The following is a 68,842-nucleotide window of genomic DNA, read 5'->3' as shown; positions in this document are numbered from 1 at the left end:
AGGCCAGGGCCGTGCCAGGCCAGGGCCGTGCCAGGGCAGGGCCGTGCCAGGGCAGCGCGCCCGGCTCCCCGCTCCGCGTCTGCTCCGCGGCCTTTCCCAGCGGTTCCCTTTGTTGTCCTCTTTTTTTTTTTTTTCTTTCCCCTCCTCCTTGTACTTGGCAGCTTTTCCTCGCAGTCAAAATTTGATTTTTTATTTTTTTTTTTGTCCCTAATGCAATAGTCTGGCCAAACAATAACAGCGGCGGGGAGAAAAGGCCTGGGAGTGAAAGGAAGGCTGAGCTTTTCTAAACCCGGGAGTGTAAATATTCTTAGCTGGTTTAGGCTCTGTGATTGTTGTGCCTTTCAGTACAAGAGTGTGGAGAGAAAAAAAAACTAAAATAAGGAGAAATGGTGATGAGGCTTTGCTGAACCGAGGTCCAACAAAGCCAACTTCCAGGAGAGGTTTAGAGAAGGGTTTAAGAGCTCTGAACTCCGCGCGGGGTGGGGGAATAAAGCTAAAATCGTGCTCTTCAACAGAGGAGTGGGTGCCCCTCGCCCTGCCCAACTGGCACGGCCCGGGGAGGGGGGTCTCTGTCCGCCGAGAAAAGCTGCGTTCGGTTGGAAACTTCTTTAAAAAAATCCTGTTCCGGTGGAAGGTCACAGTGGTCCTTTGAGTATGAAACCGAGAGACCCCCTTCCCCCTTCCCCATCACGTGATTCATTAAATAATTAATGCAGAGGTTGCAGAATAGATATGTATTCGTCAGGAAAATCGCAGACATGGTCTCCTTGTGTCTGACGTGAAATTCAACTGTCCTTTAAAAAACAAGCCTATAGCTGAGGGGGAAAAAAAAAAGGAGAGAAAGAGCGAGAGGGAGAGAGAGAAAGAGGGGGAGAGGAGGAGAGAGGGAGAGGAGCCCGCAATAAAACAATTCTCAGGAACCACGAAGCCACGCCGAGGGCTGGATTATTGTAAGTAGCAGGGGCTTCCCAATTCCTAGCGTGTCTATATGTCCATGTAAATTTATTGTTTGTTATTAATGTTATTGTCGTAAAATGTGACAAATAGCCGTCTTCATTTCCTCCCATTTCTCTTCACATGGTGGTATGTGTGTTTATACCCATCGAGGCATTTCATTGATATTTTTAGGAATATTCCTCTCCCTCTCCCTCTCTCTCTCTCTCCTCGCAACCTTTTTTTTTTTTTTTCCCCTCTCTCTTCCCCCTTTCTTGATTTATTACAATAAACATGTCAGCAGCAGTGCGGCTGCCATTGTGTGTGTGTTTGTGAGAGAGTTGTGTTGTTTATAGCGCTGTCCAAGATAAATCATTTCTCGAGTGAAAATGATGTGCGAGCGATGATATTTTAGAGCGAGGATCTCTCTCTACCCCGCTCCCTGGAGTTGATTATTTCAGACGATTTACAGTAATAGATCAGCAGCTAATATGAAAGCTCTGTAGCTGGGGGTCTTAAATTACAGCATCTGTGATTACCAATTAAGGAGAGATTTGTATAAATTTGGTAAACCGGGAACGCCTCATTGGCATATAAACCTAGTAAAAGAGCACGACCTTAAGACAAAAATTACAGCTCGGAGTCCTGCGCTGGAGCATCCCTTTAGCAACGAGAACTCATTTTCTCCCCGCTTCCCTCTCCCCAGCCCCCGGGACTCCTCTCGCTGCAGGGCAGGCACAGGTTGCTTTAGCAAAGCGAATTTCTGGAGGTGCTTCGTTTTAAACCAGATTTCGGACTTTAAATAGGGAAAAAAAAATAATTTAATAGTAGACTGGAGGTTGCAGCGGGAGGGATGGGAGGTAACTCTGCCTCAGAGAGCCGGGGATCTGCTCCCGGGCAGGACGCGCCGTTTGCCCCTCAGAGCCAGGACAATGGGGACCTGCGGGAACTGGGGCGCTGCCGAGTGACCCCAACACGGGCGGGTTGTCCCAAGAACCGCCGGCAACAACGGAAAGGGGAACGAACTCCTTGCGGGGGGTTCGTTGAGCTTTTCCAGCAGGAGGATGACTTTGAGTGGCTTTTTGGCGCCCGGTTCCCGAGGAGAGCGGGATGGGGGTGGATGGAGAGGTAGAGGATGATGTTCGTGAGGAGAGCTGGAGAAGGTGCTCTAAGGGACACCTTTCTATGTAGGACCCCGGGCCTTTATTCACCTCGTGAAAAACAGAGCTCCGAGAAGAAATAGCTCTGAAAAAAAAAGGCTTAAATAGTAACAAAACCTGGCCGGCAGCTGTTACCTTCTGTAAAACATCGCTGGGCTGGAGCGGGGAACTCTCTGCCAAGCCACCGAGGTGGGGCAGGGAGGCTGAAGCTTTGGGGGCGAGCTGTGTGTCCCGGACGGGGGGCACCGCTACCTGCTCTGCTGTCGGCGCGGGGGGCGCATCCTCCGCGCGGAACGGGGGCTCGGGAGGCAGCCGCTGCCCTCCCCTCCCCACTCCGAACTGGACCAAATTGGTCCCGAGCGGGAGTGTTGAAAGGGAAGGAGGAAGTGGGAGATGGCGTTTTTAAATATTTTACAAGCCCCAAACATGCGAGGAGTCAATAAAACTGACAACAGGAGCAAAGATTAAATGTTCGCGCCGGATTCTCGGGTGAGAATTCACCGCTTTTCCCCCCTCGCCTTCCCTTTCCTCCCCTCTGCTCGCCAGCCAAGTCTCACCCCGCCCGAGCGCGGATATTTAACTCTGTCTGCTAGTGTAAACCTTTATGTAGCAAAATTAGAAGAACTCAGCGACTTTCATTAAATATTAAGGGATATCCAGGGACGGTGACTGAGTCAGAAACACGGCATCATTCTCTGTCAAGCCCCGTATTAATTTAAGTTGTCGACTTCGAATGGACGCAGACCCCCTCCCCTCTCCCTCCCCCCTCTTTATTTTTTTCTGTTGTATCGGATTCTATTTTGTTTCGGATTTTTAATTATTTATTGTTTTTCCCTCTCGGGTTGGGACGTTGAGCGTGAGAACCCGGCCCTTGGCGGGGGGGCGGCTGCGGGCTCGGTGCGGGGAAACCTCCCCGCAGCCCCCGCCCCGGGCGGCGGCCCCCTTTAAATCAATACCGGGGCTTTATTTATCCCCGCTCCAGACGCCTTTGTGCGAGTGTCGTCCTTTAATAATCAGATGTCAGGAGGGGATGGGGTGGCCGAGGGCTGCCGGGTCGCTCTGGCCGAGCCTTCGTGCTGGGGACGCTGCCCCGAGCCCCCAAACGTGACCCTGGAGACGAGTCTCAGACCCCCGTTATGAGACTCAGAGGCAGAACAGAAGCTCAGCTCCCGGAAAACAGCTCAGCACATCCATGAGGAGAGCCAGAGCCAGGAGGGCACCCCAGAACAGGGATAGGAGCCCAAAACCCGAGAGAAGAGTCTCCAGCCTTGGAGGGGCCCCCAGATCCATGACAGGACCCCAGATCCATGACAGGCCCCCAGATCCATGCCAGGCCCCCAGATCCATGCCAGGACCCAGATTTGGGAGGGGACTCCACACTCGGGATAAGATCAGACCCGGGAGGGGGATCCCAACCCCAGGCTGGGCTCTGGGCCGGGCGGTGGAAGGCAGAGCTCTCCCTGTCCTGCTTCGTGCCCGGCCGGGGGTTGAGGGAGGGGACGGGGGCAGAGAGAGGGTCTTGGATGGTGCAAAACATCCCTCCAGGCAGGACCTGCTCTGGGAGAGCCCCGAGCGCCTCCTCCCTCCCTCAGATCCTCAGGACTCTTCTCCCACCTTCCGTCAGCTCCAACCTTCCCAAAACCCCGAGTTTCTGCCCTCTGGGACCAGCGGGGACCCGCGGGAAAGGACTTGCTTTGGCTCAGAGCTGGGGAGAGAAGCCCGGAGCAGCAGCTCCTGCCCCGCGCATCTCCCGCGCATCTCCCGCGCAGCCCCGCAGCGCCTCTCCCAGCTCGGCAGCTCCGCCGCCTTCCCAGACCCGCCACAAACCACGAGCTGAGAGTTCCTTACCATTCCAAGCTGTCTGTCTTTATTAACTCGTGGAAAACGGGTTTTTCTAGAACCGGCCACTGCGCCTTACGGCCACGAAGGGCAGGAATAACGCTGGAGGGGCGGGAGGGGAAAATTGGCCATTTCGAGGGGCTCGAGAGAGGGGGATCTCATTGATTTCTGGGCAAGAAGCCTTTCTCCTTGCCTGTCGCCTCCTCAGAAGGTCCCGGTCCATCAGCGCTGCGAATCCGTGTTTCTCACATCGCGTCCCCCAAGAAACCTCCCTCCCTTCCCCTCTCGGCCAGACGCGCCCTATTCCCTTACCCAAAGAGGAAGCGATTAACGCTGTAAATATGAGTCAACGGCACCTTAATTCATAATTTATTGCGGGCGGTAGGAGAGAGTTACTTAAGATCAAAGCGTCGCGGAGGGCGAGAGCTGCAGGGCGTGGAGAGCAGGGAGAGGAGCAGGGAAGGGGGATAACGGGAAAACTTGTGGCTCGGGAGCGGAGAGGAGCGGAGCGGGGCGGGCCGGACGCGGCAGAAGCTGTTTCTCACCCTTTTTTTTTAACGTGTGGGGTTTTTTTCCCCCTGGAAAGGGGTTTGAGGCGGTGTTCGCCCTGCCCGACCCCCGGCATCGCCCTCGGGCTCCAGGGAAGCGGTTCGGGGCAGAACAGCCCCGTCCCACCCGCTGCAGGCCGAGGAGCCGCCGGGGAGGGCCCGGAGCCAACGCCAGCGATGCTGCCGCTTCATTTTCATATTTAAAAAGGGAGGTGAAACACAACTCCCGGGCGGTGAAGACAAAAGGGAAGGGCTCGGTGGCTTTTCGGTTAAATAGGCAGAAGTTTGGAAACAGGGACGGTTTGCTTTGAAGTGTTCTCTTTCCTTTTTTTTTTTTTTTTGGCGGGGAGGAGGAGAGGAGGGAGACACGAAAGAAATAAAAGACAACTACCACGTTTCAACACTTCCCCGCGCGTAACCACCCCAAGTTGAAAAGGAGGGCTATAAATCAGAGGCGATGGTGGAGATTTGACTCCCCTCCTTTTTTTTTTTTTTCTCTTCTTCTTCTTTGTTTTTTAGCGTAGATATGAGGGGAGGGGTTAAGGAGAAATCCCCACTCGTTGCTCTTTCGTCTCCTTTTGATGTCCGACTCAATGTGAAAATATATCAGCGCTGCTTTATTGGCAGCCCTATCGAGAGGTCAGGGGAGAAGCCTGAAAAACGTCGGGTCAGATTCTCCCCGAGCGTGTCCCGCTGAAATCCATAGGGAAGGGCAATCCTCGACCTCCGGGATGGGGGAGAGGGACCCACCGTGTCCCCCCCGGCCCAGAGCCCTTCTCCCGGGAGCGGAGCCTGCGAGCCCCTCACCTGCCCCCGGGCGCGGGGCTGCGGCCTCCGGCCAGCTCGGGGTGGGGGTTTTATGGATGGAGAGGGGTTTTCCCCCCCTTCCCTGCAGGTTTTGGGGAGCCGAGGCCGCGCCCCAGCCCCCAGCTCGGGGTTCGCTCTGCCCGCGCTGAGCTCAGCTCAGCTCCGGCTAAAAATAACCTCCGGGATCTGCTCTGGCGCTACCGGTACCTCTCCCTCTCTGTGCTTCCAACGCCAGAATCCAAAGTATTCCCCGGAAAAGGGGCGAGATTTAACGGCAGGGCCCTTTCCCGGGGCTACTGGGAAGGGGTGGGGGGGTGAAAGAAAGTAAGAAACCCGGTGGGCTTTGCATAACTTTTATTGCCCCCCTTTCTCTCTCTTTCTTCCCTTCTTTCTTTCTTCCCTTCGGTTTTTCGCCTTTCCCCGGCCGAGACATATGGAATCAATTTTGAATCCTGACATTGAAGGCTGGCCAATTCCTACTGGCTCTAAAAACCAGAATCCATTTGGTTCCCTTCTCTCCAGCACCCCTTGTCACTCAGTATTATAACCCTCTTGCAACATTTTTAAGTCTTTATAAAGAGAAACAGCTTTCCAGATAGATACCGAGGATTCGGCGGTGGGGGAGGTTTTTCGGGGGCTTTTTTCTTTTTTTTTCTTTTTTTTTTTAAAGGAGAAGGAGCGCACACCCCCCTCCCGACACCCCCATCTCAGCCCCCTCGGCTCGGTGTCTCTCCGCCAAGGGCTCCTCGTCCTTGCCGTGCTTTAAAAGCTCTTTTTGGAAGACTTTCTGTTTTTCTCCACGTCGAGTCAGTTCCGTTCGAATCGAACGAGTCAAAAAAAAAGAAAAAAAAAGGAAAAAAGACAAAAAAAGAAAAAGAACAGAAGCATCTTTGGGGGAAAAAAAAAATAAAATTCCGAACCGTCCGAGAAAGCTGCCGGCGAGATCCAGCGGGGTGCAATAAAGTAGTTTCTTCTCCTTAATTTGCCTGCTCCAGTTGCCAAGTCGCACCACCCCGATCCGGCTTCGCTCCTTCTCCTTGAAGTCCCGGGTCGGACAGACTTCGCAGGTAAGAAGTTCAAAAAATAAATAAATAAAAGGACGCCGCGGCTCTGCCTTTCCTACCTTCGCAGCTCCGGGGCTCTGCGGTGTAATTAATTGCTCCGAAAAGCTTTGACAGCCTTCAGCGGCCACCGCGGGCCGGGGCTGACTTTCTCCCGCTCCCAAATTAAGAGTGATGCCTCGGGGAAGCTGGAGAGGAGCAAAAAATGATCTCGCTGGGGTCCATAACCGGGACCGGCCGCAGAAAAGCTCCTTCCCCAGCGCGTTTCCCCCGCAAACTTTGCCCGGGCCACATTTGTTAAAGGTTTAGCACCTCTGTCCCGTTTGAAAAAGCAACTACAAAAGCCCGTTGGAAAAGCGGGGTGTTAAAGTGAAGAATGTGTGCGAGGGTGATTTATGGCCCCACGAAGTTTTTTGTTTACTCGGAGCAGACCCTAATTACAGGGGCTTCCAAAAAAAAGAAAGAGAGAGAGGGAGAGGGAGAGGTTTCCCAAGCCCTGGGTTTGTCCAGAGCGGGTTTTTCCCTCCCCAGGTCCGGGTGCAGTGGCCAGATGTGATTCACAAACATCTGATTCCTCGAGCTGCTTTTCCTTTTAGCGTTTGACCGAAATGGGGAAAGATGGAGACGCTGCGAAATTCGCCCTAAAAGCGGCGCCTGCCGGGGGGAATCCCGGCCTGGAAAGCTCGGGCTTTGAAAAGGGCTCAGTGTTTGTTTTGGATGGAGGGGGATGTCCTGGAAAATGGGTCATTTCGCTCAAACGCCGCCGCGGGGACGGAAAGGGAGGGCGCGATTTCGCGTGGGAATGTGGGATGCGTTTTATTCTATGGATTTGTGTTGATAATTTCTGGCTCCGGAAAAAAAAAACAACGAACCCCCTCCGCCCTCCGCCGTGAAGGCCCGACGCGCGTTTTAAAAGCGAGACAGGAGAATCTTTTGTAGGGAGGGCGGTGGAAAGGTCGGAAAAATCGAATTAACCCGGGAAAGTTTCTCTACGCACATATATAAATATATATATTTGCGCTCTCTGTTCTCCTCTGGCTCCTTTCCCTTTCGAGCGAGATAATAACTCAGTCCCCGGGACGAGCTGCCAGATCTAAAAATGTCCTCAGACATTGTGAAAGTGGAAAAGTTTGGACTCGGTGTCTGATATTTCCCGAGGCCAAGCGGTGCCTTGGCAGAGAGAGCAGGAGCTCGGATACACGAGCGTCTGTTCGGGTTTTCTCTCCTCTTTATATGTTTTTTTTTTCCCTTCTTTGTGTTCGGTTTTTTCGTCCGAAAATTGCTTTGGGTTACATTTCCTCGGCTTTAGAATTATCTTCGCTCGCCTCCAGCTAAAGTTGAGATTTTTTTTTTCTTTTTTACCAAGCGCTTGATCTGTCGGCGAATGAAACCCGAGAAGAAACCGCAGGCCCTAAGTGGCCGTAATTTAATTGATTTTATCATAAATCACCAACTTCATGAAGAACCAAAGTTTTCATTGAAGTAAATTGATATTAATGGACACTTTCTGATCTTTAACCGTGCAGATCTATGTGGCGGTGGCGGCGCTGCCGCTTCTGGTCTTTTGGGACAGGAGAATTTAAGGGGGAGTTGGTGGTTTTGGGGTTTTTTTTCACCCTTCCACTTCGCGTTTCTCCCACCCTCCCTAAAAAAAACCCCCGACTTTTATTTCCAGCCTGGGGAATGTGATTCCCGGTGTGGAGGTGGGGATTGGAAAGCTCAGCTCCTGGGTGAGACTTGTTTTAGGGGGCCGGGGGGTGAATGAGCCCCGAATAGATGAGTTTCTCGGGGTTATTCCCCCAGGTAGGTTGTCCCTCTCTCCAGGGGTTCCACGGGCGTGTTTTTGGGATATTTGTGTCAAACCCACGCGTGTCCCGACACGGCCACGGCCTCGTGTTAAAAATAGAAATAGGATTTAAATCCTCCCGCCTCCATCCCCAACCTTTCCCGCCTAATTAAAAATTAACGACGGGCTCGGGGCGGGTGGGAGCGCTTTGAAATGGTGATGAGGGGGCCCGAGCGAACACCCTCGGGCTCGGGGAGGGTTTTTGGCCGAGGGCAGCGGCTCGCGTGGGTGTTTTGGGGGGGTGTTTGCAGAGATGCCCCGCGCAGGGAGGACGCAGCTCTCGGGGGTGTCCGCACAGGTCTCTACAGGCGAGAAATATTCGGTGTAAACAGCCCAAAGCAGAGAAATATCGTTCCTTGGCGCTCCTTTCTCCCCCTCCCGAGGCTCCCACCCCCGGTACTGTTGGTCTTTCTGCCTTATCGGGAGGAAGCAGGTAAAATGGAACTCATTTCTTCTCCCGGGTCCCTTCTCCCCTATGCCCAGCTCGTTCTGCAGCGCCAGCCCGGTCCCGGATTCAGGCGAGTATCACCAAAAATAAATAAATAAATAACCGAATTCCTTCCTTTCCTCACAGAAACGGCCCCGGCGGTCGCGTGGGTGCCTGGTCCTCCCGGGGGGGGCGAAGGAATTGCGGTGGGAGAAAAGCTTTGAATCCTCATTTTCTCCCTCTCTCTCTCTCTTTTTTTTTTTTTTTCTAAATATTTTTTTCATTTGGAGGAGGAGGAGGAGGAGGAGGATGGGGGTTCAAACGGGAAGAAACGGGAGCCTGGATGTGAGCGCAGGAACCGAGCCCGTCCCCAGGGTCTTCAGGGGAGGCAGAGCAGCCCCTCTCCGCTCTCCCTGTCCCCAAACCCCGTCATTTCCCCCTCGTTTTCCGTCTTCTCGGCCTCCTTGCCCGTCTCCGAGGCTCTGGGAGCGGCGCTCGCTGCAGTCGCTTTTCCTCCTCAGTATCTCCTTCGGGTTAAAAGATAAAAAAAGGAAAAGAAAACTGGAAGGAAAAATACTAATAAGAAGAAAGGATAAAGCAGCCCAGAAGGTCCCAAAGGCCGGGGCTGCGGCGGGAGGGAGAAAAGGGAACCGCCCGCCCGGCTCCCCGGGAAGTTTGGGGAATTTGCTGATGGGGGAATTAGTGGGACTGGAGGGGGGAGCCGCTCATTTCCCAATTCTCTATAAAATGGGCGAAAGGTTGACGTGTCTCAGTCACGTGAGCGCATCATTCAGGCGATTATTTTGGCGTTTGGAAGGAAGGGGGGGGGTGGGGGGGTGGGGAGGAGGAGAAGGAAAGTGGGGACGGTGATTCCCGGCCCCTCTCCGCGAGCTGCTCCCAAAATAGCTCCTCACCCCGCGAGCTGCCGCCCCCTCGCAGCCCCCTCCCCTCCGATCATCCCCCCCCTCCCCAAATTCGCAGCTCACCCCTCTCTGGGGCCGGGAGAGGTTTTTGGCTGCCCCACGGCAGAGGGGTTCTGGAGGAGGGGGTCGGTGGGATCCAGCCCGGCGGGCGTCGAGGGGTGTTTCCGCCCCTGTTTTTATTTTGGGGTGTTTTGGTTTCTTTTTTTTAAGACAATTCCAAAGCGCTTCCGCTGATTGATCATTAACCCGGTGAGTTATTGCTCTTCCAAGCAAAGGTCAGGGGGAGAAAAAGGTCTAATCTGTCAAGGCAAAGCCACCGCTCACTCAGTTTAATTTTGATTTCTTATCCCGGCCGGCTTCTGTTTGGGGTTTCAGGAGGTCCCGGCCCCTCCATAAGTCTCTCCTCCTCCTCGCAGCTCTCCCCTCCCTCGCGCTCTGTGCCTGTGGAACGGGAAAACCCAAACTCCTTCCCTTTAGCCGCAAAAAGGGCCGCGGGAGGGGGGGCGGCCCCGCGGGAGGGGGCGGTGGGCGCTGCTCCCTGGCCCGGGGGGGCTTCAACCCGCGGGAGGAGCGGAACCGCCCCCGAGAGAAAAATTAATAGAGGGAAAAAAAAACCCCAACCCAAATCAAAACAAAGAACGCGGGGAGGGGGTGGGGGAAACCTGGCTCCATCCCCCTTCTGCCCGTACAGCGGGGGGAGAAATTAAAAACAAAGAAAAACAACCCCCCCCACTCATTGCTGGAGCCGTTATTTATCCCGGCTCCTTTTAGCTGTTTGCTGGTTTCTCTTTTCCCCTCCTCCGCTCCAAATAAACACGTTTTCCCCCCTCTTTTCTCCACCTCCTCGTGGCTTTGCCCACTTTCCTCCTCTTCCTCCCCGGGCCCGGCGTGGGAGGAACTCGCCGAGGCTCGGTTTGGGTTTGCTGAGCTCGCAGGGCAGAAAAGGCGCTTTTCTTTTCTTTCCTTCGTGGTTTTTTTTTTCGCCCCCCCTTCTCTTCACAAAGCTCAGCAGAGGGGACTGAGAAGCCCCAGTGAAGCGGGGCGGGGGGGGAATAAGTGGAATATTGCCAAAGCCGGGTATTAAAGCGCGTGTAATAATAATACTAATAAAAAAATACAGCTACAGGCCGCCGACTAGAGAAGGTCACGAAGCATCCGCGGGTGATTTATGGACTCGGGGATGTTGTCGCGAGCAGGAGCAGGGGTGCGAGGGGAACATTTTTATTTGAGATTAATAACATCAACATACAGAACGGAAACGGGATTATTAAAGCGACCGAATGTTTCCCCGAACGAAAATATTTTTAAATGAGATTGCTTTTTCTTCCTCCTTTCCCCTTCTCCCTTCCCCGGCTCCTCCGCGCCAAAGTTGCGGCGATAAATCTCGGCGTGGCTTTAAAAATGTTTACGGCTCGAACCCGTTAATTGTGGGGCCGAATCGCTGCTGTGTGGATGGTGTCCTCCAACACCATAAAGCATCCCCGTCCTCCCTCCACCCCCTTTCGTGGAGATCCCCCCAGCACGCTGTGGAAACTCAAAAAAAAAAGAGAAACATATTCCGAATCCTTGAGGATTTTCCGCCTTTCAGGAAAAACGGCCTCGTATTTTCCCCTCCTGTTTTATTGTTGGTAGCCTCAAACTAATTAACCGCGCGTATTTAATCTCTTAAACGCCTTTAACTCCCAAACGACCGGCAGAATTTAAGCAAAAGCCTTCGGGACGCTCGTGGGTTTTTAAATTGTGGGCAGAGTTCCCCCCCGGCCGTGGAGAAAGTGGACAAGTGTTTCCAGCCCTAACGCGACCCCCAGGACGGGGGAAGCGCTTCCCTGTCCCGGGAAAGGGGGGGTTCCACGGAGGGAAGGTGGAAGGAAACACCGGAGGGGGGAGGGAGGGCATCAAATCTCCCGGAATAACCCGCTGCCCCCCGGCCGCGATGGGTCCGGGGGGTTCTCGGGGGATGGAGAGTCCCCCAATCCCTGGGAATGTTATCGGGGATCCCTGGAAATGCTATCGGGGGATGGAGAGTCCCCCAATCCCTGGGAATGTTCTCGGGGGATGGAGAGTCCCCCAATCCCTGGGAATGTTCTCGGGGGATGGAGAGTCCCCCAGTCCCGGGAAATGTTCTCGGGAGATGGAGAACCCCCCAATCCCTGGGAATGTTCTCGGGGGATGGAGAGTCCCCCAATCCCTGGGAATGTTCTCCGGGGATGGAGAGTCCCCCAGTCCCTGGGAATGTTATCGGGGATCCCTGGAAATGCTATCGGGTGATGGAGAGCCCCCCAATCCCTGGAAATGTTCTAGGGGGATGGAGAGTCCCCCAATCCCTGGAAATGTTCTCGGGGGATGGAGAGTCCCCCAATCCCTGGAAATGTTCTCAGGGGATGGAGCCCCCCAGTCCCTGGAAATGCTCTGGGGGGATGGAGAGCCCCCCAGTCCCTGGAAATACTCTCGGGGGATGGAGAGTCCCCCCAATCCCTGGGAATGCTATCGGGGATCCCTGGAAATGCTCTCGGGGGATGGAGAGCCCCCCAGTCCCTGGGAATGCGCTGCTTGCTGGGGTGGGCGACAATCTCCGAGGAAATGCCGGGGCTTTTGTTCGGGAGAGCCCGTCTTGTCCCCGCTTCCAGCCCAGGGTCTCCCTCGAGGATGACTCCCCTTGTTCGCGCTTTTCTGACCGAAGTTTCATACTTCTTTTTGTTGTTTCTTTTTGTTTGTTTGTTTGTTTTTCCCTTTCCCCCCCCCTCAGTCCTTCTCCTTCCTCCAAATCCGCCGCTGCCCCGAGGTCGCTGGACCGGCCATCCCAGGACTGGTGAGTTTTGCTGAATCTCCCACCTGGTCCCTGTCTCTGCCCGTCTCTCCCTCCGCACCAGCCTTGGAAGCCTTTTCTTCTCTAAACTCCCACAACGTGACTCTTTTTTTTCCTTTTTCTTTCTTTTTTTATTTTTTTTTTCTTTCCCCTCCCCTCCACCAAACCCCAGGATAAGCAAAAGCTGCCCCGGATTTCAGCTGAGTATTTTCCTTTTGCTACCGGCTTGTCTTTAAACTTCGTGATTTATGGCCGTAAACTTTGAGGGAGTGTTTTAGATGGAAGATATTTCCTGTACTCCCTTTGAAGGGAAATCCAGTCAGATTGCAACATTTGCTGCTGATTTCGTGACGAGTGCGAGGGAGTTACAGTTTAAAGAAAAATAAGCTGCAACCAAAGCAAAAAAAAAAAAAAAAAGGCAATACGCTGGGAGCCTAAAATAACTACTTACAGGAGCTCAACATATAAACGTGCAACGACCTCCTGAACGGGGATTTTTTTCAGCTGGTTAAGGTTAAAACAAAATTTTGCACTTCAGAGGAGTTCCTTGCAGAATCCGAGGTACTTCTGGTTGCCCAGGTGCTCTAAATAAGTCAGTGGAGATCCATATTCAGAAATCTAGAGAGCACTTCAGCCACGGAGAAGTCTTTAAATAGTCCACTACTGTTTTTCCTCTTTCCTTCCCTGGGATTTCAACGCCGGGGTTCCAAAATAGGAGCTGTCTTGTAGCAGAAGATTTATGTTGGAGCAGTTCATAAAAAGCCAGATGAGGGAGGGGGGGGGGGGTAAAGAAAAATAATAAAATCGCAATAATGGTGTTCCCTGGTCGAAACCCTCCCATCTGGGATCCGAAGGCTGCAGCCAGAACAATAGCTGGAAACACCGTAATCCTTGGGATAAGACTTTATCCATCACCTAGAGAACCTTGGCTGTCCAACCCAGAGCGAGTCCTCTTAAAAGTCAGATGTTTGCTTGGACATCCTTCTTTTTTCTTTGCAGAGTCCTCGGCCTAAAGGTGCACACACACACACACACACACACACACAAAAAAAGGGGAAAAAAGGCGCTGGAACCCCCTGGGCGGGTCGTACCTTCCCAGCAACAGTCCAAAGAGCCTTTGTGGCCCCTCTTTTTCTTGCTTTGCTAAACGCAAATTCCCCCCCACGTCAGCACTTTGAGGAATGGAAGGAGGGGAGAAAAATCGCGGCGCGAAACAAAAGTAGCACTTAAAAAAAAAAAAAAGAAGAAGAAGAAGAAGTGCAGACACCTAAATTCCTCGCCCTGCCTTCCTCCCACTCGCCGGCCCCTCCTCGTCACGACACGGACTTTCCCCCTAAAAAACAGCGTCTCAGGGCCGCGTGGGAACGGGGGAGAGGCGCAAATCTGCCTCGCGCGGCCCTCCCGGCCTTATTAATAACGGCAATAATAATCGGCTTTATTGGCCGGCACCGCCTCGGCCTCCCCCGAGGCCCATTCGCCTCCCCCCCCCCCAAACCCCGCAGCCGCTCCCCCCCTCCCGGAGGAGCCCCCGCGGCCGCCGGGACGCGCAAACTTTGCGCCGAAGTTCCGCGGGAGTTGCGCCGACCCCTCCCCGCCCTCCCCCTCCTCCCCTGCCCCTCCGCGAACCCCCGGACCGGCGGCTCCTGTGCCTGCCCTCCCCCCCGGCACCCAAAAAAGGGGGTTTAGGATTGGGGGGGATGCAGGAGAAGGGCCGGGGGGGGGGAGTGGCAGCTCCTGAAGGAGCCGCGGAGGGGCCGGGGGGGCCCCGGGACTGTGGGAACGGCGCATTTGCATAAATTGACACCTAATTGTTAAACACGTGAATCAAAGCCCAGCTCCGCTGTCTTTCCGCCTAGGCCTCTGTCCACCCCGGCCGCAATTAGCATCATTTTTCACGAGTGACGCCGGTCGGGAGGCTCCTCTGGCTCGGCCCGGCAATCCCACCCAAATCTTTTATTTTTAAATACCCCCTCCGCTTTATTCCACCCCCCACCCCCCTCCTCGCCCACCCCCGACTCCCCCGTAGCCCGGATTCTTTTCGTTATTATTTTAATCCCAGCCAAGCATCGCGCAGTTAAACGGGGGGTGGTGTGGGGGGGGTGTTGTGTTCAGCTTTTCTTTCTTTCTTTTTTTTTTTTTTTTTTTTTCCCTCTCCCTTCTCCTTTCCCTTCTTCCCCTTTGCTGTGGTAAAGCAGAGGCCATTGTTATCAGTGAGCAGCGCGTACCAGTCCATAGGGCAACCAGAAATCTCAGGGTTTGTCCATTCAAAGCCCCGCAGCTTTTCTGCACATCTTGGAAGCTGGAAAGCATCTTGATTTCTTTTTTTTTTTTTTTCCCTTCCCCTCCTCTCCCCCAAACGGAGACCGAGAGACAATTTGAGCTGCCGTAACCGAAAGCTCCACTGGCTGAGCCCCCTCCCCCTCTGTTTTGGCTTTTTTTTTTTTTTAATACATATATCCATGCCTATGCCGGATTTTTTTTTCCCCCTCTCTCTCTCTCTCGTATATTCCTTTAACGCTTTTTTTTAAAGGAAAAAAGGGGGGGGTGTCATTCCTTGCTTATTGATTGCGTGGATGCTGGATGTGAAAATATATTATGTCTGCCTGGGCTTTGCTCGTCAGAGACTAAGGTAAGCCGGACTCAAATAGGCTATCACTTTGTGAATGGCGGAGTATATGTCCCAATGATTTATGACCATATGACTCCAATCTCGGTTCAAGAAGAGTTCACAAGCTTTAAGGCTTCCTTCCACGCAGAGCCTCCTTTGCAGCCCTCATCCAGGGCCCTTTCCCCCCCCTCGGCCGCCCCCCCGCTTTACAACTGGGGAGTTCTGCTGGGGGGGAAGCTCCGCCGGTGGGGGGAGGGAAGAGGGAAATTTTAGGAATGTCTCTCTTATTTTTCAGGCGTCTCCAGCGCCAGGCGGGTCGCTGCGAGCCGAGCTCCTTCCGAGCGGCCGACCCATTGTTACGGGGGCGCGTTAGGAATATTTATTATTAATAATAATTTAAATTAAAAGCCGGGGCGATGCCTGGCTCCTCCGGCTCCGCGAAATGTACCTTAGGAGGGGGCGGGGGAGGGGAGAGACGCTGCTCTTCTTCCCCAGCACACTCAGGTTGTGAATTTAGGATTTCCAACATGGAGGGGACGGCTTTCCGGCAGAATACCTCTGCATTAGCTTCCTTTTATCTTTTTCCCCCGACCGCCTGATTTTTTTTCTCCCCCCCGAGCATCCTCCTCCCCGCGGCCCTTTCCCTCTCGCACCTTCCCCCGATACCTATTTGCTTTTTATTTTTTTATTATTATTTTTCTTTTTAAATGTCTCTAAATCCTCGCCCTCCAAAGTTGCGGGCGAAGAGTTTGTGGTTAAATGTTGCCGCTCGCAAAGTGAAACTTGGAGCGCGGTGGAAACGGCGGATCCTGCCCGGCTTTAATTGGAACGGGAGATCATCGAATATTTATTATTCTGCCTGGGATTTTTTTTTTTTTTTAAAGCAATTCCTTGGAGTAAATAATTAGGATTGCGGCCGTCCTGGGCGAAGATAAATGAGCGGCATTTGTGAGGCGCTGAGAGATGAGGTACAAAGCAAATCCGTGGAAGCCACAAGCCAGGGAGCTTTTGGACGAAGGGGGTTGTAAATTTATTTTATGGACATTTAAAAAAAAAACCAACCAACAACACAACAAAAACCCCCAAAATCACCGCTGTTATTTTTAGCTGAGCCTCACAGCCCTGATTTAGGTTTGTTTTGTCGTTTTGTTTTGCGAGGTTTGTTTTTTTTTAAAGAAACCTTGGCCAGCCAGGAAGGCCTTGGAGAAATTCCCACCTCTGCCCTGGCAGATATTTTCAGCAAACCTATCCATAATAAAGGCGCTGCCGTTTTGTAATTAATTCGCGGCTCCTCGGCTCGGGCAGCGGGATCTGCTCTTTTTTTTTTATTTATTTTTTTAATAAGACATATTTATCATGGCGAGGAAGGCGAAGGAGAACAACTCCCCGCGAGGAGCTCGTCCCCTCCGGAGACAATGAGACATCTCCGTGGGAGAGACAACGCGGACCTGGGAATGCAGCAAGGATTTAATCGGGGTGAAAAAAGCCGAGCGGTCCCTCCGTGGACGCGTTGTCTGAGGCTGTGGTGGAAGCAAACGGAGGTTTCATGTGACGTGACATAAGAACGCAGCAGTCAGGGAAGGGGGGGAGAAAAAAAAAAAAAGAGATGTTATTTATTGTCGAGCCGCGGCTTCTGTTAAACCCCGGCACTTAAGAAATATCGCATCAGGCTTTATCTCCGCCGAGTTTATTTTATTTTATTCTCCAGAATGAAAGAGCCCAGATAAAATTAAATATACAAGAGATACGATTAAATATACAGTGGGTATCAAGTGGCCAAACAAAACGCACAGTGGCTCCTCGCAAACTCTTGGCTGCAGGGAGAAGTCTCCCTGGCTTTTTTAAACCCGGGTGCTGCTGGATTGAGCCTCACCCATCAGATTATTTTCAGACCGAGATAGTTTTGCCGGTTTTGAGGGTGTTTCTGCTCTGTCTTTATGGTGGAAAAAGTTTATGCTTTGAGGAAAGAAAAAAAAAGAGAAGGAAAGAGATAAAAGAACCGTAAAAAAGGTCAGAGAGAAGGGGAAAAGGGAAGGTTTCGTTTTGTAATTTTAGGCTTTGGAATGGGGCTTTTTTTGGGCTTTTTTAGAGCTTGGGTTGAGGGAGGGAGGAAGGATGAAAAATCAAAGGGGGAGAAAGTTAAGAGCAAATGGCCTGGTGACGTGTTTGTTTTCCAAAGGGGGGGAAAAAATTAGCAACGGCAACTGGACTGGTTTTGGAATCAACATCTTGCCAAGGGTAGCTCCGGATTCAGGAGGGCTGAGTACAAAGCCATGCAGGCAGGGAAGGGGGTTGTTTTCTAAATACAACCTGTGCTTCCAGAGGGGGAGAGGGAGAGAGAGAGAGACACTCAGGAGCAGGCCAAAGGCAGCACATTCTTGAATTGGTGCCCCTGCTTAAATCTGCTGAGAATATTTGCTCTGAATTCCAGAGACATTGTGAGTTCCTGTGCAAACAGCAAAGGGAGCCAACTGTGCCAGGACATGGTTACCTGGAGAAAACATATTGCTGTTTGCTGGTTTCAGCTTCAAAACAAACAGAGCAGGCAGAGGCCCTGCAACAAACCCACCAGACTTTTAATTTCGGAAGGTGCAACGTTGTTGTGTGTGTGAAGGGCTGGTTTGAATAGGTCAGGGCTGAGAAAGCAAGACTTTCATTCCTTTCATGCTTGTGGCCAGCAATTCTCCCTTCTGGACCCCAAGATTTGGGTTATTTCTCGTGTTCTGTGGATGTGTGCACGTGACACACACCCCCACGGATGCACCCACGTGTTTAATGGGGAGTGTGTGCAGATCTATTTAATTGTGCAGCATATAGAGAAATACAGGAGGAAATAGATGTGTGCAGATGAAACCACGTGGGCTTTTGGAGCACGTTGAACATCCTGGCAGGGGGGGAAAAACAACAAAAAAAAGGTGCAACCAACAGCCAACCAAACCAACCAGGAAAAATGTTGTGTCCCCCCCCCCAAAAAAAAAAACCAGCTCAACTTTTGCACTGTAACGTTTGTTGGAGCCTCCTTAGGCTGCACACGGGACGAAATCTGCTCCAAGCATCTGTTCCTCCTGTTCTGCGGGACCCTATTCATGTCATGGGCCTTTCAGGCCCCAAGATGGATTCCTAGGCCGGGGACTATTATTGTGTGTTTTCTCCTAACCTTTCAGGTCAGCTTCCAACAGACAGCTGGAAACGGCCTGTCACGTGGCCTCGGGGTGCCAATGTTCTGCCATAGGGGTGTCAGGACCCTGGTAGCCGGAAAAATCGTTGTGGGGAGCCCCAGAGATGCAGAAGACCACGTACTACGACGGCTCCACGCTCTTCGGGGGCGGCTACTCCTACGGGAGCGCCAACGGCTTCGGCTACGAGGGCGCCCAGCAGCCCTTCCCGGCGGCCTCTCACGTGGAGAGCGACTTCCAGAGGTCTGCCTGCTCCCTCCAGTCTCTTGGCAACACGACCAAGAGTAAAGAGCTGAACGGGAGCTGCATGAGGCCCAGTTTGCCCCAGGAGCACCACCCGCCCCCGCCCGTGTCGCCGCCCCCCAACCCCGCCAGCAGCGCCGGCGGCAACAGCAATAACCAGCCTGGCAAAAACGCCCCCGGCAAGGCCAACCTGGGTGCCAACGCCAGTCTCACCAAGCAGATCTTCCCCTGGATGAAGGAGTCGAGGCAAAACTCCAAGCAGAAAAACAGCTCCCCCAGCGCAGGTACCCGGGCGTGCTCTCGGGGCCGTCTGTCTGTCCGTCTCCCGCTCGCCCCGCGCAAGGTGGGGGAGCCACCGGTCAGGGGGGGCCCGTCTGGAGGGAGGGGAGGACAGAGAGGATGCAGAGAGGATGCAGAGAGGATGCAGAGGGGATCCTGGCGCTGGGCACAGCCCATCTTGCAGCTCTGGCCCCGCACACTCGGTTTGTGTCCGACACAACCCGACCCCTGCGGGCAGGTGGTTGTTCACAGGTGGTGTCCGACCGTGCAGACACAGGAACGTGGAGATGGGCACCCACCTGCTCAGCCTGGGGCTGCTAAAGCTGTTTGTTCTCCTCCCACCTCCCTGCCCCCAGACATGGCAGCGAACACGGGGTGTGTGGGCACCCAGGGAGCAGATGCACAAACATCTGCACCTCCTTGCACAGAGACACAGCAAAGGCTGTCAGGATCCAAAAAAAATATAAAATCACGTTGGGAATATCCCTGTTCTGACAAATATATTGGTGTAAACTCTGTGGCGCACACTTCACCCTACATTAATATAATTTAGCTGTTACATCACATTTCTCTCACAAAAAGGGGGGTACAAACGTGAGCTGGTGTTGGACAACGTGCACTCAAATACTTGTGTCGCACAAACACCAGACACACAAATATTTGTGTTGCACAAACACGAGCCACACAGGATGTGTGTGTGTGTCTGAGTGTGTCTGAGGGTGCATTCCCACCTCAGCAAACCAAACACCTCCCAGCCCTGCCCCGTGTTAGCACTAATTGGCTTTGCAGCGCCCGCCCCCCCCCCGCCAAATATTATTTTCTCGAAATTATCTGCTGGAAATAATCGACTCCTGAATAAATGGCCCTGGAATCCTTTTCTACATGACATGATCAAATTTTCATAAAGCAGGGGCAGCTTTGGAGAACAGAACTCTTAATAAATGCCATGATTATGGAGTGCAGGCTAATGTGAAGGGGCGATGAAGGGGGAGGGGGGTCGAGCTCCCGCGCCCGTTCCAGGATTTATTAAGAACCGATGCATTCAATTTCTGCCTGTAAGTAATTATCTTTTATTTCATTTTGGGGGCCCCGGCAGAAACCTGCGGCGGCGAGAAAAGCCCCCCGGGCTCCTCGGCCTCCAAGAGGGCCCGCACGGCCTACACCAGCGCCCAGCTGGTGGAGCTGGAGAAGGAATTCCACTTCAACCGCTACCTGTGCCGGCCCCGGCGCGTGGAGATGGCCAACCTGCTGAACCTCAGCGAGAGGCAGATCAAGATCTGGTTCCAGAACAGGAGGATGAAGTACAAGAAAGACCAGAAGTCCAAAGGCGTGGGCTCCTCCTCGGGAGGGCCCTCCCCCACGGGCAGCCCGCCCCAGCCCATGCAATCCTCCGCCGGCTTCATCAACGCCTTGCACCCCATGGGCGGCAGCTACGACGCCCCCTCGCCGCCCTCCTTCAACAAACCCCACCAAAATGCCTATGCCATGTCCAGTAACTACCAAAACCCCATCAAAGGCTGCCCCTCCCAACAGAAATACGCCAACACCGCCCCCGAGTACGACCCGCACGTCTTACCGGGCAACGGGGTGGCCTACGGGACTCCCAGCATGCAGGGCAGCCCCGTCTACGTGGGGGGCAACTATGTGGATTCTATGCCCGCCTCCGGCCCCTCCCTGTACGGCCTCAACCACCTGCCCCACCACCAGGCTGCCAGCATGGACTACAACGGGCCCCCCCAGCTGCCCCCGGGCCAGCACCACGGCCCCTGCGAGGGCCACCCCACCTACACAGACCTTTCCAGCCACCACGCTTCTTCTCAGGGCAGAATCCAAGAGGCGCCCAAGCTCACCCACCTGTGATAGGGAGCCGGGGTGAAGCAGCTGGGAGCCCCCCGTGGGGCAGGGGAGAGGGGGAGAGGGCAGGCTCAGCTTCAGGAACATTTGTGTTGAGCTGGTTTCCTTTCTTTCTTTCCCTGGCGGGGATGTCTCCACCGGCTTGTCGTGCTCGCCGTTGTTGTTTCTGGGATTTCTTGGGCGCCCTTTGGGTGTTGGCTGCCCAAAGCAGTTCTCTCTCTCTCTCTCTGAAGGGATAGACCTCCTGTGTTTCAACACAAATGCTTCTGAAACGGGCTTGGGGTGGTTTTGTGGGAATGTGGCGGATTCGGAGCAGCGACACCCCTGAGCTCCAACCCGAGCACAGATCACCACCGACAGTCCTTGGACAACTGGAAAGGAGAAGAGTCAACCAGCCAAGTGTCTCTGCACCCACACAAACATGCACACAATTAGAAGAGATTCACAGGGGAATTACCCTCTGGCTCCTCCTCGAGATCAACCTGTGCTTTCCTCTCCAGAGAGGAAGGGAGTCCTTTTTCCACCGAGTGACTTCCCACCGGCCCCCACAGGGACTGCAAATATCCACACCTGCCAACGCGTGGGATCCACGCCCTTCCCCTCCAGGCCCCGCTCCCCCTCTCAAAAATAACAATAATAACACTAAAAGCGAACAAACAAACAGAAAAATCAGAATAAAAGAGGTCTAAGAATCACAAAGGGTTCGGGAAACAAGTTTTTGAGATGCCTAAACCCCCTCCCAGCAGTGAGAGAGCAGCCCAAAGAGAGGAAGGAAGAGTTGACAGGTCTGAATATTTCCCCGCCTTTGCCTCTGATGACGTGAAGTTTGTAGTTTTTTGGGGGGAGTTGGTATTTTTTTCTTAGGGGTTCGTTGACAGAAAAGCAATCTTAGGACTTAGAGGTCCTACGCTTCTTTCCTCCTCTTCTCTCTTTGACCTTACGTGAAAACAGGGTATATTTGAACACATGGAATGTCCTCCAATCGAAGCAGAAGTGAATGGCTCACTGGGATTTGCTGATGCTTTCTTGTCTGGACATCTTTGTTGCACTTAGAGTTTACATATAATGGGTATTAAAACAACTTTGAAGGGCTCTCGTCCACCTCAGCCGAGGGGCCCTTCAATAGGTGTGTGTTCTGGTGAACATTCATATATATTTATTGGTTATAGCCAGTTTAAAATATTTTCCCTTTTTTTGTATTATTTATCCCCGATATTACGTATTTATATGAGGGAAAGAAAGAAAACAAAAAAAAAGAATCAAATTGTACTTTTTTTAGTATTTACTTGTTACAAAGGACATTGTGTTTTCCTTGTCATTGTACAACGAGCTTATTTTAGTTATTGTAATTTAGAGAGACCAGTAGTTTTATGTTACCTTCGTACTTATGAATAATGTAATTAGTTCTACTGGAGGCATGAGAGCAGAACCAGACTGTAATTGTATAGTCCTGAATTAGAAGAACTATAGCTAATCCCTCCCTCCCACCTCACCCCTCCTCTTTGGAGAGCTTTCTTTGTTCTTACAGTAGTTATTTTATTTCCTCGCTTAAAGGGTTGTCTGTCGAACAATTCTTGAATAAACTTTCTGTTATCAATTTTTATCTCGTCCTATCGGTCGGATTGAAAGGTAAAAAAAAAATAAATAGGTTGTTTGTAGGTAAAAAAATCGCGAAGGGAAGGCGAGGAAGGGGCGGAGGAGTGGAGGTGCCAGGACTGGGCTCGGCGAGCCATGTTTGGGGGGAAATCCTGGGAATTGGGGCCCCCTCCGCGCATCCCAACCCGCGCCCGCGGCCACAAAGAGGGAATCACGTGGCGCCGGGGCCGGGCTTCCATTGGGCCGCCAAGGAAAACAAAGGAAAAGGATTAATCCCAAAAAAAAGGAAAAAAAAAAAAAGAAAAAAAAAAAGGCAAAAAAATAGGGGAGAAATTAAAAAAAAAAAAAAAAAAAAAAGCCCAGACTTTCCACGCGGGACCTCGGAAGTGAAGAGAAATTAAATCAATTAATGAATTAATGTGTTATTTAATTATTAATAAAGAAGCGAGGGGGTGCGATGCACATGCGTGAACACACGAGCACACGCACACACGTGTGCACAGGCGAACACACACAGAACACACACACCCCCCCCACATCCCACACCACCCAAAATCGTGATTAAAAGGGGGGGAAAATGAATGTTACACCATCAGTGAGAGCAAAAGGGAGAGCAACCCTCTGCCAGCAGCGAAAGCAGATGGGGTAATACCGTGAATAATTTGCCTTTTACGCTCCAAAGCCCTAAGAAAACTTATATTCAAGCAGCGAGGAGCAATAAAAGTTTTATGGTCCTGCAAGAGGGGCGAAGCGCTTGTCAGGCTCGGAACGCTCCGTTCCTGGGGCCGAGGAGGAGGAGGGGAAGGTCCCCTGCACGGGAGGAGAGGGGGATCTGATTCCCACCGGGAGAAAAGGGGCGAAAAGGCCGCGAAAGGCACCAAAAATTCGGGGTGGGCTGTGGAAAGGTGTGAGTGTGTTTTAGACACCTGCGTGCACAGCCAGGGGTGTCCGGAGAAACCCCCGGGGGTAAAAAGGCGCAGCGGAGAGAGGAGCCCGCGAGGGCTGAAGGGCCGATGCCGTTCTTCCCCGCTCCCTCCTAATAAATGAAGTTCCAGGTTAATAATTAGAACCTCCCCGCGACAATAAATAACGGGAGCGCGGGGAGACAGGGCTTGTTTTTCTGCCCGGCCCGGGCCCGGGTTCTGCCCGCCCATGCAGGGAACAATTTCCCGGCCGGGGTTGCTATAATTTAAAAGCATAAAAGCATAAAAGCGTGCAGGCTCTGGTGGGGAATCGCCTCAAAGAACAAGGGTCCGGCGTCGCCTTCCCCCCTCCCGCCCCCCTGGAATGTGTTTTTCCCGTCGCCATGTTGCCGGGTCGGTGGCGGGGATTCCCAGGAAATAGTTACAACCGGGAAAAAAGGGAAAAAAAACAAAAAAAAAACCAATTCCGGGGCTCCGGGCGCGACACTCCCGCGGGTTCCGTCCCCCACAACTCCTCACCCCCCGGTTCAATTCGTGCCGCAGCATTAAAGCCGCGGGCCCGGGTTTTATCTCACAATTCTTGCGTTTCTCCATCGTTCACTGACCCCGCGAATTTATTCCTGGGATGTGACGCCTTTCCCCTTGAGTAGAGAGATTTTTTTTCTTCCCTTGTGCCTCCTTGTGATACGTGGGAAAAAAATTCCCTTTTCCACCAAGAGGTTCTTTTTGCTTTTATTTTTTTTTTTATCTCTCTCCTTTCTTTTTTTTTTTTCCCCTCCTCTTTTTATTTTTTTTTCTCGCAACTCCGTGCGAGCAAAAAGCGGAGACAACTGTTGGGAGCAGCTGGAAGGATTTTCCTTTTGCATCCCAAACTCTTGCACTTCATCCCAGCTCCTCGAAAAGGAAGGACTTTCAGCCTCGTGGCAAAGCCCGAGACGCCCAAATTTCCGCTTGATTCCAAACGAGAAAAAAAAAAAGATGGGAAACCCAACTGTTCTTTTTCCATTGATCTGCCGAAATTGAGTAGATCTGTGGCGATTTTGATAAGTGCATTGACAATGTAGAACATTGCAGGAAAATCTCCCCTTAATCGAGCTGGTTTGTAATTTTTTAAATTATTATTATTATTATTATTATTTTCTTTACCTCTTTGCTAAACTCTGTGCTTCGGCCCCGGCTCCAGCTGCAGCTTTAGATTTATTCTGTGTGTCTCCCAAACCCTCACCACCCACGCGGATGCCTGAAGTGACAAAAGTTTCCAGGAGGCTTCTCCCCTCTGTGAACGCAAAAATCCCTCCCGGCTGCAAAAACGGGAGAAATGGAGCTGGAACAAACAAATCCCAAACCAGCCCCTTTCCCGTCCGGCACCAGAACGGCTTCATCTCCCTCCCCCTCCCGAAATCTGTACTTTCTGCGTTTGGATTAAACTTTATAAATCTCTCCTGGGTTAAGCAACTCCTCGGCAAAAGCCGAATTTCTTTGCTGAGCGAGTCAGGCCGAGCTGTCAAAAGTCTTTGGAGGGAAAGATTGATCGCTCCTCTCTTATTTTCGGGTTGTGTTCCCGGGCACTTTAAAGAAGGGGAGGAGGGGGGGGAGGAGGGAGGGAAATCTTCCTGGGAAATGACTTTTCATTTTATTTATTTATTTTGTAAACTCTGGAAGTGGCACCGTTTATTGGAGGTGGGGAGGAGGGGGGAAAATAGATGGGAGGGAAGAAATGTGATTTCCGAGATATCTGTGACCTTAAAACACGTTTGGCCTTTAAGGAAAGTGCAAAAGGTCCATTAAGTGTGGCGGGGGAAGCAGCAGGATTATGCTGTTCTTTAAAAGTCGTTTAACCCGGTAAACCGGGCTGGTCTAAATATCCTCGGCTTAAAAGCTGACTTGATTTCCTGAGTGCTCATATCCAGGCTCGGACACGAATCTCTGGCCCAAACCCTCCCAGTGGCTCCAGTTTTCCGAGTTTCACGATCCTGGGATGAGGTGGGAACATCCCCCAGCGGTGGCGGCCAGAGCCCAGATCCAGCCGGGCTTCCCGGGGGAAAAAAACCCTTTTCCAGGGGGGAAAAAGCCCCTTTTCCAGGGCCTGGGTCCCCCCCCGGGGGTGCGAACTCCGGGGAACTCGGAGGTTGGAGGGACCTGCTGCGGGCAGGGCAGGAGGAGCAGGAGGAGCAGGCAGCACCAGGCAGGGCAGGAAGGACAGGCAGGGAATGGAGGGAGGGAAGGACAGGCAGGAGAGGCAGGACAGGAAGGACAGGCAGGGAATGGAGGGGGGGAAGGACAGGCAGGAGAGGCAGGACAGGAAGGACAGGTAGGGAATGGAGGGGGGGAAGGACAGGCAGGAGAGGCAGGACAGGAAGGACAGGCAAAGAGGTAGCAGGCAGGAGGCAGGAAGGACAGGAAGGGAAGGCAGGGCAGGAAGGACAGGAAGGAGAGACAGGACAGGAAGGACAGGAAGGGAAGGTAGAGTGGGAAGGACAGGCAGGGAAGGCAGGGCAGGAAGGACAGGCAGGGAAGGCAGCAGACAGGACAGGCAGTGCAGGCAGCACAGGCAGGGAAGGCAGGGCAAGCAGGGCAGGAAAGACAGGCAGGGAAGGCAGGACGGGCAGCACACACAGCACAGGCAGGGCAGGAAGGACAGGCAGGGAAGGCAGTACAGGCAGGGAAGGCAGCACAGGCAGGGAAGGCAGCACAGGCAGGGCAGGAAGGACAGGCAGGGAAGGCAGCACAGGCAGGGAAGGCAGCACAGGCAGGGCAGGAAGGACAGGCAGGGCAGGAAGGACAGGCAGGGAAGGCAGCCCAGGCAGGGCAGACAGCGGCCACCCAAGGCAGCCTGGCAGCCCCAGGGTGCTGGTGCGCGGCCGTGGCTTTTCGGGGGGTTCTTCTCTGGCCTTTTCTCTCCCGTTTTCAAATCAATTAAAGAAAATAACGCTCTCCGTTTGCCACCAGGCCCCGCCCGCCATTGGCCGGGGCTGCCACGTGACCAGGAATTGGCTGCAATTTTCGCCCCAGTCTCGAGTTTAGCAGAGAAGGTTCCCCCTCCGCCCGTATTATCAGCAATATAACAATTATAAAAAGCCCGAGAACCACCATCGGCACCGCCATAAAAAAGCCAGGCCCTCCGTTTTCTCTCCCTCTCCCCCTCCTCCTCCTCCCTCTCCTCCCCCCTCCCGCTTTTGAAGCCCTGGGCCCTGGAAAAGCCATGAATTTTGAATTTGAGAGGGAGATCGGGTTTATAAATAGCCAGCCTTCGCTCGCAGAGTGCCTGACGTCTCTCCCCGCTGTCCTGGAGACATTTCAAACTTCATCAATCAAGGACTCGACATTAATTCCTCCTCCTTTTGAGCAAGCCGTCCTCAGTCTGAATCCTTGTTCCAGCAGCCAGGCGAGACCGAGGAGCCAAAAAAGAGCATCTCATGGCCTGCTGCAGCCCCAGCCCGCGGCTCCGGCACAGCCCGGGCCCTTGGCAGCGGAATTCCCTTGGATGAAGGAGAAGAAATCGGCCAAGAGAGCCACCCAGGCTCCATCCTCTTCTTCCTCTTCTTCCCCCCCGTCATCCTCCTCGCTGCCGGTCCCCGCCGCAGGATCTCCCGCAGGTTCGTACGACGAGGGGGTGAGGGGGGATTCGCTGAAATCCGAGAGGATCCGAATAATAAAAAAAAAATCCTCCCCTCCCGTTCCCTCCCCCTCAAAAAAAAACCCCGACCCCCCTCCCCAAAGGGGCTTTGCCCCGCACCTCCCCCGAAACTGTGTCACGGAATAAAACCCACCGAGCGGGGGACCCGGGGGGTTCTCCTGCCTCCTCCCCCCCGCAAATAAAAGGAAAAATTGCTGGAACTTCGAGCCAGGAGGGACAGAGAGGGGGCCGGGGGAGCCGCGCTCCACGGAGGGGATTTCGCAGCCCAACCGCAGCTCCTTTTTTGCTTGGCTTTCTCTCCTGCCCCCGCGGGTTTTTTACAGCCCACGGGGGAAAAAAGGGAAAAAAAAAAAAAAAAAGGAAAAAGAAGAGAAACAAAACCTTAAAGAAGTGCGAAGGGGGGGGAAGAAAGACGGGCGGGTAACGCGGGGGTTGCTACCGGCGCGATGGGGAGGGGAAAAAGCGAGGCACGGGCTCTCAGGGTTAACTGCGAAATTAAATAATTAAATACACCCCCAAATTCTCCCCGAGCTCCCCAATAAAGGAGCAACTTCTCTCCTCGGCGCTCCTCGGCCAGGGAGCTCGGGGACCCCGGCCGGGGCCCCTCTTTCCCTCGGGATTAAGGGTTTGAGGCACAATCCACCGGTTCGGTGTTTGAACAGCCCCGTGCAGGTAAAGGCTCGGGCAGGAGAAGGGCGGACACCGGAGCTCATTGGCCGCCTAAAACAGGAATAATGAAATCAAAGCGTCCGTCCCGAACTGCCGGGAAAGGGGGGGAACGAAAAAAAAAAAAAAAAAAAAAAAGGAAGGAATGGTTAAAAAAAAGGGAAGGAATGGTTCGAAATTCCGCTTATCGGCGAGGGAGGAAGGTCTCTGAAGGGAGAGGCCGGGGAATAAAATCCCTTCTCCTCACTGAGGCGAAGAGAGCGGATGGGGGGGGTGGGTGTGTGATTTCCAATCCTCTTCCGCGGCGGGAAGAGTTTAATTAAACATTTATTTCCTCACGTAGCGGCTTCCCCCGCACCCACCCCGCGCTCGGTAGTGCCGGGCAGGGAGGGGACGGCTCCAGCCCCTCCGCTCGCCCCCCCAGCTCCTCGCCACGGGCGCTTTTTGTGTGTGTTTAAGACGCGCAGGGGCTCGGAGACGGCGGCGGCTCCCGGAGGCTCCGCACCGCCTACACCAACACGCAGCTGCTGGAGCTGGAGAAGGAGTTCCACTTCAACAAATACCTCTGCAGGCCCCGGCGGGTGGAGATCGCGGCGCTGCTCGACCTCACCGAGCGCCAGGTGAAGGTGTGGTTCCAGAACCGGCGGATGAAGCACAAGAGGCAGACCCAGCACAAAGAACCCCCCGACGGGGACCTCGCCTACCCCGGCCTGGACGAGGGCAGCGACCCCGCCGAGGAGGCGGAGGGGAGCCCCGGCCTGGGGCCGCTCCCGGAGCCCCGGGGGCCCCCCGGCAGCTCGGAGCCGGTGGCCGCGGGCGAGCCCGGCGCCTGCCCCGGGAGCCGCGAGTCGCCTGCGCTGCCCGAGCTGAGCATCTTCTCGGCAGAGTCGTGCCTGGGGCTTTCCCCGGCTCCCCACGGCTCCCTGGAGAGCCCCGTCCACTTCTCCGAGGAAGACCTGGACTTTTTTACGAGCGCACTTTGTACCATAGATCTGCAACATTTAAATTTCCAATAGCGGGCCCCCTCTCTCTCTCTCTCTCTCTCCCCCACACACCTCGTTTCTGGACGTTTCTCCCCCTTCCAGGGGCACCAACCCCCAACCGAGCCACTGCCAGACCCCCCCCCTCGCCTCTGAGAGAAGGGGGGGCACCCCCAAAATAAACCTCAAGCCATTTATCATTCGCTCAGCCCCTCCCGGCCCCCGAACACTTGCTTTTTTAAAAGCTCCTCACTTCCGAGAGACCCAAACCGCCTCCTCCCCTCTCCCCGATATTTATTCTAGAAGGCTCACGTGAAAGGACAGCCCGAGTTTTGCTAAATGCAGGTATTTAAGGATAGTTTTATTTTCGCTTTATTTATTTGAAGGAAAGCAGCCGGTCGGAGATGTCAGCCCTCGAGAGAGAAATATTTGTAAATCCTTCAAGCGACTTTCTCAGGAATCAGAACGAGACTTTTAGATTTCTTAATGGAACTAAATTTAAATGAAAAAAAATCAGGGGAATTTTCCTTCCTATTTTTAAGTTTTAGACGTAGACTATTTATTCAAATCCTTTAATAGCAAAGGGCAAATTATTTATTGTATATTATTTTCATAGAGTAAATAAATGTCTTTATAAAACCAAGAATCGTGTGTTGCTGCCCATTTCGTTCCAAAATGTGCTATTTTTTCCCCCTAAATCATTCGCCTTCCTCTTTCCTGCTTCGCAGTAATGAGGTTCTAATAATCTCCTCGTGTGCACTGAGAGGAAACAAAAGAAATTGCTCCCAACTAACACTGCAAGAGGCTCCGGGAGTCAGAAATATTCGCTGCCTTCGGCTCTGTTCGCCTTGTCCTCGAGCTTCGTTTTTATTATTTATCTCCTTTTTGATTTCTACTGAATCGAAGCAGGACGTTTCTGTCTGATTTTGGGTTTCTATTTTTGAGATCGAAAAAAAATAAAAATACAAAAAAATCCCTCCCCTAAGGAACTCTGTGGATAAAGGGATGGGAAGCGACACAAAGGCAGCGCTGGGAGAGGCGCGGAGCCCACGCACATTCCGCGGCCATTCCCTTTCTCCCACATCCCGGCCTTCATCCCACTCCTCCTCCTCCTCCTCCTCCTCCTCCTCCTCCTCCTCCCTTTCTCTCGCGGCAGAGAATCCAGCCGGGCCACATCGCAGTTTCTGGGCTTTGAAACCTCCTGGATTACAAAACAACAACAAAAAAATAAAAATAAGGCGAAAAGGAGGATTTTGAGTAAACGCTAAAAATCCGCGCTGGGGGGGGGGTGGTGAGAACCGGCATTTTAGTCAAAAAATAAAACGTTAGAGAGGAACGAGAGGAGAGAGACGGGCCTGAAAGAGGCCTTTCTTTTTTTCTTTCCTCCCCTCTTTTCCAGCAGTAGAAACCAGAACTCCCTCGGTCTTTATAAATCCGGGATCTCCTTCCAGGGCCGCTCGTGCTGCTCTCCCGGCTCGTGGATCCCTCAAAAACCCTTCTCTCGACATATAATTTTAAATACAAACCTCCTACATCGGGGAGGGGGATGGGGAGGCTCGTGAATGAAAAGGGGTCAGCGCGGGGGAACCAAACGCGGCGACACGCAAAATAAATCACATTTACGTCTCTGCCGAGTCATCGGGGTTTCCTCAGCCGCGGCCGAAATTTGGGACGCCTTCGGGAGGGGTTTGTGAGAAAAGGGAGCCCAGGGGAGAGGGGGGGACACCTTAAAATGCGCCGAGGGAGGCCGGAGCATCCCCAGGGAGAGACGCTGCACCAGCCCTTTCTTTAGGGTTAAGGAAAGCCCAGGCCGCCCGTCCGCTCCTTCTGCTGCCGCGGGGACCCCCGGGGACCCCCGAGAGCTGGGATCATGCCTGGGGAGCGTCACCCCCCCTGCCCAGGGAAAACGTGGGGTCTGGGAAACTCCAGATATTCTGTTTGGGATTCAAAGCGTCAGAGCCGGGCTCGCTTTGCACTCTCCGGGCTGTGAAAAGAAACAAAAAAAAAGAAATAAAGAAAGCGAGACCTCGACAGATATTTTCGAAATTGCTGATCGAAGATCTGGATTGTCTCTGACAAAGGGGGGGATGTTGATTTTACGACCACCTTTTCGTTCTCAGTAACATCGCCAGGCTCTTCCCTCGCCCAACGAGCAGACGATTCCAACCTCCCAGCGCCTCGCTCGGGGAAGGCGCGGGTTCCTATCGAAAATCGAAGTGGATGGCAATCAAAACACGCGAGCGAACGTTACTTAACACCTTCCCATAAAGAAAAGGCGGCGTCTGGTGCGTGGCTGGCGGTGCCTGCAGACGAGTGGCCTCCTCATCCCCGCCTGGGAGCCATCGCCCCCCCATCGCCCTGCCCTCTCTCACACCCCCCCCATCGCCCTGCCCTCTCTCACCGGCTCCTCTCCGCTCCCAAAGTCCCCGAGTCACGAGCTGTGGGGGGAAGGAAAGCCCAGGCACAGCCCAAGGACCGCAGAAGGCTATTCATTATCTTTAAGTTTATTTAATATCTGCAGCTCCTGGAACGCGCTCAGCGGCGGCGTTGGCACTGCCAGACGTTGTCCATCAAAGCGCCGTTTGTTCCAGCGCTTTGCAGAGTTCCCCTCTCGCCTCCTCCCCCTCCCCAGCCTCAATCCAGCCTTGCTGGGAACGGCAGGAGAGGGAATCCGAGGGTCGGGACCGGCCCCGGGCCGGGGTTGGCAGCAGCGGGGGCCGCTCGGCCCTGCCCGGTGCCCGGGACTGCCCTGGGCTGGATTTGGGATCCGCGCGTCCCTCCCGCCTCTCCAGAGGAGGCACCTCCTTATTCCACCCAAAAATGGGTGCCCTGGGAGAACACCTCGCTCCGCGGTTCCCTCTCCAGCGGATTTCCACCCGCCCTTTCCGTGGGGAAGGGAGGAGGGGAAGGGAGGGGACAAGAGGGACAGGGACCTCCGCGGGGTCCCCCCTGCGCGGGGCGGGGAGGGTGGAGGAGGTGACACCGCTTGGGACGGGGGCGGGGAAGGGGATTCCACGAGCCCCCCCCCCCAAACGTAAACCTGGAGACCTTATGGATAGAAATCCCTAACGAGGGCCCGTCTGCAGCCCGTAATGACTTCCCGAAGTTGCTGCAGGTCTGGAAAGCATGCCAGTCACAGCCGCAGATCAATTCTACACCCACGGAAAGTGACTTAATAAATGGAACCTCGCCAGTTATTATCCTTGCTAACAGCAGGCCCCTTCTTATTTGTCCTAATTAGCAAGGCTGAAATGTCGGAGGAAAGAAGGGGAATATTCAATAAAATCTAAATTATTGAATGACTAAGATTTGGCCATTAGTTCAGCCATTCTTTACCTTCTTCAAAATGTCAAACAAACGGGGAACGCGGATTTGCAACGCTGCCCTTCTGTTCCGTGCAACTGGAGGGCATATATTAAGCAGATTAAGCATATTCGGCTCCCGATCGTTGTCAAAACACCGCAATTGCCTCGCGATTATTAACCCAGGAATATGCAAATGAGCTGGGCCGGCACGTGTTGCGGGCGCGCTGAGGTAATATTTGTCTTGTGCTGCTCTAGTCTGGGGGTGTGTTTGCTGAAGAGCCTCTCCGAGCCCTGAAGATGTTGAACCAACCCGTTAGAGGCAGGAAAACCTTCGGGAGCGGGGCCTTTGGGGTGGGAACAGTCAACTTCTGCCCGGGAATCACCCCCACCTTCCTCCCGAGCCAGACCCGGGAATATCCCGCCCGTGGCTGTTTTCTCAGAGTCCTTTTCCAGCACTTCCCAGCCCTCAACGCCGGGATTTGAGGAGCTCTCCCAGTCTCCACCACCACCAAAAGCTGGCAGAGGGAACCTTCCCTTCCCGGCCATCCCGGAACCTCCCGCATCTATCCCGGTTATTTTTTTCCTCTTCATATAAACGGAAAGGGAAAATATAGAGAAAGAAGAAACTGTCTGAAGGAAGCAACTTAAGATTCCCCGAGGTTCGTAGAGTTGGATCCAGTTCTCGTCCCCAGCGGGATCCTGCTTGCAGGATATTAATAATTAATAATGTCGGCCTACCAATATTAGCAATATCGATGAAGATGTTGAAGGGAGGGTTAAGGAGCGAGTCCAACCGGGCCTGTCGGTGCTGGATCTGAATGAAAGCCCAGGGGTTTGGGACCCCCCCGGGGTCCCTGCTGCAGTTACAGACCTCTCCCCTCCACTCTCACCCGGCAGAAAAGCTAAAATGAACGTCACGGATGGGACGAGCCGGGTGACAGCCCCACTCCTGCCCTGGGGACCGCACGGAAACAGCCGAGGCGACTCACGGGGGAACAGGACAGGTTTCCCCGAGCCGTCGGACGGGGAATTTGATCTCTTGGCGCAGAAGGAGGCGGGGTCTGAGGGGGTTGTGCCTCTCTGAAAAGGGTAAAAACCAAAACAATCGAAAGAGGCATTTCTCACCCAACCTTCCACTCGAAATGCTGTGCGGGAGACCGAGAACACAAGGCGCGTCCCTATCCCGGGCTGACAAGTCTCCCATCCCCTCTGGGAGATGCCGATCACCTGGGGACTGTCCCCGACCCCGTCTGTCCCCTCCCCTCCCCCGAGAACGACAGATAAGAATTATTGTACCTTATCTTAATTATCCCGTGTTTATTCTCCAGCTCGGAGATAGCCCGGGCTTTGTAACCCATTAGAAGGATTCCCGAACTCCGGGAGCGTTTTCCCATTTGATTTTCACTTTTTACCCCCAAATGTAGCTCAGCAGGCTCTGAGCTGACCAAGGCACGAGCCGGGGCTATAAATTTCCCTGGGAATGTCCTTTTGGTGATTCCAAGTCCGCAGCCAAACACGCAGCTCAGCCCCAGAACTGTTCCCTATAAATCACCCCTGCAGGAGCCAGAAGTGACATTTCTTACGCACGACTCGAACTTTCTCCGCTGAGAGTTGTATTTAACTCCCGAAACGAAGCATCTCAGGACTCCGAGCGCTCCGGAGCCTCTGGAAATGCATCATTCCCTCCTTTTCCCCTGCACAAAAACCTCCCGGGTGAAGATTTCTTAATGGGGCTTTTCCCACGAACTGCCTTCGGAGGGGAATGATCCCCCGTGTCAGGAGAGGGGTTTAAAGCAAATAAAGCAGCTTTTAGAGAAAGGAGAGATTTCCCTTGCTCTTCCCTCCCAGGCTGGAGCAGCCCCGAGGTTCCTGGGGTGTCTCTGTGCCCCTCGAGGGGAGAAACTGCTCTCAAGAAAAGGTTTATTTTAATAAGATGCCTCCATCGGGTCGGAACAAAAGGCGGGGGGCAAAAGCCCCCCTTTGTTAATTCAGTAGCGGGGGGGGTGGTTGTGTTTCCACCCCGGGACAGCGAACCTGCCTCAGATTTTGTCACGGCGAGTCCCCCTGCCCGGGGTGGCCTGAGGGGCCAAAGGCACGGGGGGGCTCGGGTGGGCAGGAGAAGTCCCCGCCACCAAGAACTCCTCGGAAAACCCGAGTTCTGCCGCTGGTGACCTCCCCATCCTCATCTGCCCGTGGATCAAAGCCCGGGGTTGAGGGGCGGGAGCTCCCGAAGCGCTTTTAGGCCGCATCATCTGTCGGGAAGAGGGGAAGCAGCTCCGTGCGAAGGGATCTGGGGATCCCAGCGGGCAGGGAAGGGATCTCCGCCTCCCCCGGACTGTCCCACCGCGCTCCGGGACAGCGTAGCTGCTTTTTCGAGGCGTCAAAGAGCTTAAAATCATCCCGCTCCGGTTTTATCCTCCTCAACCTCCAGATATTTTGTTTTATTCCTGTTGGGTGAAAGGCGGCAGCATCCCCCAAATCGTGTGGGAATAGTTACTGTCTCCCTCAAGAAATAAGTGAAAATCAAGTAATAAATAAACGAAAGGCTAAGGAAGGGGTAGGACAGAGCTCTAATAATTCGAGAAGTTCCATCTACACCTTCTCTTTGACCGTCTTCACTCTCTCTACTCCCCATAAAGGAGGATTTAAAGAAATAAATGTGTAAAGGGCAGAATTAGGCTCAGGCAGCGTTTGATCGTTAACAATAACCCGGTATTTCTTTCTTCTGTGGGTTCTGAAGCTCTGAACCAAAGACAGATCTCACACTTTCCCCGCCAGAGGAATAAAGACCAATACCGAGAACCACAATAACAACATCGGTGATTTGCTGTGGGATCCAGGGCAAGGGACTACGAAGGAAATTTGGGAAGGCGATTCCCAAGCGATTCCCGGTGTCTCTGCACGCCCTTTGATCCTGGCGGCTTTCCAAAATCCCGCGCAGCCACCACAGGAACAGGTGGGAAAGGGAGCGGGGGGGTGCAAAGCAGCGGGCTGGAAGCCCTGGGAAGGGGCTCCGCAGGGAAATTGGGAAGCCGGCACCTTCCATCCCGCTGCCCCCCTGGAATGGGCCCGGGTTTGGCGGCCCGGGGTCCCCCGGCAGGTGAGAGCCGAGGGGGGTGAGAGGCTGCGGAGAGGAGCAGATGGCGAGGGCCCCGCAGCGCCGGGGGCAGCGAGGGGGAGAAGGTGGAGGCCCCTTTCTGGGAGGAGATCGGCCCCAAGGTCCCATCTCTCGTCAGCTGCCCTTCACCTCCACCGAGGGACCGGCCCGGCCTCTCCCCGAGTGACTCCGGCCCTGCCCAGCCCCTCCCTCTCCTCCTCCTCCACATCCCAGCCGCCCTCATCTCATGGTCACCCCCTCGGAGGGACCAAAAAGGCTTTCCCGAGGTGCTCCAGCCCCGCACATCCCCTCTCAGCCCCACACATCCCCTCTGAGCCCCACACATCCCCTCTCAGCCCCACACATCCCCTCTGAGCCCCACACATCCCCTCTGAGCCCCACACATCCCCTCTCAGCCCCACACATCCCCTCTCAGCTCCAGCTCCACTTCCCCCCTCTCGTTGTCCCCAAAGTCGGGGCTGGAGCGGCCCCAGAGGAGGAGCCCGGGGAGTTTCCCCGCCTAAAAATTCGACTTCGTCCGATCCAATCTCCCCATTTACCAAGGAAACTGCGTTTTCCCCTCAGCTCTAAACCTCGGTTTAGGCTTCGCTGAGAGGACGCACAGCAAAACTTTCCCCTCCACGACTCCCGAGTTGTCTCGGAGCTAATCCAGCAACTCCGGGAGGCAGCTGGATTTTAATGACATAAAGCGTCCCCTTGATGGAACAGTGGAGGGAGATCACGGTGGAAAATTATCAGACAATACGAAACAATTGATTCGAGGGCGAAATAAACATCTATCCTTTTCTTTTTTCATTTTACAGCCATAAATCATCCATTGGAAGCATCGTTTAAACATAATACATCCATTTGAACGCGAGTGCAACATAATATAAAAAGCACTCCTGGAATCAAATTAGAAATCGATTTCTCTTGCGAGGGGAACGACATGAGAGTTGCTTTGAATCTTTATATTCACTTTGGGTTGTTTTATGCAAAGAAGGAGGCCGAGAGTCTCAGAGATCATTTGTAACCCAAGATATTCTCTTCTTGAGTCTCCCAGCATCAGCAAAGTCGGCAGAATAAATGAATAAATAGACACGCAGCTCTGGAAATAGTTTTCTTATTCTTTTTATTGAAAGATGAGGGTTGTAATTGGCTAAAACTCGGGTTTTCTCTCGGGGGGGGGATTTAAAGGAGGGAAGAAGTTTGATGCCAGGGCTGCCCGTGCTGCGGTTTCTAGACAAATGTTACCCCACTGCGTTGCATCAGCCAAACCTTCTCCCGCCGAAGGACGTGGGTTTGCCTTTCAAAGTGAACTTTTGGCCTGGGGTAAAAAAAAAAAAGAGAGACAGAGAGAAAGAGAGAGGGAGAGAAAGAGCCCTCCTGGTTCTCCTCGAGGGCTGAATAACCAGTAAATATCCTGACAAGTAACAAATGACTGTGGGCGTCATATTGTTGGGTGCTCTTGTCTCCCTTCTGCTAACAAGTAAATAAATGTTGCCTACCTATGTTCCCATTCTCTGGGCAGTGCAGTGGCCCGGCTGAAGGCACTGCCTTCCCACCTACTCCTCAGCTGGACCCCGCCGGGAGAAAGCTCCGGCCCGACAACAAATTCGGGGCGAGATCAAACGAGGTTGGCCGTGGAAAAGCAGAATTGCTCAACCCCTTCAACCCTTGGCTTTAGCAGTGGGTGTGCGGGTGAAAGGGGGAAGGATGGACGGGAAGATCCGCAGACAGACACACGGCCCGTTTTTAGCCCCGTTCCTTAATTGCTAAGCCGCGCATGGTGTTTCTCCAACAAAAGGCATTCCGTCTTCCTAACTTTGTTTCGTGGCCTCATTAGAATATTGATCTAATTACGCTGCTTTTACCCGCGCTGGCCCGAGACACAAAGCTGGTGCGGCAAAATTAAAACGCGTGGGGAGCATTTTTTCTCAGGAGCTTTTCTTGGACTCCTCATCCCAGAAAACGCCAAGCCGCTTTCTAGGGAAAAGTTTCCAAGCCAATAAAAGAGCATCCTTTTGTGCCTGGGGGGTCAGAGCGCTCACACCTCCCTATCCCCTTTCCCTCTTCTTCTTCTTTTTGTTTCTCTCGTGAAACTGGGACGGGGGGAAACCTTTTTAAGTCGGGGCAAGGGGAAGTTCTGCCGAAATGGGCTCGCAGCATAACTCGGGGGCCTTTTTAGCACTTAAAACAGTTGTGGATAATTCTAATTCTTCCCCCAGCCCCTCTTGCCCTCCACCTCCCCGCACCCCACCTCCCTCCTCTCTTTTAAAGTCTTTGAGGAAAGATTTTGACGTATTCGTGTTGTTATCAGATTGATGGGCAGGGTTTGATTGAAACCCCTTTGTCATGCAAATGTCAGGCCCTTGATGGATGAGCTCGGAGCTGTGACAAACTTCGGGAGCCCCTCGCTCATTGGGCTAGGCCGACGCCGCGCCCGCCCCCGCGGCTCCCCCCGGCCCCGCCGAAGGCTGCGGGGTTCGAGGGCCGGCGATCCATGGAAGGAAGTTTTACAGCTTTGACATACTATCTAAAGGTTGTAGGGCAGGCGGGATCCCCCCCAAAACAGGCTGACCCTCCTCCATCAGTGGCAGATGGACAATACCAGGATGAACTCCTTCTTAGAGTATGCAATTTGTAACCGTGGGACGGGCGCCTACCACCACTTAGAGCCGAGCTCCCCTTCCTTCCCCTCGTGCTCAGGTAGCCCCGTCAGTGACACTTTGAGCGGAGACGGGCGCTTTGGCTCGGGAGGGAGCGCGGCCGCCGCCGCCCACCTCCCCCAGCAGCCCCCGGGCTTCCACCCTCCCTCCTCGGGCCGGTCCGGGCCCTTCGCGGGCGCTGCCCCGACCCCCGGCTACCCGGCCCAGGGCGGCGGCCCCGGCTACGGCCACCACCAGCTCTACCTCGGCCAGCAGGACGCGGACGGGCTGTACTTCCAGGCGGCCGGGTACCCCCCCGGGCCGGCCTCCAGCCTCGGCTCGCTGGCCGAGAGCTACTGCGGGGCGGTGGCGGCCGCGGGGCAGTACCAGCAGCAGCACCTTTACGGGCAGGAGCAGCCCGGCTACTTGCCCGGCGTTTACGGCAACCTCTCGCCTTCTTTAAACGAGGAGCGAGACCCCGCGTGCCCCCCCGAGCCGGGGCCCGGCGCCGCGCAGACCTTCGACTGGATGAGGGTGAAGAGGAACCCGCCCAAGACAGGTGAGTTTGGGGGGAGCGGAGCGCGGCCAGGGGGTCCCCACCCGAGGGAGGTGGGGGGCAGTTCCTCACTCAGCCCTGCCAGGAAAAGGTTCCCTTCCCTGGGGTCTGTGCCCGAGGTGACTGGGCTCGTCTTCCATGAGAACGTGGGTTTGGTTTGGTTTGGGTGGGTTTGGGTTTGTGGGGTTTCTTTTTTTTTTTTAAATCCCAGCCCGAGGTTTCCCAGACTCTTCCGATGGACGGTCCCTGAGCTCGGTTTCCCGCAGGCCCAACGCGATTTAAGCCCAGCTCGGAATGGGAAGCGCTCCGGGCTTCCTGCTTCTTCCACAGCCGTTGCTTTCCATCTCCCCTATTGTTCAACTTCCTTCTCCACGACCTTCCTTAAATCACAGCCTTCCCTCCTCCTCTCCCATCATCACCTTCACCCTCCCCTTCCACCCCTTCGCGCTCAGTTTGGTCTCCCGCAGTTTTCAGGGAGATGGAGGGAATGGTTCCGAGGGAAGAGCCCGAGGAGCTCCGTCCCCCCGGGCCGGGAGATGTGAGGAGCCGGGAGGGAGCGCGAAGCTCGGGGTGGTGGAGGGACCACAGGCCCAGGAGAGGAGGGGAGCGGGGGAGAGGCCCCCCCGCCCCAGAGAGGGGGTTCCTCCGGCCGCTCCTGCCCTGTTTTTTTTGGTCGTTCCCAGCCAAAGTGTCGGAGTACGGACTGCTGGGCCAGCCCAACGCCATCCGCACCAACTTCACCACCAAGCAGCTCACGGAGCTGGAGAAGGAGTTCCACTTCAACAAGTACCTCACCCGGGCCCGCAGGGTGGAGATCGCCGCTACCCTGGAGCTCAACGAAACCCAGGTCAAGATCTGGTTCCAAAACAGGCGGATGAAGCAGAAGAAGAGGGAAAAGGAAGGTCTCGCCCCGGCTGCCGCCTCCAGGTCCGCGAAGGAAGCGGGCGAAGCCTCGGATCAGTCCAACTGCACCTCACCCGAGGCCTCCCCCAGCTCCGTGTCCTCCTGAAGCGCGTCCCGCGGGGGCACAGAGCTCTGCCCTCGGGGGGCTGCAGAGCCCGGCAGGGCAGGACCACGAGCCTCCCCCGCACGGCCCCGCCACGCGTCCCCCCGAGCATCCCTTCGTGACACCGACTGTCCCGCTCGCCTTTCTCTCTCTCTTAATTTATAGACCCTCTGCAAAACCACTGGACTCCAAAGGAGCAGCCGTGTCCTCCTGTATCCTCAGCAATAGGCGTTTGTCTCAGGGACGTTTCTCCCTCTCCCTCCTCCCCTCCGCCCTTTAGGAACTGCACTTTCGACCACGGAAAAGTTTAAAACGAATCTAGTTCTCTCCCGTCTTAAAAAAAAAAAAACAAACGTGCGCGACGATTTCTCCCCGCACGAATCTCACGTTCGATGTGTTTTTCCTCCTCGCGAGACGCTAAAAAAAAAAAAAGAAAAAAAAAAGTTTCGGGTACTTTTTCTTCCCTCCCCCCTCCGTTATTTACTGTGTGTATATCTTGGAATGAGATCTGAGGCGCCCGAGATGCTCGAGGCCTGTGCGAAGACCCAAACACCGAGCAAAAAAAAAAAAAAATGCAGCTCCTCTGCTACCATTTTGCACTATTTCTGCTTTACAGGGTTTTTTTTCCACACGCTCTGCGACGGTGACTGCTGCTGCTCCTGGGGGAGGGTTATCAGAGAAAACGGGGTGAGGCCTCGGGGTACTTCGGTCGCTGTCGCAGGAGGTGTGAAGGTGGATGGGAACAAGGTTGCACTGATGCACTGGCTGCTATTTATTGGACCTCTCGATAGCCTCAAGCCTCGGAGCGCAGCAGCACGTTCCTCGCACCCCCACCCTCTCAGGCTTATCGGAGTCAGATAAACCCACTATTTAACCACGGCCAAATGTTTTCCCTCCCCCGTGAGAAGTTTTAGGGCAGGACGAAGTGAAAAACCGGGGCAACTGTTCGTTAAAAATCGTTTTAAAGGGAAAAACGTCATCGAGGAAAAACCAGCGGTTTCTTAATCGGAATCTCCCATTTCCCCTCCGCTCCCCTCCCCGTGCTCTGTATCCCGAAATGAAACTACCTCAGCCTAATAAAGTTTACTTTTTCCACATGGAAGTCCTCCCGGTTTTAACGGACTGGGAATCTCTCCCGGCCGGGGAAGTGCGGGGCGCGGGGCGGGGGGGCCTGGGCTTGGAGGGAGGAGGAGGAGGAAGGAAGGAAAAAGTCTCCGGCTGCTGCCAAAGCTCCCAAACAAAGGGGCCGATCCTGTTTCCCGCGGTACCCCCCGGATCCCCCCCGGGTCCCCCCCCGGGATCGGGCCCGGCGCTGCGGGAGCTTTCAAAGCCCAGCTCGCCCCGTCGGGACCGGATGGAAACTCCGCTTCTCTCGGAGTTATTTCCCAAGGCAACGAGGCCTGATGAGAAGGGGAAATCATCCTCATCCTCAGAAGCAGCGACAGCGACTGGGACGGACTCGGGGTCCGGGCTGGGGGCAGAGCGAGTTTCTCGTTTATACGGGACGTTTATAGGGCTCCAAACCAAAACGAAGCGTCAGTGTGGATCCTTCCCTTCAGCTTCCCCAGGCGATCCCTGAAAGGGTGTTTTCCCCACACGAATAACACCAGAGCAGCTCTCGGGGGGACGGGAGGAGGCAGCGGGCCCGGTGGAGCTCTGACCTTTTTACCTCGAAACGCCTCTGGGATTTCCAAACAAGTAAACAGAGGGGCTGCCAGGAGAAACTATTGTTCTGGCTTCGCCAAATTTGCAAACCTTTTCGGTGGGGGCGGGAGGGGGGAGAGGAATGAGCGAAGTACCTGCCCCTGTCCCGGCCCCTGTCCCGGCTCCCCGGGAGGGCCCTGGGGCATCGCTCTGCCCCGCCGAGAAAAATCTTATCCCGTCCAACACACCTCTTTTGTTCCAAAGGAAAGGTTTTTGAGTGTCCAATTAGCTCGGAGATAAGGTGGGGGAAAAAGCGGAGGGGGGAAACGCGAAACGAGGATTTTGTGCAAAACGCCAAGAGAGAAAAAAAACCAAACCAACAAAACTCCCGAGCAGCTAAATCGGACTTTAAAACCTGTCGGGGGGGAGCCGGCTTGGTTTAACCCGTTGGCGGGACCAGGGAAGATTTCGTTGCCCCTGTGTGATCTCAGCTGGCTCATGGAAACGAGGGCGTCGTGCCTCAGGAACCTCGTGCTTTTCCACCCAGACCATTTCCCCCCCGGCGCGTTTCTGTGCCCCGCTCTGCTCCCGCAGGGCACCGGCACCGGGCCTGGGACCGGCTCGAGGCCCGGGATGAGCTCGCTCCCAGGTGAGACGGGCAGCGCCGGCCTCGGAAGGGCCGGGGCAGGGAGGAAAGGCCGGGATGAAAAGGAGGGGACCGCTGTGTCAGTGTGGCGGGCACAACAAAGGCTCCTGGTCCCATTTGAAACTCAAAGGGAGTCTCCGGAAGAGCTCTCAGAGCAGGGACCGCTGCGCCCTTACATATGGAACCCCCCCGGGCCCCCCTCGGCCCGGTCCCTCGCCCCCCCCGCTGCCCAGCCGTGTTTCTCTAACCACCATCACTCCCCCCCCTTGCTCTCCCTCCGAGTTTCTCACGCTCCCTTCTGTCTCAGGAGCCCCAAACCCACCGCTGGGAAGCAGGAGCCGGCTGGAAAGGCCACACCAGGACACCCGCGGCTGGGGGTCCCTGGGCCGGGGGCAGATGCTCCTGTGAGAGCCGAGGGACACTCGTGCCTGTCCCGCACCCGGAGCTGATGGAGAGCGGCCCCCGGGGCTTCAGCACCCCCACAGGTACCTGTGTGTCCATGTGGGACACAGGAAGATCGTCCAGAAGCCTCTAATCAAGGCTTGGCCCTGTTGCCATACTTGGGCTTTATCACAACTATGAGGTCTACACACAGTCTTTTTTTTTTTTTTTAATATATAAATGATGCACAACCCGTGGCTGTTCATAATCCAGATATTCCCCTGTCTCCACGTGCCTGTCCGTGGGTCCCTGCTATTGCATTTTTCATGAGCAGGAAAACGAGCCGAGTCCCCCCCCCCCCCCCCGTTACACTCACACACAAAGCCACGTCTTAATGGAGATTTATTCTTTTAATATCCCAAAGGAAGGAGAAATTCCCGGTCAGAGAAATGGAACCGTGTAAATCATTAACGGCAGCCACCGGGCTGGAGCTGCTGTCCCTCTGCAGGAGGAGGGGACGGGGAAGGGACACCGAGGGTCCCTCTCCTCTGTCCCCGTCCCCGGAGCAGAGACCCGAGTTGCTCCTCCAGGGCCATCTGTTCCTTACCCCTCGGTGTGAAATGTTTCTCTTCTCCCTAAAGCATTTGTTCTCACAACGTGAGGTCCTTTTGATCTCAGGAGAGGACATTCTATTAAAAAATAATAATAATAATACCCGGAAGACCTCCTCACTTTCAACCCCACTTGGCTGCCTGCTTTGAACTGCTCCCGGAGCCTCTTTGCACCGAAGGTGCGAAGCTTTCCCGGGGTCTCTGTCTGGGGACAAAACCTCCCCCTCAGCTGTGGCCGGGTTGGGCTGTCACTGGTCCTAAAAGCCTTTGAAGCCTTGAAGTGGAGGAGAGGAGGGGAGGAAGGCTTTTGGGTTTCTCCAGACTCCTTTCACACCCCAAAATGGGTCAGAGGCCGCCCCTTCCCCAGCTCTCAGCAAAACCAGGGCGAGATGAGTGTGAGGTGTTTCCATCCCACGGTGGGTGAGTCAGAACCGAAGTGAGAGTTTGATGCATCTTCTGCAAGTGGCACCAAGGCAGGAGGGTGCCCATGCACCTGCTTCCACCCCCACACTGCCAGGGATTCACCCTAAATCAGGTAAACCAGGGAGGATTTTCCTGCCCGCTAAGTTTTCGCAGTAATTTGGCCTGGACTTATTATTGAGTGTCACTGAAATCCCTGGAGAACCAGGCAAGGGACCTGCAGCTGTGGGAGGTGCTGGGGGAGTGCAGCTGCCCCCAGATCCCGACTGGCACATCCAACAGCCCCTCCTCATCCCCAGGGACCTCCCCTGCCCAGCACCACCATCGGGCTGGATCGTGGGAGCTGGGCATATATTTGGGTTAGATCTGTGTTTATTTGGATTATACGTGTTTATAGACAGTGTATTTCGCTTGTGTGTGTATCAAACATAGAGTATATTTATTCTTCAGGATTGATGCTGGGTAGGTCACCCGGATTTAAGTGCAGGAGACCCTGGATCTGCTGCCTGCAGCCTGACCCCAGCTGGAGGGTCCTGGTTCTCTGCACTGAAGGGGCCACCCCACAGCGCTGTCCCCTCGCTCACCCCTCTGCCCCGGGCCCTTTGCTTCCACCAACACAGACATTTCAGCACCGAGCAGCTTCGGGGCTGGTTTGGCCTCTCAGGCAGGTGAAACGAGGTCTGGGGCAAAGGGCTGGGCTGGAAGGAACAATTGCTGGAGTGAGTGCCCAGAAGGTTTCCCGGCTCTTCAGAGGCCTCACCTCTCCCTTCAGTTTACTCTGCTCTGACAGCTCCATTTCAACCCCGGCCTTCACGTGGGCTCCTTCAATATTTACTCAGCCTGATGGGTTTGCTCAGAACTTGCCTCCCTCAGCCTTGCTCTGTCGGGTTCCCTTCCCCTCGGGCCCAGGTTCACCCAGAGTTCAGCCTGAGATGAATTCTCCCCGAGCCGGGCCCGGCTGGGCCCGAGGAGCGGGGCCGGGGTCACGCCCGGGGCTCTGCAGCCCTTCCAGCCCTCCCCAAACCCGGCCCTCGGCGCTCCCGGCCGGGAGGCTGCTCTGAAAAATCATTTGGGGTTAAAAAAGGAAAAGCCCCGGGCCGGGGGAAGAGGGGACCGAGAGAGGCAGGAGCTGCTTTTCAGCGCGGGGGGGGAGCACAGGTCAGCCCTGCCGGGAGGGGGGAGAGTTCACGGGCGTTCGCTCTGCCCGGGGGTCTGGGGGACAAGGCACAGTCCTGCCGACCCGGGGCAGCCCTAAAAAACTGCAGCCGGAGGAAAAAGGGATGGATTTTATACATCTACAACATTTATGTGAAGTATAAAGCACACACATAGATGTTGCTTGTTGTGTGTTGGAGAAATAGAGATTTTAATCCGTAAAAATGTATCTGGTGGGATTAAAACCTAAAATGAACGAAAGTGAGGGTTATTCTGTTCTGCTTGGAACCAACAAGAGGGAGGTGGCTTTAGCTAACAGCGAGCTGAAATCTGCCTCAGCAACAATAACAAAAGACTTTTCTGAGAGCCTTTCGTCAGAGGAGCAAACCTAAATGGGATGGAAATCAGAATTATTGCAAAGGGGGTTGGTGCAAAACCAATCTTTGCTCCCCTAAAAAAAGAAGGCAGAACCACAGGGTAAATCCAAAGCGGTTCCAGAGGGGGGAAGAGCTGGGGCGGTGCCTGGGAAGCCCCCGGGAGGTGATTTAGGGAATCGGGGTGGGTGGGTAGCAGAGACCTGAGGTGTCCCAGGGATGCGGTGGGAGCCGAACCTGCACCTGCCCGGGGCGTTGGGGCTCTGGGAAGATTTTTACCGCCTGTTTGGGGGCTTGGCACAAAGCCTGTGCGAGGGTTTGGGATCGGGAGCTCCTACCTGAGAGCTGGAGGGTCCCAGGGAGGGCAGAGTTTGTCCCCAGAGCCCTCGGCAAGAACTTCTGCTCGAGGATCTGCAGCCCTGCAGAGCATTCCCAGCATTCCCAGCCTGGCAGAGCATTCCCAGCCTGGCAGAGCATTCCCAGCATTCCCAGCCTGGCAGAGCATTCCCAGCATTCCCAGCCTGGCAGAGCATCCCCGGGAAGGGCAGTGTGAGCTCTGTGTCCTGGCTCTCCAGCCCTTTCACTCCGATTCCCAAAGAACCCTGAGGGGAATCCCTTTAAAATCAGCCACGAGCTCCCTTTGAGTGGCCACAACACTAATCCCAGGAGATTTAGCGGATTTGGGAACAGCTATAAAATCCTGGAGGTTATCACAGCCCCCGGTGATTAAACACCCGGGCTGGGGGCAGAACTCCAGAGTTTCGGTCCAGGGGAAAAGAAAAAAAAAAGGAAGGGGGTGAAGAATCTCCCGGATTCTCCTGATCTTTCCCCCGGAGTTAATTCAGGGAAATGCTACCTTGGGAAAATCTTACCTCAGGCTTTTCTCCCTTCATCAACTTTGCCCGAATAATCTTCTTTTCCTTTCCCGTGCTTGGAGTCCTCTCGGTTTTGTTTTTTTGTTTTTGTTTTTTTTTCTACATCTTCCCAATTTTTTTCTCCTCAGACAGCAGGACACGTGGGAAGACGGCAAGAAACAGCGTCGCCAGAGGGAAAACAACAAACGGAGAGGCTTTTGCACCGCCAAAAGGCTGCCAAACAAACTGTTTCTGGGCTAAAAACAAAGTCTCGCTGCCTTCACTGAGGGTTCAAAGAGTCCCTTGCCAAGCTAAAAGATCAAAAGCCGCCAACAAAAAGCCTTTCCTGAGGGATTTCCGTCATTTAGGGCAAAAAAATTTTCCCTCAAGCAAACGAACAACAAAAAAAGTGGCTTTAACCTCGGTTCTATATTCAGTTTGTCTGGGAGAAAGAAAGGGAGGATTCTGGTTTTTAGTTGCCACAACCAAATATTTCCCCGTGGGAGCCGCTCCGAACGCGACACACCTGAAAATATTGGCACTGCTGGTACGGAAATCAGCAGTGCTTGGAACCCAGCCCCGATCCCAACCCCTTCTGCCCCAATCAGGGTGTCAAACACCCGCGGATTTCCCGCGTGTTTCAGCGCGGAAACCCCGAGCCCGACCCGTTTATTATGGGAAAGGAGAGGAGAAAAATGCTTTCTTAATGACGCTTTAATTGTGTTGCCCGCGGAAGGATTCGAGGTAGTTCACGTTTAAACCCCGCTTGACAGAGGGGGGAAAACAGAAGCTCCTTCCAGCAGCCGGGGAGGTTTCGAAGCTCTCTCGTTTTCAAGGTTTTTTTGGGAAAACCCTCCCAGGATGGTTTTGGAGCAGCGCTGGTGACACAGAGCTCAGCAGAAGGAGGGCACGGACACCCTCCAGCCCCGGGAATCTCCTGCGGCTCAACAGAAACCACGGGAAAACCGGGAAAAGGGCGGAATCTTTCCCTCTGCATCGCTTTGCCAAGGGATAAAGAATTCCCTGGATTTCCCCAGTGAAAACTTTGTCACCTTCCAATTTTTTTTCCCCTGCCTTTTTTCCCCCCTTCTTTAGTGTTTTATCCCCTCTGAGCCCCATGGAAAAAAAAACAAAAACAAAAACAAAACAAAACAAACCAACCGCAACACAAAACAAAACGACCCAAACATGCGATTTCCGTGTATTAAAATTTATCCTAAATTATCCTTCCATAAAAGATCAAAAGTCGCAGCAGCATCTGTCTCCCATAATTGTTTTGGACTCGAAGACCTCGGAGGTTTTTTTTCCAACTTAGTTGACTCTGATTTTTGGAGCGGGATCCTGTGAAGAAAAGAGAAGTTTACGAGACTCGTTCCCCTTTTTTCCTCCGTCCCTTTGCTCTGCGAGAGCTTCTTCTCTTTATTATTGATGGGTTTGGCGAAGCTTTTCCTGCACTTTGGAGAAATCCGCTCGCCAAGGAAAGCACCTCCTTGATGGATGAGGAGCTGGGCTTTAAATCAGTCCCTGCTGATACAAATTATTTTAATATGCCTCTCTGGTGATTGATTTCGAATTTATGAAGTAGTGCTGTAAGACTTGATCACGGGGGCTGGTTGCCTACGAAGTTATAAAGATTTCTAGGGCAGGTTTTTTCTCTTTTTGTTGTTGTTGAATGGCTTGTTACAAATTCAGGAGATCCACAATTGTGCTTATCGAGGAAAAGTAAATCTTTTTTCCCCTTGACCCAGACCCTGCCTCTCCTCCTCGCTGGAGAGGAAATCCACAGTGCCATGAAAAACAGCAGGAATTCTTTGGGCACTTCATATTGTTGCTGCTGCTCCCCCCCAAAAAAAACCCCCAATCTTCACAAACGATGGGATCTAAAGAAAAAAATCTTTGTTTTCCCTCAGGATAATGAGGGGGAGAAGGCAGGGAAAGGCTGAGAGGAGGGGTTGGGCTGGGTGGGGTGTTCCTGGGGGGGGGCTGTGAAGGGGAGGCACGTTCTGCTCCCAAACCCATCAAAAGTACCATGATCTGCTCCCAAAGCCATCACAGATACCATGTTCTGCTCCCAAAGCCCTCAGAGGTCCCACCCTCTGCCTCCAGTGGCTTCTGCCCTTTGCTGTCCCTGCCAGGGCAGTGGAGCTGCTCAGGTTGGTTGCTCCGAGCCTGTCTCACTGTTCCTGCCCCATTCCCAGCTGGATGTGACCAGGCTGGAGCTGGAAGGGTGACCTGAGCACTGCCCAGGGCAGCTCTGAGGGAGCTCTGGCTGGTGAAGGGTGTGGGCAGAGCCCCAGGACAGGGACCTGCAGCTCCAGGACAGGGACCTGCAGCTCCAGGACAGGGATGTGCAGCTCAGGGACAGGGATCTGCAGCTTGAGGACAGGGATGTGCAGCCCCAGGACAGGGATGTGCAGCCCCAGGACAGGGATGTGCAGCTCAGGGACAGGGATGTGCAGCCCCAGGACAGGGATGTGCAGCCCCAGGACAGGGATGTGCAGCTCAGGGACAGGGATGTGCAGCCCCAGGACAGGGATGTGCAGCCCCAGGACAGGGATGTGCAACTTGAGGACACGGATCTGCAGCCCCCGGGATAGGGACCTGCAGCTCCAGGACAGGGATATGTAGCTCGAGGACAAGGACCTGCAGCTCAGGGACAGGGACTTGCAGCCCCAGGACAGGGATCTGCAGTTTGAGGACAGGGATGTGCAGCCCCAGGACAGGGATGTGCAGTTTGAGGACAGGGACCTGCAGCTCCAGGACAGGGATGTGCAGCCCCAGGACAGGGATGTGTAGCTCAGGGACAGGGATGTGCAGCCCCAGGACAGGGATGTGCAGCTCCAGGACAGGGATGTGCAGCCCCAGGACAGGGATGTGCAGCCCCAGGACAGGGATGTGCAGCCCCAGGACAGGGATGTGCAGCTCAAGAACAGGGACCTGCAGCTCAAGAACAGGGACCTGCAGCTCGCAGGCAGTGCCAAGCTGGTGAGGGTGACCCCTCTGCATGAGTGGGTATTTATGTAGGGCCTACATCTTTGCAATGTCTTTGACCTGCTGAGCTCCATCCAGACATACCTGAGATCCCCCCAGAGCCCTGGTTTAACCAGGCTGTGCTTTCCTGTCCCCATCAGCACTGGCCATAAATCAAGTGCACAGCTTATGGGATGGGTTCTGCTTATTTATTTGTTTATAAAGAAATATATTTATATATAAACATATAAAATATATTTATATATAATATATAATGTAATATATATTATAATATATAATATCATATATATAATATATAATATAATATAATATATTATATAAATATATTATGTAATCTATTATATATTTTCATATATTATATATAATGCAATATATAATATAATATATGATATTATATGTATTATAATGTATAATATACAATATATAACATAATATCATGTATAATATTATATTATATAATATATAATATATATTATGTATTTTTAATATATATATATATTTATAAATATATAAATATATCTAAAGTGTGGCAGAAGCCACACTTCTGCCTGTCCTTAGATCTGCTGAGCTCGTTTTGTGGGACATCAAAGGGAGTTTGTTCCCCACACCCACCAGCTGGGTGAAAGTCAGGCAGGATGAGCTTTCCCAGCTTTCCTGCTGCCAGACATGTCCAGCACTCCCAACGTTCCACTCGCTGGCTAAATCCTCTTCTATGATGTGGCCACATTTCTGCCTAACAGGGGGGTGGGGGGGAGCATTCCAAGGCCATTCCCTCACCAGCATATCCCAAACATCAAAAACACGGAGGGTTTTCGGGTTCCTCCAAGTCAAAGCAGCCAGAGGTGGCCACAAAACTCCTCCTGATGTTGCTGCAGAGGGATTTTAATAGCAAATAACAGCAACCACGCCGAGTCTCCCAGCAAGATAAAAATTCTCCTTGATCTGCTGATAGGAAGGAATCCACGAGAGTGGCAGATCAAAGGGAGAACAGAGGCCAAACCTTCGAATTACAAAAGCAGTCGTGGCTCCTCTTCTCCATCACCCCTCAGAGCTGCATCTCCTGCCCACTTTCTCCGGGGCACAAAAATCTCCCTGCAGTGAATAATTTCCAGAAATTCAGCGTTCTGAGTGGCACAACCAGCCCTTGGATCTCTGAGGGGGGGGAAGCAGTGGGGTTGTTTTCCAGAACGTTTCTTGGAGGCTCCACATCTTTCAGTGTCTTATCAGTCCTGAAATGCGAGGCCCGGGGAGTCTCCAGCGCCGCCGGGACCAAGAGGTTATCGGTGTGTAAATACCTGAGCTGGAGAGACATGTTTGAGAAAGCCCAGATAACATTTGAAACACACTCAGACCCACATCCTTCCCAGCTTTTAGCCCCGTTTCACCTGAACTCTGGCAGGTGGAGGTGTGCTCCCGGCAGATAAACCCGGGGTTATCTGGGGTGGAGAGCGGCAGAACCAGCGCTGGGATCACCCCTGCTGTTTGCTCTTTGTTGGGAGGTGATAACCAGCTCTCCCTGCTTTAATAAAGAGGTTTTCCAACAGGAAGCTGGGGCTGTGAAACCACTGGGTCAGTGCTACCAGGGCACCCTCTCTGCCAGGGGTTCTGCAGCGGCTCTAAGGAGGGAACTGAGGCAAAAGACACAACTGTGGCTTTCTTTCCTCCAGGGGGGCAAAATGAGAAAGAAAACCCGGGGTTTCTGGTTCTCAGGAGTAACTGTTGGACAATGTCAGTCCTCAGGAGAGCAAGGTTTCTGTCTGGAAAGGAAACACTTCAGCCCAGAGGCCCAGACTGCCTGTGAAAATAGGGGACAGCTTGAAGGGCCAAGGAATGTTTCCAAGTGAGGCAGAGAAAGAAAGCAGCTCACACAAGGTTTTCTCCTTCTGCGTGTGGCAAATGCCTCGATATTAAAAACTGCAGGGGAGGGGCTTGGTTTGTAAAGGAAGAGAAAAGGGAAGGTTGTGCTTCTCCTCCAGACGCTGGAGAGGTCCTGGAGGATCCAGGAGTGCCTGAGGACACTGGAGCTGCTGGAGGATCCAGGAGTGCCTGAGGACACTGGAGCTGCTGGAGGATCCAGGAGTGCCTGAGGACACTGGAGCTGCTGGAGGATCCAGGAGTGCCTGAGGACACTGGAGCTGCTGGAGGATCCAGGAGTGCCTGAGGACACTGGAGCTGCTGGAGGATCCAGGAGTGCCCGAGGACACTGGAGCTGCTGGAGGATCCAGGAGTGCCCGAGGACACTGGAGCTGCTGGAGGATCCAGGAGTGCCTGAGGACACTGGAGCTGCTGGAGGATCCAGGAGTGCCCGAGGACACTGGAGCTGCTGGAGGATCCAGGAGTGCCTGAGGACACTGGAGCTGCTGCTCCAGCTGGTCTCGGGGCTGGTGGGGTGACAGACCCTCCAGGACCTGGTCCAGAAGGGCCTCTTGAACTGAGAACTAATCAACTCACAAAGTCAGCAGCAAACCCACCCCTGCACTGCTCCAGAGGGTTCTGGCAGCAGGGGCAGGGCTGGCTGTGATCAGTGGGGGGTTTGTGACAGCAGCACCTCCCCTGGGCTGGTTTCCCTTTCCAGGCACTGGAATTGTGCTGTGGAGGGAGGGCAGGGCCCAGGACACCCCCTCTCCTTCTGCAGAAGGTCAGGTCTGGTCAGTCCCCCCCTGATTTCACTGCCCCTGGGGGCCTGGGAAGAGTTCCTGGACAACCCCTGAGCTGGAGGGGCCACAACCCAGGAGCAGCTCCCTTCTGGGGTGTCCTGATCCCTGTTGGGAGTGGGATCACCCAAAAACCCCCAACCCCCCCCCCTGGAGAGGGCAGAGTGTCCAGCAGAGCACCCGTGGCTGCACCACAACTGGTTTCCCTCCCAGTGGAGCAGCCCGAGGGTGCAGAGCTCACTCAGCTCCAGGGACGTGGGACTGACTTTAATTCACCTTTTCCCCCGCCCCTTCCAGCCCTGCAGAAGTGGAGGAGCTGATACCCAGAGCAGCCCATCAAACCCCTGAGTGTGTCCTGATTTGCACAAGTTTCTTATAAAGGACAGGCCTGGGGGCTCATGTGCTGCTGATGGCATTTACACCAGTGCAGAACTGTGCTAAATCCCTTTCTTTTTCTTTTTCTTTTTCTTTTTCTTTTTCTTTTTCTTTTTCTTTTTCTTTTTCTTTTTCTTTTTCTTTTTCTTTTTCTTTTTCTTTTTCTTTTTCTTTTTCTTTTTCTTTTTCTTTTTCTTTCCTTTTCCTTTTCCTTTTCCTTTTCCTTTTCCTTTTCCTTTTCCTTTTCCTTTTCCTTTTCCTTTTCCTTTTCCTTTTCCTTTTCCTTTTCCTTTTCCTTTTCCTTTTCCTTTTCCTTTTCCTTTCCCTTTCCCTTTCCCTTTCCCTTTCCCTTTTTTTTTTCTTTATTTTTTTGCCCAGCCAGCTTCCCAGAACATCCCATAAATCTCTGTTCCCCAGAGCTCACACCTTGGGGTTTTATTTTATCTCTGGTATGTGCTACCCCGTGTTTTCCCCACTCCCAGGGCCGGAGCCTCACGCAGGTGGGGAGAAAGCAAAATAAACATTATCAAACAAGGGCATCAAATATTTAGTGTGGAGGTTTCTGAGTGCTTCAGGACGAGTGGGGCTGTTTAGATATCAGATGTTCTCCTGCCAGGCCAAATGAAGCACAGCTGAGTAATGGGCCAACCCCCCAGCACCTCTGGCCAGCAGTGCATTATCACCCTGCCCTTTAACTCCCTGGCCAGGGCAAGAATCACTTTCTTAATCCAACAGCTCAGGCTGAAGCTGCTCCAGCCAGGCCAGGGGATTGTTTACAGAAGGAGCTGCCCCACCCCTCCCCTCCACCTGGTTTCTGTCTGGGCCACACTGTTGGGCCGAGGGCAATCCATCATTTCTTTGGCCTCCTTCCCCAGGCAGGTCCTGCTGTCGCTGTGCTGGTGGGGTCTGGAGGTACAGCCTCCTGATAAGGGGCTCTGCTCTGCCCAGCAGTCAGCACGTGATCCCTGCCTCTCCTGATCCCCCCTGGTGCACAGAGTGCTGCAGGACACGGATCCAGCTGCCAGGGGCCAACAGGAGTTTATGCAAAGGGGTCAAGTGGTTCTTGTGTTCAAGGGACCAACAGATACTAAACAGGGGAGATTTCTTCTTCTTCGTCCTAGAAAAAAAGGCTGGAGAGAATGAAGGCAAATTGTTCACATCTCCAGGCTGGTTTAAAGGTTTAAACCCTGGTGTGAACCCAGCTGAAGGAGCCCTTTGCCTTTTTCAGCTCAGGGTTTCAAAAGCAAAAGGGTAAAAGGTGGGACAACTTTTTAATGTGGACACCGAAAGTGGCTGCTGCTTGAAATAGTCCAAGCAGGAAACACCACCCACATCTGGTAACACAGAAAAGGAGGGAGGGAGAAAGGAAATGTCCAGCTACAAAGCTTTGCAATGTTTATAAACCCTCACTCCAAAGGGGATAAACTCGCCTTTAACTAATGGGTGTCAAGGAGAAGGTTCCTTTGTGGGTAAGTGACTTGATAATTGCATTTACAGAGGTTCCTTCCACCTTTCCAGCAGAGCAGCTGGGGCTGTGTCTCCTGGGGAGAGTCTCCAACCAGAGGGAACGAGGGTTTGATGCAGTTCCAGTGCTCTGACACTGTAAATATTCCACTCCAGACGAGACATTTCTGGGCTGTCAGAAGAAAGCCAGGGAAGGGATGGTGGTGGAAAAGCTCAGTTTAGGGTTTGTCCTGTGGGATGTTTTCCAGGGTGCTGGATCTGCAGCCAGGCAGTTTGGGGTTGGATCTGCAGCCAGGCAGTTTGGGGCTGGATCTGCAGCCAGGCAGTTTGGGGCTGGCCTCAGAAACACCTATTTTGAATTCCTGGGCATTCACTGCTGCGGGACAGGGGCAGTGGCACAACGTCCAAGGGACAGTTATCCAAAGGCAGCAGTAAAAAACACCCAAATGCACCTTAGGATTCACCTCTGTGCTCTCCTCCCCTCCCTGACAGCATTTTCTCACCTGCACAGCTCTCATTCCCCGCTGTGCAAACAGGTCACACAGAAGGGACGAGGCAGCCGGGTGCCTTTAAAAAAGCTGGATTTTAAATCACACCTCCCTGCCTCTCCCATCAGATCGATTTCCCTCTTCTCCACAAGTGCTCTTGGCTGCTGAGGAGCTTTGAAAGCCCCGAGTAACTAATACACTGTGTCACTTTGTGGCATTTCAGGGGGAGAAAAATGGCAAATCAGGAGAGCAAAGCCCGGGCTGTTTGCTCAGAGGGAGAGGAAGAGGCCGTGGCAGAAGGAGGACAAACACGGTCAGCCCTCTACCCCCAAAAATGCAGGCTCTTCTCCTTCATAAAGATGGATGTGATGGGTTTGACCAGCTCTTGGGTCACTTCCCAAAGCATTGAACAGCTGTAGGAAGAGGCAGAGCAGGATTTAGAAGGGTTGGGAGAGCTGGAAAAGAGAAAGGCTGGAGGAGGGAAGGGCTGGAGAGCTGGAGGCCTTGGCCGTGGGCAGGGATGGGGCTGGCAGGGAGCTGTGCAGGAAAAGGTCATTGTCCTTGTCAGATCTGGGGTTGGAGTGGCTGGAATTGCTGCAGGGAAAACCTGGGAGCCTCGGGAGCAGCATTCCCTCCCCTGGGCTGCAGGCAAAGCACCGACTGTCCTGAACACCCTGAGCATCCACAGCTCCAAAATGCAGCTTTGGGGGGTTAAATTTCACCCCTGTTTTTAGGGCCAGCTCATTCCTGCAAGTAAACAGCATAACTCAAAAGACTAAAGGGAAATCATTCAGCCATGGGGCTGTTTGGTCCCCACCTGCTGCTCTATTTTTAGTGCCAACTTTCTCCTTCCATGGCACGGGAAAAAAAAGCAACAGGAGCATCATGTCTTGGGTCAGGGTTCTAAATTGCTGCCTGCCACAGTAATAGCTGGATGCCTTTTACATAAGAACAAGCAGCAGTAGCAAATTGAGCAGCCAGATTTCACCAGAGGGACCCATCTCTGAGAACTTTAAATGCTTACAAAGTGTATGTTTTCATCCAATCCAGCCGTCCAGGCTCCTTTTATTGCTGGTGGGGAGCAAATGGCACTTTGCCTGCACAGTTTAGCTAAACTTTGGCCCAGGAGGAGATGAGCTGCACCTTCAAAGTGCCCCTTTCCCTCCAGTTATTACAAAGAAAGCAAAAAAAACCCCCAGCTCAGAGACCCCCCCGCTGACTCACCTGTAAGGTCGCTCGTTTTTCCCCCTGCGTGGATGTACCAGCCTAAATTAACATTTTAAACGTTTCTACAAGGCTTTGGACGTTTTTCTGATCGTTTCCCGGGTGCAAAAGGAGATTTTTTTTCTCTCAGAGCTGGGAGGGTTTGCCTTGCACCACCAAGGGCTTTGCAAAGAGGGGCAGCAAAAAAACAGCAGCACGGCCCAGAAACGGCTTCAGGGTTTGGGTGAAGGCCTCTAAAAACCTCCCCCCTCTCCCCCCCAACACCCCAGCACGCTGACAACGCCGGGGATTTGTTTGCTGGACACCTGATTTTGCAGACAAGGGGCAGATAAACAGCAGCAGCTCCTCTCAACGAGCTCAGCAGCACCTCCAGATAAACTGTCACCACTCGTGTCGTGCCCGGCGTCGGCAGCACCCGAGGAGGAAACGCCTCAAAGCTGGTGAAAACACCCCCCCCTCCTCTTCCCAAAGTCAGGAAGCACGGAAATAATTCCCTGGGATGTTCTCTGAACGAACCAGGGATGAGGTTCCTTCCACTTCACCTGCCCATGGATGCACAAGGTTCTAAATCAGCCCGGGTTTTGGAAGCGTGGGTTGGTTCTAAAATCCACTGAGAGGTTCCTGGTGGGATTCCTGGACATCAGACTGTCCAGGTAAGGATGTGACACTGGAATTGTGCTCTCACAGGCACCTACAAGGAGAATTATTATGCCTCAAGTAAAGACAGGCATTTAAGAACCAACCCCTAGAAGCCTGAGAGCAAGAGATGCAAAAATGTGCCAGAAAAGACAAGATGGGGTGGGAAATATCCCCCCCTCCTGCTCCCTGGGTCTCAGGGCTTGGAACTGGGACTGTCTCACCACAGAGAAAATCCCAAGCCTGGTCTGGGGGTGCCAAGGTTGTTCTGACCTACAGGAGAGGAAACATCCTGAACTCCACAGATTTTTGCTCCTCTGTGCTGGAACATCAGGTCCTGACTCAGCAGAACAGCTCCTCCAGCACACCCTGGTAATCAGGAGTCTGGAGACAGAGCCCGTGGCTGCCACGGGGGCTACTGGGAGAAGAATTTGACATTTCTACCAGACTGATACAGATAAGTTCATATCAGAGCTCTTGGACTGCAATCAAGGCAGCAGAGCTCGCTGCATTTATAATTCTGCTCTGCCTGGGGAGACTGGCAGCCTGGTTTTCATCCCTGCTAAGGTCCCTCTACATAAATTGCTTTCACACACACTTTAGAGGCACTTTTTTCCCAAGGCAGAGAACTGCAAAGGCAGCCTCATGTAAATGAGAATCAGCCCATCAGTAGATGAACATTATCCATGTCTGGGAATGTTTGCCAAGCTCCAGTCCCCCTGTAACATCTGCTGAGGAGAAAAAAAAATCCGTGAGCCTCAGCAGTTGAGGATCTGGGGTTTTTTAAAAGCCACATCAAGGTCCTGCTAAGCTTTGTGGTGGCTGCTCAGCTTCTTGCCAACGAGAGCATTTCTCTGGACAGTACCACCAGGGAATGTGAGATGCAGCAGAGATTAAAGCACGGGGGGATTTTGAAAAATGTAGAGGCTGGTTTAATGCAACCAGGTGGAGACTGTCCAGGGCTTGGAGCTTTTCTGGGCCCCTTTGTTAAACATCTCAGCCTCCCCACTTCTCCTCTGAAAAGCAACTTTTCCTCATTATTCTCTGTGGTTTGCAGGGGGCTGATGGAGCTGGGCCACGTTGTGACCTGCACCTGAGATCCACAGGGTTTTCCAGCCTCTGAAGGTCTGTCTGAAAGCTCTGTGTGTGCCTTTGTTAGTCCTTTGTCTCCTCTGGACATGATTCCCTTCTCATTCTGCTTCTCCCTTCTGTCTCTGCTGCATTTCTGCTGCTCTGCAGCCAGAGCTCCTGGGGGATCCTCTCAGGGTGAAGTTCAGAGGCCCAGAAAAACACCTTTGAAAAAGGAGGGACATTCCCCACGGCCACTGCAGGTTTACCATCCATCTGGAAAGAAACCCAGGGTCTATTTTAGCAGGATATGTCACAGGCAGACTGGTCATTCCCTTCCCTGGTCTCCACCCAAATGTCCATCAGACTCACCCAGGCCCTCACCCACAGTCTGGAGCGACAGCACGAGGGGGAATGGCTTCAAACTGACAGACAGCAGGGTTAGATGGGATTTTGGGACGAAATCCTTCCCTGGGAGGGTGGGGAGGCCCTGGCACAGGCTGCCCAGAGAAGCTGGGGCTGCCCCTGGATCCCTGGGAGTGTCCAAGGCCAGGTTGGAGGGGGCTTGGAGCAACCTGGGCTGGGGGAAGGTGGGAGTGGGACTGGGTGGGATTTAAGGTTCCCTCCAACCCAACCTACTCTATTCTGTTCTATTCTATTCTATTCTATTCCATTCCATTCCATTCCATTCCATTCCATTCCATTCCATTCCATTCCATTCTATCCTATTTCATTCTATCCCATTCCATTCTATCCTGTTCCATTCCATTCCATTCCGTTCCATTCTATCCTATTTAATTCTATCTTATTCCATTCTATTCTGTTCCATTCTATCCTGTTCCATTCCATTCCCTTCTCTGATCACCCAGAGTCATGTTTTGCCCCGTGTCCCCCCCTCATACGGAGACAAAACACGATTCCAGGCTCGGGAAAAGGTTGGAGAACAGTGCAGAGCCTTCGTGAGAGTGGCTGGTGTTGGAGTTCAGCCCCTGCCCGGAGGGACTGCAGCCTGTCAGCAACCTCTGGGCAGGAATTTCCCCTCCCTGCAGGGCAAGGGGGTGCTGGGCCCTTGGCACAAACAGTCCCAGAGCTGGGCAGGAATCCCAGTGACTCAGCTCAGGGAAAAGAGCCCCGGTAAATCTCGGGATGTGCTGAGTGAGACAGAGGAAAGAGGCAGTAAATGAAACCAGAACCGTGCCTGAGGATGTCCTTGGGAGATTCCCAGGGCAGTTGCCTTCTAACAGCTCGCAACTGGGAATTTGGAACGAGGTGACAGGGGGGGATCTCCACCCCTTTGAGCCTTTCAGGGATGAAATCATTTTCCCTGCCCCCTCTCCCCCCCGTAAATGCACATATTCCTCGTGACAGTCATTCCTTGGGAAGATTTCTTTTTCCCTTCCTTTTGGATAGACCATCTTTCCAAAGCTGGGAGGGAGAAAAAAAAAAAAACAAAAAAAAAAGGCAAAGAAAAAAAAAAAGAAGCAGGAGACGTTTCAGAGGTGAAACTGCCCAGCTGGCAGTTGATTTATGAAGTGCTGAAAAGCATCTTCGGAGCTGTCATTTATCTTAAAGCTCTCAGCCTAAATAAACAAAGAGCCCCCCCCCCCTTTCCTAATTATAGTTACAGTAGAAACAAACTCCAAAACCTCCCGGCTGGCACCTCCCAACAGCACCCTCCAGCCAGACAGCCCGCAGATGCTCCCTAGTGGATCGGTGCTTCCAGGATTTCCCTGGATCAGGAGGACCCGGCCCTTCCCTCCCTCACCTGAGAGGGAAAAGGGAGCAAGAGCAGCAGGGAAAGCAAACTGAGAGCAACAGAAAAACCGAGAGCAACAGAGACAAAACCGAGAGCAACAGAGAGAGCAAAGCGAGAGCAACAGAAACAAACCCGAGAGCAACAGAGAGAGCAAAGCGAGAGCAACAGAGACAAACCCGAGAGCAACAGAGCCATCTCAGTCCTGCCGAGGAACTGCAGAGCCCCGGGGAGAACCTGCCCCTTTGGATCCTGCTCGAGCAGCAAAAGGGGCTCCCCAGGATGCAGGTGGAATGTTGGCTGAGGTGGATTTTTCCTGGGTTTTCCCGGCCCGAGGGATCTCCCCCTCCTGCTGCAGCCCAGGAAGGGTGACAATCCTCCTGCTTGTGGTGGAGGGTTTGGGTTTTGTTTCAGTTTTCTGTCTGTGCAGAGGGAGTAAAACCCCCCACTGGAAGGATCTCTCCCTGCTGCCCAGGAATAAATGGGATATGGGAACCTCCTGGCAGAAAAGCCCCAGCTGTTTGGACATTGCTGTGAGCAGAAACCTCCTTCAGAATTCCTTCTGGGACCTGAATTTCCTCTTGCCCTTGCAGCAAGAGTTCACTGCAGGAACTGGACTCTCAGCCATGGCAAATAATCAGAATTCCACTGCAGGACACGAATTTGGCCCAGCTGCCCCAGCTGAAGATGTGCCAGGACAGAAACACGCCACAATAAAAACAGTGCCATGAAAAACCTGGGCTGTGTCCACACTCATCAGCCCTCTGCCTTCCCTCCTGCCATTCCCTCCATTCCCTGCTGCTCCTCACAGCCCTCCCTCACAGGACACTGGTCATAAATAACATTTACTTAGCAACCCTCATCAGCAAATCCCACTTTATACACAATCAGAGGATGAGCTACAGACCAGCCCTGGTTTTCCCTGATTTCAGGACTGATATCAGCGTTTTTATGACTTTATAATTAGGAATGTAGGGCCAGGCAAAGCCAGTTGCTCATAACTCTCCAGCAAATTGACCTGGGGATGAAATTTGGATGTGCTGAGTCCCAGCCCAGTGCTTGATCCATCAGGCCTGTCAGCACAGCCTGCAGTGACAGGGCAAGGATTGAGAGCACCTGAAAGCACAAAATGAGATGATTTCGTCCTGAAAACCTTGAGCAAACCCTCTTGGCTTGGGTGGAGCTGACAGAGAACCTGGCCACCAGTGGAACGTGCCTGGAAAAGCAGCAGGGAAGGAACCAGTCCAGGAATGCTGGGAGAGCAGGAAAATTCTGCCTCATCACCACGAGAGCCCAGAAGAGCAATAAAGGAAAGGGCTCATGAAGCTGCTCATAAACTCTTCTCATCAAGAGCAATCTAATTCAAATTAAAGCCAGGCTGGTTCTAATCCCCCGCTGCCTGAAGCACCTCTGTGCCAACATCCCCAATCCTTCCCTGTCAGGGCTCCCCAGAGCCAAAGCTGACACTGGAGACATTCACAGGAGAAAAAAGGGGCTCATAAACCCTGTGTTTTCTTCCTGGATAGAGAGAAGCTGTTTCAGGGGTTTATCCATAAGGACAAGGATTTTGGAAGAGAGATCCAAAAGGAAGAAAGGCTTTCTCTCATCTCTGGTGCTGGGGTTGCTGCCAAGCAGGAGTTCTTGTGGCACTACCAGGAGAGACTCCAGACTGTCAGACCTTCCTTTAAGGAACAAAATAAACCATTAAATCAGGTATTTTTTGAAGGCAGAGTGGTTGTTCTCACCTGTGGGGAGGATCAGCCTCAGCACCACTTCCATGGTGTTGGGTGATGGATGAGAATTCCCAAATCACGGGACTGTCACAGTTATAGGGATGTTTGTGCAACACAAACAGAGCTGGGTTCCCCCTGGCACTGGATAATGGGAGTTACCTTCCCTCTCCCTCAAGGGCAGGAAGCAATGCTTTAGAAAACCTGCATTCTGAGGAAAAAAGTCTTTGCCAGCGTGGCTTTAACCTCGGGAAGCAGCTGCACAGTTCCCTGGTCCTGCTGGCTCTGAGCTCGTTCTCATCCAGGTCTCCCAGACCTGCTTTCAGGGAGAGCAAGAAGAGCCTTTTCTGCCCCAAATCTTTCTCCACACCCAACATCCCCCCCTGCAATCTGTGTTTCCCCAACCTGCCCGAGATCCCCCTCTCAGGTCTCTCAGCATTGCCCAAACCCTGCAGAGCTTTGATCAGTCCACGGCTCTTCTTTGTACCTCCTCCAGAATTTGTGAATCAGATAATTCCCTCTAGCTAACAGATAAGTGAGGCAGTCCAGATGCACCAGACTCACCAGGAAAGCACAGGAGGCAATTCCAGGGATTCCACAGGCATGAAATCTGGATCCTGGTCGAGTGGAAGGTACCAGTGGTTTTGAGACCTGTTAATGTTGTTTTTTTAAACACAGCAGCCTGGATCAGATTATTTCTGACCAGAAGCTACAACTGCAAAGCTGATGGAAAAAAATAAAGGGAAGGGGAGAAGGGAGACAGACACGAAAATGAGGAATGGGAGGCATTTCCTGGAGATAGGATAAATTGAGGTTGTCAGTCTTCCGAGAGGGATTTGTTGCATAAGTTGCTTCAGGAGAGATGGAGCTCTGTGAGGACTGAACTGCACCTGCTCTTTGTGGGTGCAAAAACGGGAAAGGGAAGGGAAAGGAAGACTAAAAGAAAGCCAAAGGAGTTATATCCTCTTCTGCAAAGTCATCCTGGCCCTCTTCTGATTGCTCCAGTCTGTTGCTGGTTTTGCACCAGTTCAGCCAACCCATCACTGCTTCTGGGAAGGGGAAGAGCTGCATCCCTTCACCCAGGAGAAACAGAAGGAGGGAATTATCCTGGGCTCCATGGGAACTGCAGCCAGCAGAAATTTGTGCCTGTTTTCCCCTCCAGCTGTGAGCCATCTGTAGTTATCCCTGATATCTCTCTTTTTTTAATCTGTAATGAATTGATAGCTCTGAGGGGCGAGCACGCTGCAGGGCAGGGAAGCAGATTTCCGGGTTGCCATCCAGGAGTGGCTCTGAGGGATCAGATGAGAAGGGAGGAAGCTGGTTCAGCCCTCCCAGCCACGGGAACAAGTTGTACAGAGAGGCAGTGACATGTCGTGTCCTGGTGGCAACGTGGGCCCTGGGGAGGGGGACAGGAAGAGGGAGACATTTGGGAGCAGTGTCTGCAAGTCTGGAGCCAACAGACCTCAGAGAGTGTTTGCACGTGCAGGGTGTGAAGAGGAGGGAGCAGGAGGAACATCTGCCCACAGGAAGGTTTGAGATGCTTCCCCAGGCATCTCCTGGCTCCCACTGGAAGGTTTGAGATGCTCCTCCAGGCATCTCCTGGCTCCCACTGGAAGGTTTGAGATGCTCCCCCAGGCTCCTGTAGCAAGCGGGCTCAGGTTCAAATGGGGTCAAACGGGTTCTCCTGTGGCCCTGGAGTCTTGTTTCTTGGATGTTGATGCTCCAGGACTGGTGCAAACAAAGGGTTAAACAACATTAACAGGTCCCAAAACCACTGGTACCTTCCACTGGACAAGGATCCAGATCTCATGCATTTGGAATCCCTGGAATTGCCTCCTGTGCTTTCCTGGTGAGTCTGGTGCATCTGGACTGCCTCACTTATCTGTTAGATAGAGGGAATTATCTGATTTACAAATTCTGGAGAAGGTACAAACAAAGGCTTTGCACCAGTGGGAATTAATAACCAAGCCATGGGTTGGAAAGGAATCGGGCGAGATGATCTCTCAGGTTTGGGCTGCACAGGAGGCTCCGTGTCCCACTGGGGCTGGTGAACAGCCAGGCCTGCTCAGCTCTGAGTGTTCCTCGAGCTGGCTGTGCCAGCTGCTCGTGTCCTGAGTCCTCAAGGTCCTGCCTGAACCTAAAGCCCAGGGGAGGAGGGAAGGCACAGCTCAGCAGGGGTCACGGAGCACGAAGGGATCGGATCCCTCGGACACAGCCCGGGGGCCCAGCAGTGGAAAACCCAACTCAGCTCTCTCTGGGCTCTCTGCAGAGCTCAGAACAAGCTGCCCTGGCAGATGGCTGTGGGCACAGAGCAGGTGGCACAGCTGCTCCCGAGCCCAGCCTTCCCTTCCCACAGGAGATGAGGCCACTCCTGCCTCGCCCCGTCAGCAGAGCCCTGGGAAGGAGGGAATGGGATTCTGCCCCTGGACTCAGCACTGGTGAGGCCACCCCTGGAGTGCTGTGTCCAGCTCTGGGCCCTCAGCTCAGGAAGGACATGGAGGGGCTGGAGCAGGTCCAGAGAAGGGCAACAGGGCTGGGGAAGGGACTGGAGCACAAGTGCTGTGAGGAGAGGCTGAGGGAGCTGGGGGGGCTCAGCCTGGAGAAGAGGAGGCTCAGGGGAGACCTCCTCACTCTCTGCAACTCCCTGACAGGAGGGGGGAGCCGGGGGGGGTTGGTCTCTTTTCCCAGGCAACCATCAGCAAGACGAGAGGGCTGGGTCTGCAGCTGTGCCAGGGGAGGGGTAGGTTGGAGATCAGGAAGAATTTCTTTGCAGAGAGGGTGCTCAGCCATTGGAATGGGCTGCCCAGGGAAGGGGTGGATTCTCCATCCCTGGAGGTGTTTAAGGACAGACTGGATGTGGCATCAGTGCCATGGGCTGGGAACCACGGCGGGGTTGGATCAAGGGTTGGACTTGATGATCTCGGAGGTCCCTTCCAACCCAGCTGATTCTGTGATTCTCTGATTCTGTGATTCTGTGATTCTGTGATTCTATGATTCTGTGATTCTGTGATTCTCTGATTCTCTGATTCTCTGATTAATGCTGAGGCTGCAGCTCCTCCCTGGCCTGGCACCCTTTGGAAGGACACTGAGCCAGCAGCACCTTTCCCCAGCCTCACACCGGGGCAAACTGGGCTGGCAGAACCAGGTCCTGCAGCTCTGCTCTGGTTCCTGGAAGCACCCAGTGATCCCCAGAGGAATGCAAAGCTGCTCCAAGGGATGGACACCCTCGAAAACGGGCTCTTTTTTCTCCCCCCAGGGAATGCCAAGCATTTCTGAACCTGAAACCACAGCAGCTTCCCTTCAGATCAAATGATGGCTGAGCCTTTCCAGGAGGCTGACTCAGGAACTTCGGGAAATCACTAATACCGAGCCCTCCTGTGTTGACAGGCAGAGGAATAACAGTTTATGGCCTTCCTTGTTCACCAAAAGAAACCTTATCTCTGATCCTATAGTCACCCTGAACAAATGCAAGGCCTCGCTGGGCGAGATCTGTGTGTTAATTGCATATTTTACTGAGATGAAAGGTCTCAGCATCCCTCAGTAACTTCCTCTGCTTCCTTTTGTTCTCTGGAAGCCTCATTTTTTTCCCCTCCTAATATTTATTCATGAGGATTTTTGCTTTCAGGAGCTTCAGAGCAGCTGCTCCTGGTCTGATGGAATTCACTCAGCAGCAGAGATGTCTTTTCATCTGTTCGGCGCAGCAGCTTCACCATCGACAAGCATCTGCTTCCCTGGACAGGGCTCCAGCTCCAGCAGCATTAATATGCATTTTAGGGAGTGCAGTGGAACAGACACGTGTGCAATCTGCAGGCTGGAGCCTCTGCACAGCCTTGCACACGTGCACACCTGCCTGCAAAGGGAGCAGGGCCAGCCAGGGTCCTGCTCCTGGGAGATGGACCCGGATTCCCGGGGCAGGTGATGTGGAACACACGTGGATACGTCCTGATGATCCATATTTGGACTCCTGACTCTTCTTTTTAAATTATTTTTTTAAAAATTATTATTTTTTTATTATTATTACAGCTGGCCAGGCTTAGCTTTGGTGCAGCTCCAAAGTTCAGGTTTGGAAAATCATGGGGCTGGGTGTGAGCTGAATTTGGGAAATCATGGGGCTGGGTGTGAGCTGAATTTGGGAAATCATGGGGCTGGCTGTGAGCTGAATTTGGATGGCTCAGCCACAGCTTTGCCAACGAGGCAAAGCAAAAAGCCCTTCACCTAAAATTCCACAGGATGGGGGATTACCCCCAGTTGGAAGGGTCACACAAGGATCACCCAAGTCCAGCTCCCTGCCCCGCACAGGACACCCCAAAAATCCCCCCCTGTGCCTGGCAGGAGCTTTTCCTGGCAGGGATTTTCCTCCCAGGGAGGGATTTCACCCCCTGCCCTGCCGGGCTGAAAACCCACGGAGCTCGTCCCTCCCCGGGGGCTGTGCAGCTGATTTGGGACTCACAGAACATCTGGTCTCATGGGCACATCTGGCAGCTGGAGAACCAACCACCTGCAAAGCAGCAGCTGCACGTGGGGAATGAACAACCCTGGGGGGATCCAGGGCACCTGGAAAAGCCGGGCTGGGCTCGGGGTCCCCCCGTGCCACCTGACCCCCACTGCTGGCTGGAGATCTGAGCACATTTTCCTCAGCCCAGTGTTGGGATTCCCTCCTATTAAACCTCCCGAATTCCCACCTTAAACCCCCTCACTGAAAGCAGCCAAAATTAGGAAATCTGGAGTTAACAAACAGGGAAGGTGTGGAGCTGCAGGGAATGTTTGGAGCTGCAGGGAACATTTGGATCTATAGGGAATGTGGAGCTGCAGGGAATGTTTGGAGCTGCAGGGAATGTTTGGAGCTGCAGGGAATGTGTGGAGCTGCAGGGAATATGTGGATCTGTAGGGAATGTGTGGAGCTGCAGGGAATGTGGAGCTGCAGGGAATGTTTGGACCTGCAGGGAACATTTGGATCTACAGGGAATGTGGAGCTGCAGGGAATGTTTGGAGCTGCAGGGAATATTTGGATCTGCAGGGAATGTTTGGAGTGCAGGGAACATTTGGATCTGCAGGGAATGTGGAGCTGCAGGGAATGTTTGGAGCTGCAGGGAATGTTTGGAGCTGCAGGGAATGTGGAGCTGCAGGGAATGTGGAGCTGCAGGGAATGTGGAGCTGCAGGGAAGGTGTGGAGCTGCAGGGAACATTTGGATCTGCAGGGAATGTGGAGCTGCAGGGCCTGCACGGGGCAGTGGCCAGAGGCTGTGCCAGCCCTTCCATCTGGATGTGTCAGGGAGCCCCCAGAGCCCCGGAGCCAGAGACAGATGCAGGGGAGAGGGAGCAATGTTTCACTGCTCTGTCAACGTGTCATTAGGCTCTCAGGAGGGACCAGGGAGCAGAGGGGTGAGGGGAGGAGGGGGGAGAGGAAGGGAGAGGAAGAGGGGCAGAGGGAATGACAGAGCAGGGGAGAGATGGAGAGCTCGGTGCCAGGGCCATGTAAATCACTGCCAAGGGGAGAGCTCCATCAAACACGAGGCCAGTCCTATAAATCAGCCCATAATTAGGTGCAAAGAGGAAGCTTTAACATCCTCATCAAATTGATTAATCCATCTCGTGGCTCGGGACAGATGTAGATGGTGTTTATGAACAACTGCAAAGCAGCCAAGGCTGTGTCTGGGGCAGGAGGGAAAAAAAGGGGCTGGAGGAAGGAATGATGGATCTGAAAACAGGAGCTCCCTTTGTCACCACCCTCCCCTGGGCCAGAGCTGGGGGTGTCCCCTGCCCCTGCCCTGCCTCTGAGCTGGGGGGAGATGAAGTGGTGGATGTTGGCCCAGTGGAAAGCCTTTATCTGAGGGGCTGGGGCAGAGCAGTCGGTGCTGATGAGCCTCTTCCCGGGGATTTTGGGGCAGTTTGGTTTGGATTGTTGACAAGCACGACCACAGGTAGCTTTGGGTGGAGGAAATAACAGCAAACTGCTGGCTGGGTGAAGGAGGGGGGGAGGAACAGGAGGTGAGAGGTCTGAGCTCTGCTTTGCATCCAACTCAGCAAATCCAGCAGGGATTTGGGGGAGGGTTTTGCATTCCCAGGGGGGAGGTCAATGGCAGGAGGGGCAGGAAAGGTTGGGGAGGGTGTTCCCAGCCCAGAGATCCTCGTGGCAGAGGTGGCTGTGAGGCAGAGCCAGCAATGAAGAGCTCCAAGCCACCCTCACGTCCCTCCCCCTGCAATATTCCAGCTTCCAGGAGTAAAAACCTCCCAGGGAAGGAATCTGCCCCTGGTCCCTGTCACATGAGAAGCTTGAAAACACCAAAAAGTTGGGGGCAGTGAATGTTCTGTGAATTATGGGCCATTTTTCTCACTGTTGATGCGTCTCAAACCCCAGTCTGTGAAGTGGGAACTGAGGATCCCAACAGAGAGGCTCCTAAACCCACTCCAGGAGACCCCAGAAATCCCAGCAACAGCCACTCCCCACCCCCAGGAAGGAGCCACCAGAGGGATTTTGTCACCTTGGAGTTACATATTCCCCAAACACAGGAAAGATTAAAAAAAAAAAAAGCAGAACATCCTTTTCAGCTGCAAAACCTCTCCCACCCACTTCGGCTCCCTGCCCACACCAAGAGACAAACATCTAATCCTTGGCTGGAGCAAAGTCCTCCCTGCTGCAAACCAGAAATGCTTCCAAGGAAAAATAAATCAATGGAAATTAGCACAGCTCAGGAGAAAAAAAAAAAACCCTCCATGCCCTGCCAGAGTGATGCTCGAGACAACATTTTTTTGCATGATTTAATGTCATGTAATTACAGATATATCAGCTCCCGCTTTTTAATTGATTCTTTCCCTCCATTTGTTAAAGTTTTTCGGGGCTGAACCTGCTCTTCTTGTAGTCAGTGGGAAAAGGGATTTAATTTAGCAAGGAGGGGATTTGTCCCCACTGCAAACTCCGTGGGCAGAGCTGGTTTTTCCAAGGGTTTGTTGTGACAGAGACCAATTTCCAAGGGGGTTTCTTTGGTACCACTGGGACACACTGAAATGTCTGTATTTCTTTTTTTCCTTTTGACATGTACACGTGGGGTTTTGGTTTTGAAATAAAACCAGCCTGTAAACACCCCAGCCTGATCCCTTTCTTGCTTGGGGAAATGCTGAACAGCTCTTTGCAGCCTGCAGGATTGCATTAATAAAATAAAAGCCTCAAACCTTGGGGTGCCACTGCTGGCTCCCTGCAGGACCCACTGCAATGGCCACGGGATTTCTGCTTGGGGTAAGGTCTGGATGTGAATTTTAGCATTTAGCTCTGTGTGCATTTTAGGATTTAACAACATACACATTTATATAGGACGACATAAAATCACTTTTCAGGCACCAGACCTGGTTTTCTCACCCCCCATCCCGATTTTCCCTGAGTTCCTTTCCATTTTTCCTTTTTGGAGCCACGACAGAACCCGGAATTCAGTTGAAGTTGCTGCCAAATTAACTCTCCCCCCAGAGCAGCCACTGAAACTGCCTTGTCTCGAGCACTGGGTTGAGTTGGACACTGAGGATTATGACATTTCCCAGGTTAACTGGCTCTTCAAAGCTCATAATAAACAACAAAATCACCTCCTAATAAACAACAAAAGGGGAGGAGAGGAGAGGAGAGGAGAGGAGAGGAGAGGAGAGGAGAGGAGAGGAGAGGAGAGGAGAGGAGAGGAGAGGAGAGGAGAGGAGAGGAGAGGAGAGGAGAGGAGAGGAGAGGAGAGGAGAGGAGAGGAGAGGAGAGGAGAGGAGAGGAGAGGAGAGGAGAGGAGAGGAGAGGAGAGGAGAGGAGAGGAGAGGAGAGGAGAGGAGAGGAGAGGAGAGGAGAGGAGAGGAGAGGAGAGGAGAGGAGAGGAGAGGAGAGGAGAGGAGAGGAGAGGAGAGGAGAGGAGAGGAGAGGAGAGGAGAGGAGAGGAGAGGAGAGGAGAGGAGAGGAGAGGAGAGGAGAGGAGAGGAGAGGAGAGGAGAGGAGAGGAGAGGAGAGGAGAGGAGAGGAGAGGAGAGGAGAGGAGAGGAGAGGAGAGGAGAGGAGAGGAGAGGAGAGGAGAGGAGAGGAGAGGAGAGGAGAGGAGAGGAGAGGAGCCCATGGCACACCTGAGCCTGCCAGTGCCCCCAGTGTCCCAGGGGTACAAACCATCCCAACAAACCCCCCCAAAGGGCCCTGGCAGCCCCCTGAGCCCCCCGAGACACCCCCCCCTTGAGGAATAGATGGGTTTGAAGGCTGAAAAGAGGAGTGAAAAGGTTTCCCTGGTGCTTTTGGGCAGCAAAGTGCAGCGTGAGAGGGCCCTGCTGGGTGACAGCACAACAGGCAGGTCACTTTGTGAGTCCCTCAGCCTGTCAGGGAGCAGTTATTGATGGGGAAGGGCCTTTCTTAGGGGCTCTGCCCCAGCCCCTGCCTCTGGCTCAGCCCCCATTGTGGGCCCAGCCCAGGGGACAGTTCACGAACTCTGGTAAGAGAAAAAGGAGGGGAAAAAAAAAATAAAAGCCTGTTTAGTGCAGGGAGAAACCATTGCAGTGGTGCCAGTGGAAGGAGGAAAATGTGCCTCGTGCCCAAGGCAGAGACAGGAGCTCCAGGGGCAAAGAACACGTTCAGCAGCTCAACAGCCCCTGTAAATCCTTCTGGGGTCCCTTGAGAAAGCTCCATCCTGCAAAGTGCTGCTGGTGCTCAGTTTGCATCCCAAACCCCCCTCCTGAATCCCACAGTGCTCAGTATTCCCATTAATAACACAGGGAATACTGGATCAGAGCCCGAGTGGAGATGATTTCAGGATGGGGAGGAGGGGACAGAGCTGGAAACCCTTCAGAGAGCAGGGCTTGGATTCAGGAAGAGCAACAAAGTGAGAGCAGGAAGAAAATAGAGATGAGTGTGACATTCCAGGCTCGGGAAGGAACAACCAACCCCACGGATGGGAGCTGGGAAAGAAGGGCCAAGAAAGCAGCTCTGGGGGAAAAGGTCTGGGACAACTGAAGAGGCACCAAGAGAATCCTGCTGGGCTGCAGAAAAGGGATTTGGCAGATTTAAGACACACAAGGAAACCTCCTCACCCTCCTCAGCCCTAAGAAGGGTCTCAGCTGGCCCAGTTTTGGACACCACAAGAGCCCAGAGGGATGAGAAACGAAATAAATTTGGATCTAGAAGACATGACCTACGTGAAGAGACCAAAAGTCGTGGCTGAGTGTGGTGAGAGACCGAGGGGAGATTTATCAGGCTTCAGGAATGTTAAAAAGTGCCCCAGACAGGAAGGTGATAAACCCTGCTCTGCGTTCATCGAGTCTCTGACAAGGGGGGATGAGTTTAAACTGCACCAAGGGAGGTCTGGAGGCACCAGGGAAGCTTTGGGGCACCAGGGATGGTGCAGCACCAGCTTGTGGTGCCCGAAGGGGGGGTGGGATCCCCACCACGGGACTTTTTTTCAATCTAAGGCAATTTAAATGTCTGACTGAAGTACCTGTTCCCATCTT

At 53.5% G+C, this 68,842-nt stretch overlaps 3 protein-coding genes across 3 annotated transcripts; all 3 read left to right on the top strand.

Moving 5' to 3' along the window:
• The first annotated feature begins 16,308 nt into the window (after positions 1-16,308).
• On the top strand, positions 16,309-22,107 carry HOXB3 (homeobox B3). Its single transcript, XM_064636379.1, has 2 exons — positions 16,309-18,661; positions 19,753-22,107. Exons 1-2 carry the CDS (start codon positions 18,241-18,243, stop codon positions 20,514-20,516), a joined length of 1,185 nt encoding a protein of 394 aa, XP_064492449.1. The 5' UTR covers positions 16,309-18,240; the 3' UTR covers positions 20,517-22,107.
• Positions 22,108-25,913: 3,806 nt separating this feature from the next.
• On the top strand, positions 25,914-28,958 carry HOXB2 (homeobox B2). Its single transcript, XM_064636414.1, has 2 exons — positions 25,914-26,625; positions 27,792-28,958. Exons 1-2 carry the CDS (start codon positions 26,232-26,234, stop codon positions 28,346-28,348), a joined length of 951 nt encoding a protein of 316 aa, XP_064492484.1. The 5' UTR covers positions 25,914-26,231; the 3' UTR covers positions 28,349-28,958.
• An 8,341-nt stretch (positions 28,959-37,299) lies between these two features.
• On the top strand, positions 37,300-39,021 carry HOXB1 (homeobox B1). Its single transcript, XM_064636591.1, has 2 exons — positions 37,300-37,921; positions 38,602-39,021. Exons 1-2 carry the CDS (start codon positions 37,315-37,317, stop codon positions 38,925-38,927), a joined length of 933 nt encoding a protein of 310 aa, XP_064492661.1. The 5' UTR covers positions 37,300-37,314; the 3' UTR covers positions 38,928-39,021.
• Positions 39,022-68,842: the final 29,821 nt, after the last annotated feature.

This window comes from Pseudopipra pipra, chromosome 26, assembly GCF_036250125.1.
Source record: "Pseudopipra pipra isolate bDixPip1 chromosome 26, bDixPip1.hap1, whole genome shotgun sequence".
NCBI classification, from domain to species: domain Eukaryota; kingdom Metazoa; phylum Chordata; class Aves; order Passeriformes; family Pipridae; genus Pseudopipra; species Pseudopipra pipra.
This window is presented reverse-complemented; position numbering and strand designations above follow the sequence as displayed.

Excerpts from the sequence above, each read along its gene's own strand:
- HOXB2 (XM_064636414.1), top strand. The coding sequence starts at position 26,232 with ATGAATTTTGAATTTGAGAGGGAGATCGGGTTTATAAATAGCCAGCCT. Across the intron at positions 26,626-27,791 it reads CGCCGCAGGATCTCCCGCAG|ACGCGCAGGGGCTCGGAGAC; the intron begins GTTCGTACGACG and ends TGTGTGTTTAAG.
- HOXB1 (XM_064636591.1), top strand. The coding sequence starts at position 37,315 with ATGGACAATACCAGGATGAACTCCTTCTTAGAGTATGCAATTTGTAAC. Across the intron at positions 37,922-38,601 it reads GAGGAACCCGCCCAAGACAG|CCAAAGTGTCGGAGTACGGA; the intron begins GTGAGTTTGGGG and ends GGTCGTTCCCAG.
- HOXB3 (XM_064636379.1), top strand. The coding sequence starts at position 18,241 with ATGCAGAAGACCACGTACTACGACGGCTCCACGCTCTTCGGGGGCGGC. Across the intron at positions 18,662-19,752 it reads AAACAGCTCCCCCAGCGCAG|AAACCTGCGGCGGCGAGAAA; the intron begins GTACCCGGGCGT and ends GGGCCCCGGCAG.